The following is a 72,089-nucleotide window of genomic DNA, read 5'->3' on the forward strand; positions in this document are numbered from 1 at the left end:
TGGGGTCGAGCCCCACATCGAGCTCTGTGCTGACAGCCAGCTCAGAGCCTGGAGCCTATTTCAGATTCTGTGTCTCCCTCTCTCTCTGACCCTCCCCTGCTCACGCTGTCTCTCTCTCAGAAATAAATAAAACATTAAAAAAAAAAAAAGATAACGTGTTTCCTAGAAAACCCATGTAAAATTACTGAAAAAAGTGCTAGAATTAAGTGACTAGGTAGCTAGAAAAATAGAGAGTCTGAGGAGACCACAGACCGATTACTGCCCGTGTGCCCACACCTGCCCGCACCAGGACTGCCTCTAACCTGGTTTGAGTCTGTATTACTGTTCACTTCCCATTACTTTCATGCTCAACTAGGTGGCTTCCCCAGCCGTCAGCCTGGGGAAACGTTAAGCGGTATGACCACAGGAGGTTTCTAAAGCAAATCTGATCATGTAATGCCTTTGCTCAGAATGTTCTCATAGCTTCCCATGATAGAATAAAAACCAAATTTCTTACCAAGGCCTTCTACATATGCCCTTACACACCCACCAGACTTTACTCAAATGCTGTTCTTGACACCCAGCACATGGCCTTCCTCTCCCCTCCTCAAACACCCCAATGGGGCTCTGCAGCATTGGTCTTCTCCACATCCTATCTTAAATGTTACCTCCTCAAAGAGCTCTTCTGTACATCCTACCTAAAGTCACCACCCAGTCACTGTTTCCCATCACCCTATTTTTAATTCCCTCCATAAAATCAAAGTGCATGATCTGACACTTTTCCCTGTATGTTGAGTATCTCCTCCCACTAATGTCACCTCCATGAGAGCAAGAAATCTGTCTTATCTCCCGCACTTCAGTAAGTAGCTGGCGCTTAAGAAGAGTCACTCAATAAACATCTGAATTTCAATCACCCATCATTCCCAACAGACTGTAAGCTCCACAAACCAGGAGTCATGCCTACTTTACTCACTGTTCTATCTTCACGACTCTGATACTGGGTGGTTAATAAATTAGCTAATAAACGAATAAATCCCTCCTTCCCTCCTTGTAATCTCCAGGATTAACATTGGGAAATATTCCTGGTAAGTCCAACAAACTGTTGGTCTATACTGAACTTGTAGCCAGCTAGTAACTACCCCAAATGATTTCATGTGAATTACAAAGTCCAGTCTTCCCACTTCTAACAATTACCCAAATTCTACGCTTGTGTAGAATTAACTTGTTAAGATAAACACAAAGCTTTAATAAAGTGTGATAGCCTGACTGAAATTAATCTTCAACATGCCTCTGTCAAAAAGACATTTAAGAGAGTGTAACAGGCCAATAAAAACTAACTCTTCTGAGTCCTAATCCATAAACTAACTGAGTAGCTGGGCAAAGAAGAGACCTTCTTAAAGTTATACTGGGGGGGGGGGGGGAGACAACCTGAGGTATTAAAATGTTAATCCACCCTATCAGTGTACAGAGAAATAAGCACTCTGTGCTGAACCTAACGAGGCCACAAAAGGACTGCCTCTTAAGAATTAAGATACTGGATCACCATCCTGATTACCCCAGAGTCACTCATTAAATATGACACAGACTACATACTTGCTGGTTTGTGGGCACTCTAAGTATCTAATTACTTCAAACAAAAGGCTACACTCTCAATTTTTTATATTTTGTTTTTATTCAAGAGTTTACTCACAGGCAGCACTTTAAAATCAGGCTTTTAAAATTAAAGGCCAAAACTAAAAAATTTTTGCGAATATGACACTGCTAAAAGAATGATCGTCTTAATAATTTAAACCCTAAAACGTCTTGTGGAGTTAAAGTCTTTATACGCAGACTGTGTAAGATCGATATCATTTAAAGTAAACAACTCAAAAACCACAGATTGTGGGCAAATTTGTCAATGAAGATAATCATCAGTTTCAGCCTTCCAGAGTATGAAAACCAGCAATTAATTCATCCTGTGACAGAATATAAACTATGCTTCAGAATTTGGACTTTAAACCCTCTTTCTCCAGCAGCAGATCGGCATATCTATGCTGAAGTTCTTTCTCTCTTTCCTGTTGTCGCTGAACATCTTCTTTTAGACACTTGAAGAGATAAAAATATTAAATAATTATTTCACATGTAAGCACACACTGAAAATGAACAATACCTTATGGTACTTTATCATCTTATGAACAGCAAAATTCAGTCATGATTCTTAAGAGAGAAGTATTCCCCAGGGAAACAAGAAAGAACAACTACTTATGCTATAAAGCCAGTACAGCAACCGTTCTTTGGTCATATGACTGCCATCGTGTTGGGGAATCTCTGCTATCTCAACTACACAAGCCGCTGCTGCTCTATCAGTACCCACAAATGCACCTCAACAAGCCCCGTATCTAGGCAGGGACTATCACGCACACTTCAAAAATCAAGTTAAGCCAAATCTGGCCACAGCAATTTCATGCAATGACCAGCTATATTCCCAGTGTCCTAAATTACAAAAGAGACAATGGCTGTATGTACCTCAAAGAGCTGTAAGAATGAGATGCAATTAAGTTTCAGGGGGACAAATCATAATGGTTACTTATTCTATTTCACAGTGTATCTATATACAAACCAGAAAATCAGTAAAAGAAAAGCCACTGTATCCACCACTGGCCTGGTCTATCCATCTATACACAGACAATTCTAGGTAAGAAAGTCAAAAAATTCCAGGCTCTCACTGAAAAAAAGCCAGACAGTATCAGCTTCAGAAATAAATCTGCACAGGAAAAAGAAAAAACAGGAAACCCCTGGTAATTTTTTGCAGTTCTCTTCTCAAGCAATGCTGCAAAGTAATGATGTTACCTCTAGCCTCCGGGGAATAGCAGAATCCTCATGCTTCTTAAGTTCTTCAAAAGTGCGTAACTCCAAGTAAGCCTGCTCAATTTGGTCCCATAAGTCATTCAACTGTTTCATGAGCCCCATAGCACGAGACTGGTAACCCCCAAGCAAAATTTTCATCTTCTTTTCCATCTTTGCAGCTCTCTTGGCTTCGGTGGTCATGTGACCCCTGTTTATCTGGGGGGGGGGAGGAGGGGGCAGGGAGAGGGAAGGGGAAGATCACATCAGCAGACATGAGAAAAGCAGGCTAAATAACAAATAAAGGCATTATTGGCTCCTCTACCTCCTCAAAGCCAAGGTACATTAGAATTCCTCATACGTTAGCTACCATAACACAAAATTTGGCCTAAGAAGGATTTGTCTTGCACTAGAAGGATTGTACAGTTCATTCCCAAATAATCTTTAAAAAAATTTTTAATGTTTGTTTATTTTTGAGAGAGTGACAAAATGTGAGCGGGGGAGGGTCAGGGAGAGAGAGGAAGACACAGAATCCGAAGCAGGCTCCAGGCTCTAAGCTGTCATCACAGAGCCAGATGTGGGGCTTGAACCCACGAACTGTGAGATCATGACCTGAGCTGAAGTCGGCCACTTAGCCGACTAAGCCACCCAGCCATTCCCCAAATAATCTATTTATAATAACCTCAGCCATAATTCAATTTCAAAGCAGGTTTGAATTTCAGAGTGTAAGAAAAACTAATCTGTACTTCTGAAAATAACTTCTGCTATCATTAATCTACACTAATTTGGGGACTGGCAGAGACCCAGCTTCACCATCTTCATCCCCAAAATGCACTGTGATCTAACACGATGGCCACAGCTAACACCCCTGTATGATATACAGGGAAGTTGTTACAAGAGTAAATCTGAAGATCACAAGAGAAAACATTTTTCTTCCCTTCTCTTTTTTCTTCCTTTTCTTTATATTTTATCTACATGAGATGAGAGATGTTAACTGAGTCTACTGTGATAATCGTTTCACAGTATATGTAAGTCAAACCATCATCCTGAAGTCTTAAGCTGATATTATGATGAATGTCAATTATTTCTCAATAAAAGTAGAGAAAATGCACTTCTATATTATACATCCAGTATATTATTAATAACTGAATAATGTCCAATTAATGCACCATAGTTGTAATCAAACTGTAACCCCCTCAAACTATAAAACTACTGGTTATTTTTATAATGTTATAATTCTAAACTTGGCATAAAACCCATAAGGGAAAAACAATTTCACATTTGGCAACAAAAAAAATCTTTAGTTTTTGTAACGTGAAAAGACACCATAAAACTGAGAGCTGGTAGTTTTCTTATTAAATATGTATACTGGGCACTGATGGGCTGCCTCCTCAGCTCATTCTAAAATTAGGGGGAAAGAATTCAAAATATATAAACTCATGAAAGAACAGAAGGGACAACTAGCAAAAGCAAGATATCAACAAAATTCTAGAGCTGATGCAGGACACAGAAGGCCCCAGTTGAGAGAGAGAGAGAGAGAGAGAGTCCAAAGAGAGACGGATGAGAAGGGAAAAGGTGTGTAATGCAGAATCCCATTCACGTGACACCTACACTAGGTATATATTCTACGTCCCATATAGAACCATTTCATATTTTAAAGTGATACGCAAATGCACATACAACACAACTGTGTGCTCAAAGCCTTAAGAGTAAGTATTAAATTGTGTTAGTTTCTTATCCGTCTATCTTCCTTTCCTCCCTCGCTCCCTCCTTCCCCTTACTTGGCCTCTATCCACTCTCTCCCACTCTCCCTCAAGGGGATTTCATCAAGTGACTCCAAAACTAAGTAGTTTCAAGATAACTGTACACCTAAATGATAATCCATAATTCACAACAATGTAACTATAAACAAGGAAGACCATGTGACAATGTAAATACTTTTTTTTTTTTTTTATTTCTGGGGGAGAGAGAGAGAGACAGCGTGAGCAGGGGAGGGTCAGAGAGAGAGGGAGACACAGAATCTGAAAAAGGCTCCAGGCTCTGAACTAGCCATCAGCAAAGAGCTCGACACGGGGCTTGAACCCACCAACTGTGAGATCATGACCTGAGCCGAAGTCGGACACTCAACCAACTGAGCCACCCAGGAGCCCCAATACTTTTTTTTCTAAGATACCAAATGTGGGATAAATAGGGATAAAGATAAACAGAAATGGTACCATGGATAAATGTCAAATGCAAAATCAATGATAGGAAAAACTGTACATACGATGTTTTATTAAAGTATTTAGAAATCTAGTCACCAAAACAAACATACAGTTTTCCAAAATAACTCTGAAACATCCACTTCAATGCCTAACATCCGATTTAAAAATTTTGCAATGCTTTATGGTTAGAATATATAAGAACACCAAAAAATGAAAATGTTCCTAGGGGTGCCTGGGTGGCTCAGTTGGGTAAGCATCCAACTCTTGGTTTCGCCTCAGGTCATGATCTCATGGTTCCATGAGTTCGAGCCCCCTCATCAATCGTCTCGCTGACAGTGCAGAGCCTGCCTGGGACTCTCTCTCTCTCTCTCTTTGCCCCTCCCTCCCTTTCTCCCTCAAAATAAGTAAGTAGATAATAAATAAATAACAAAACAAAACCAAAAGACTCCTCAAAACACAAAGTACAGTTGAGCCTTGAACAACACACGTTTTAACCGCCCGGGTCCTCTTACATGGATTTTCTACAGTACCATAAATGTATTTTCTCTTATAATTTTAATAACATGTTCTTTTCTCTAGCTTACTTTACTGTAGGAATACAGTGCATAATATGTATACAATAGAAAATATGCATAAATTGACCATTTATGTTATCAGGAAGGTGCCCCAGTCACTAAGGTTATTAACATTTAAGTTACTTTTACTGCAAAAGTAACACTTCATACCTATCCATCTCCAGCTTAGTTTATTAAAAGTCAAAGTCAAATAAAAATAAACCTGTGGGGTGGGGAATAAGAAACATGCTGCATGTACATGCCTTGCCTTAAAATGTGAGATGGATCTAAAATTAAAATACAGCTTTTTAAAAAACATTTATATCTTCAGGATTTTATAAAAGTTAATAAGCTTTTATTCCTCTGCAGTTCATTTGAAGACTAATCCAAGAATAAACAATGTCCTCTATAAAGAAGCCACCTTCCTCTAAGAGATAACAAATCAAAAGGAGTCCCATGGCAGTGTATGTCTTCAAAGGAAACACTGTGTGAAGTCGAGGCAGCACAGGTTAGTAGGGGTGTGAGTCTCTTCCCTCGCAGCACAGCCGCACCCAACTGTTCTGCAGTTGATGCAAGTTATTTAACCTGCCTCCATTTCTCCATCAGTAAAATGGCAGTCACTGCTAAGTTATTATGAAGCTTAAATAAGATAACGTACTTTTACGGTAAAAGACCTTAGCCACCCAGTGACTGGCACAGAGTAAGCAGTTAACAAATGTGAGCTCTAATTACAATTATTTCATATGCACTAAGAGTTTAACATTTTGCTCTCCTTTCTAATGGAACAAGGAACTAATGATGAGGCTTTAAAACCTTCTTTAAAATTCCAATTTTAATTTTAAAAATGACTTGGAATCCTTGCTGGAAATAAAACAAGGAAAAATAGCTGTTCCTTCTTGAAGAGACACATACTGAAACACATCTTCTCAAGCCAATGGTTTTCAATCCCAGCTAAACTTTAGAATTACCTGTAGAACTTTAAAAATCCACCAGTGCCAGTGCCCTAAACCCAGAGACCCTTATTTAAATGGTCTCAGACCTTGGTATTTTTAAAGCCCCCAAATGATTCTACTGGACAATCAGGACAGAGAATCTGTTTCACCCACTGTCATTACAGAAGATGGATATCAGCTGTTTCAACTGAACTAGACCCACCAAAAAGTCCTCACTCCCAATAATAATAACTGAACTAAATCGAGGAGTTGCATGCAGTTCCTTAAATATAATTCAGCATGTCCTAAAATAGTCTAACCCCATTGGATTCAAATAGACATTCCAAAAAACCTTACCAGCACAGAATTTCAAATTAATACATATAGCACATTTTAAAAAACAGACATAACAAATTTTCATTTTCACTGGTCAAGATAATCCACTTAGCTATACACTGCACTCCATGGATATTCAATTTCCAATTTGGTGCAACAGCATAATACTTATATTCCAACAGTGTGTAATTAGTCATCAAGGCACATTTACTATGACTGGTACCTTGTATCTGAGGATTACCTTGCCTCGTACAGCTGAGTCAAGATTTTTGATAGTTTGCTTCCCAAACTAACAAAGATTTTAAAACTACTAAGTTGTTAGCTTCCATTTCATGCCAACAATTTTAGTTAATTTAGCTCAAGCTTCATATAAAATCTTCTGGCTTGAATACTGTGCTAAGATCCCAAGCAAAAATGGAAATAAATGATACCAAAAAAAATTAAGCACAGGAAAAAATTAATTTGGTCAAATAACTATATAAATTTAGTCACTAAAAATATAAATAAGAAATTAAATGCAGCTTTTAATACTCATTTTAAGCTCAGTTACCTTACATCTATCATCTCATCATTAAAATGTGAAGGAAAATATCTATACACTTTGTAAAATGTTCAACCTATGACGTGCTGTAGGAGGGAAAAAACTAACAAATAAGGACTGGCCTTTTTCTAGCTAAGAAATCCCAAGCATGAAATGCATATGCAAATTAGTCCAACCCCCCTCCCCACTCATACACCACACCTTACAGTTTAAAATACGAAAAATCAGGGGTACCTGGGTGACTTAGTCGAATGACCGTCCAACTCTTGATTTAGGTTCAGGTCATGATCCAAGGGATCCAAGGGCTGTGGGATCAAGCCCTGCATCTAGCCTCATTACTTAATATTCTCTCTCTCTCTCCCTCTGCCCCCTCCCACACTTGCTCACTCTCTCTAAAATAAAAAAAAAAAAAATTAAAAAAAGTAAGATTTTAAAATACAAAAAATCAGGAAAAACCAGGCTCTGATTTGATCAAAATCATGTTTCTAAACCTTTTTTAAAAAAGTAGGGGAGCCTGGGTGGCTCGGTCAGTTAAGCATCTGACTTCAGCTCAGGTCATGATCTCACAGTCCATGGGTTCAAGCCCCGCATAGGGCTCCTTGCTGACAGCTCAGAGCCTGGAGCCTGCTTCAGATTCTGTGTCTCCCTCTCCCTCTGCCCCTCATCCACTCGCTGTCTCTCAAAAATAAATCAATGCAAAAAAAATATTTTTAAGAAAATATATATATTAAGTATTAGCAATTGCCCTTCCTGAAGGACAACTTATTGTAAACAAAACAATACTGGCTTAAGGAGCTTGGATGGTACATTAGAGCTGACTTACAAGAAGTTCTCAAAAAAATTTTTTAAATCTTTATCTGTACTTAAATTATTCTTAAAATTATTCTTAAAACATCTAACAGAGGATTATCTGGGTGGCTCTGTCAGCTGAGCATCTGGCTTCAGTGCATGTCCTGATCTCATGGTTCGTGAGTTCAAGCCCACATGTGGCTTGCTGCTGTCAGTGCAGAGCCCACTCCAGATCCTCTGTCCCCCTCTCTGTCCCTCCCCTGCTCATGTGGGCGCTCACGCTCTCGCTCGCTCTCTCTCTCACACAAATATCAACAGAGACAGTAGTGGAGACAGGATTAAATACTTTGTTAACTTGTCACCAGACAAATCTATCAAATAGGGTTATAATGGAAGTTTATGCTTTAAATATGTATCAACACAAAATTTCTAAAAACCTTAAATAAAATTCACCATTAGGAAATTAAAGTAGGCAACACTTGATATTAAAGCTGACTACGTCCAAAATGAAAGAGTAAGATTCAATTCAAAAGAGATGAATGAGAATGTATCTACATGTAAATGTGTAGGGACACCAAGCTGACAAATTTCATGTACCATAACTCTTTTATAATACAATGTCTGGAATCTGATTCAAAATAATGGGGAAGGGAGACTAACATATGAAAACAAGAGTGGCTTTGAGTTGATAGAGCTGGATGATAACACTTGAGGACTCATTAAACTAATCCACTTTAGGGTATATTTGAAAACTCCCATAATAAAAGGTTTTATAAAATTCAAATTCAAGATCTACTGCAGAAGCTATTTTGTTAAGACTGTATACCACAAACCATGAAACATCAATACAATGAAATATAAGAGACATCAAAATTCACAAGTATGTCAACGATTTTAGCACACCAGAATGTATATATGAAATGTTAAATTAAAATCCACAGTTATGTTAAAATCCATTCATACTAACCAAAATCTGAACCTTAAGTCTTACTCAATCTCTCTGCGAAAATCAACCCATGTCTCAAATTTCAGACAGTCATCAAACTTTTAGAATAAAAACTCAGGCACCCTGCTGTTCAAGGTAACAGTTACTTCTTGATATGTGAAAGTATCAAACCAAGTTTAATCCAATTTAGACAACACTAACATGGTTAACAGACCTGAAGAGATCTAGGACAGATTTCCCATTCACTAAAACTTGCTATTTGCTAGGCACAACCAGTATCTCATTTAATCTTAATCTCAACTCTCAGGTCCATGAGATAAAAACTATTACCCATCCTAATTTTACAGGTAACTAAGGAAATAAGAGGCTCAGAGAGGTTAAGTTAACTTGCCCTAGGCCACACAGCCACTAAGTGATGAAGTATGTCCTACCTAAAAGTTCAACGCACTAGGCCACACCACTAATAAACGGAACGTCTTCTCTGCCTCAGCCCCTGAAATGCAAACATGCCTGAAGAAATTCAAGCTGTGGGACTAAATGGCTTAATGCCATCAGACAGTTCCCTGAAAAACAAGTTATTCTAGACACATGTAAACAAGATCTTAATTAATGGATCTGCCCATCACTATTTCCCTGACTGAGACATTAACCTACAAGAATTTTATTTGACTCCTGAGAAAAGCTTTGACCTTCCTCAGCTTATACTGTTCAATTCCTAATTCTTTTACTCTTAAGCTATAAAATTATAAGATCACAAACATTTCTCAGAAAAATTTTACAGGGGGAAAAAGGTTATTTAACAACTTCTCAAGAAGTTGGGCAGAATATAACTAGCATAATTGGGGATTTCACCAAACCAGATCTTTGCCACAACTTTATGAGCGCAAGTGACCAGGTTTTTTTTAAATGATACTTACTATATATTATTAAATTAACAAAGGAGTACATGGTGATTCCAATTCAGTTCTAAACATCTTCCTCCTCCACACACACATTAATATACACACACACATATACATATCCCTCAAAATGTATAAGGCGATTATGTCTGGACGGTAGGCTTCTTTTCAAATTGTTTTTTAATTTCTTTTTAAATTTTCTACAAAGTACAGGTATTATTTTTAGAAAAACGCCTAAAAATGTTATTTTTTAAATGCATAGAAGAGAAACTGTCTAAAAAAGACTGGCCAGAGACCAATGGAAAACTGATGGTCCCCAGGAGATGAATCAGTGGAACCGTAAGTGTTTCCTCGGGTCATTACAAAAGGGGGCTGTATGGGACTTATAAAAGTGTAATTGTTACTTTCAAACTCACTAAGTTTGTTAAGGTTACTAAGCTTAAGTAATTCCAAAATAAACACATTATCCTTGGGTCTCCAATACTGTCTTCAGTTAAAGTCTGTTACAGTGAGGTTCAGAAACATTAAGAGCATCCCTCATTGAAACTCTTGCTTGGAGGCCCAGAATATAACTTTATACCACTGGAAAAACAGGTTTAAGGATACCCAAAATAAATACAGAGTAGATGGCAGCTCCACTTCCTAGTCCATCATTTAGCAATACGATCCTATAGTAGTAACGATGCGGTTCAGCCACCGAAATGTTTGCAAACAACACGAGCCCATCAGAGCCTTTCCTTTCATCTCTACACTACTCACTAGCATTAAACTGTATCAGTGAACCTTCTCTACCCCAATGAGATGCAGGTCCAAGTACGTAATTATGGCTAGCATGTATCAGAGTCAGCATCCACCAGACTACATCCTTGTAAAGCAAGCTAAGCAGTAAGGCAAAACATCTTACCAAAAACCTTTCCAAAAACTGTTGGAACAGTAATACCAACAAAGCAATACCAAGAGTACTGTACGTCTGCACGAATTAGGAAATGAAATACATCAACTGCATGAAAGAAAACCAACTCAATGTTGACGCCTAACAGAAGGAACACGACTGTACCAAGGAGATCAGCTCTGGAGTTCTTTTTTTTTTTTTTTTTAATATTTTTATTTATTTCTAGGAGAGAGAGAGAGAGACAGCGTGAGCAGGGGAGGGTCAGAGAGAGAGGGAGATACAGACTCTGAAATAGGCTCCAGGCTCTGAGATGGCAGTCAGCACAGAGCCCGACACGGGGCTCGAACTCACAAACTGCGAGATCATGACCTAAGGGAAAGTCGGACACTTAACCGACTAAGCCACCCAGGCGCCCCAGCTCTGGAGTTCTTGATAGAAACAAGCAAGAAATCTGTCAGTGCCTTTAAGGGTCAAAGCAAAGAGCAGTATTTGAGAAAGGGAGCATTCCAAAGTACTAGAAACTTCTCTCCTGTGTCCATGTCACCCCTCCCCCCTCCACACACGCACAAGAGAACATAAACCTGCCGAGTTACTTCAACATAACAGTCCTCCATCCAGATTTGCCCAACAACTTGATCCTTACCGTCAACTTTCACTCTTTACAGTATTAAGGGAATTTTTTCCTATGTAAAAATATCTGACTTTATAAAGAAAATCACTGAGAAAATAGGACCCATTGTACAGCCAATTTTGCTGAAATATAACCATTCAGTCAAGTCAGGGGTACTCATAAGAACTCCACAAGTGCACCGGGAAAGATGTGTTATCTTGTGTGTTTTAAGTTACTTTATTTCCAAGAAGTCGATGTTACATAATATTTCTTGACTAAGGTGACTGTGCCAGTAAAATAGAGAGAGAAGTATTACTTCTGGACCTAGTTTCTACCTCTAAGGAAAGCCTTTCCATTTTTATAGCTAACATGACAAAATCTACTTTTCAGCCAAACTTCCTCAACAGAGCAGTTTAGATACTATTTCAAATACTATTAAATTTAATAGCAGACCTAAATTCAGACTTCTCATTTCACTTTTGCACCTACTGGAAATTATTTCACTCAAAATAATTATGTCTTCAGATGATTTCCTATTTCCACTTCAAGTGGAAACAAATTAGAACACTTCAAATTCTATTTGCACTTCCCAAATCCAGTAATGACTCATTTATCTGGCATCATCAGAAAATGAGGTTCTCCTGCACATGAAGCATTTTCCAGATAACTGAAGTCCACGAGAGCATGGAGCTTGTCCACTTTGTTTCTGTGATATTCCCAGGGGCTGGAACAAGGGCAGGCGCACATTAGATGCTCAGTACTAGTCACTAAACACACGATCACATCAAGTACAATAAATCCTTTTTATTTTTTACCATTTGGTAAAAACTGACCTATTATTTTAGGCATCCCTCTTTAAAAATAAACAGCAGTGAACAGAAATTAACCATTACTTTTTAAATCTGGGGCACCACTACAGACAGCCATTGCTCTGCTCTCCTACCACACACCCATAATACCTTCAGAAGGGATTTAAATAGCCTCGACATGCTATGCTTTCTAACTTTTCCTTTTCTGATATTAGCGATCATTTCTGTTTGCTGTTGCCTTGTTTTACCCACAAATGTATGGCACAGTTCTAAAATTAATCCTGCTGCCAAAGCAGAAAAGAACACATGAACTTGGTTATAATTCAGAAGTCTCTCCCACTTACTTCTGACCTGGGACTACATTCTGATTCCATTTATTTAACAGACTCCTTACACCACCCACCACATTCTACATAAAACCTGAGATGGTTCTATTAGTTTTAAGTGAGTATCTCAAGGGTTTTCATTTAAACTCTACATTTCAAATACTAATCATGAGTAATGGCTCAAAGACCCAGCTCCAATATAAACCTCAGGGCATATTTTTAATCCATTTAGGAGACACCAACCACGACAAAGCTGGATTTCATCTGGCTTGATACACTGTGATAGGCCCATAATTTAGAGTCACTGTTCCCAAGTTCATGGCAGCAAGACTCAAACATACTGGCAGCCAGGGTGTACTGTGCTTGCACAGAAAAGCATATCTCCCTGAACCTAAGAGTGGAAAGAATAATTTAAGTATAGCATTTAGTTTATATAATACAACTGGAGTTCCTTCCCCACAACAAACTTTGAATAATGTTTATAATTTAGCAATCAACTGAAATGATGAAAGAATTACCACAATTGAAATAAAATATTTATGTATTTCAAACCAGTAGAATTGTGTCTTCAAAAACTAAAATAAGCTAACACAAACCTAGTTCTGAATTAGGGATGGATACAAATAAAATGGGGTATTTGTTTATTTGGGTTTTTGAGTCTCTTTTCTTCTTTTTAAAGATTTAATGAACTTTCATTTGAAATAAGTGTAGTTTACTAAATTAAAGGATTTGATTACATATTCTTTAAAAGTAACTAGCTGGGTAAACAATAGAGTAAGTTATCCAGAAGTCAAGAAAAGAAAAATCACTTCAGACTGTTTTATGAATATTCTTCCAAAATCACCAATCCTTCAACAAAAATAGTTCAACGGAAGATTTCAGTTCCTGGTACTGAACTGAACAAAGAGAACCACATGTTTTTAATGGTTGCTCATAAACGACCCAAATAAATCTCCAAAAGAACAGCAGTGGTTCTTTCTGTATTTTTCCCTTCAAAACTCACAAGACCAATTCAACATAAAAATAAAAATTACTGTACTTTATGGCACCACTCACTTCGTGACACATTTATTTGCTGTCATGAAAGTTAGTGCCTCAACAAAGTAAATGAGAGTTAGGGAAAAAAACTTTTTTTATATTTTAAAGAGCACAAAATGTCCTTACCACGTGGGGCAGAAAAAGCTTACCCACCTCAAATGTGAAGATTTTCAAACTAAGTGAGAGACCAAAGTATTTATATATAAAGGTTACAAGAAAGCTTTCCAAATAGCTTTCTAATCAATTACAATGCTGACCTTAGATCAGGATTACACTGCTAACTACCATTTATAAATAAACGAAGCCAACACAACAGAAAATGTAATTTAAAATGTGACCGCGGAGGTTCTCCTTGCCCTGACTTTAAATCCCAAACTAAAGCACAGAGCAAGAGTGCACCCTGCTGGAAGTTAGCAGGACAACGGAATAACTAGCAGCAACTGGGCTGCGAAGATTTCACCCAAGATGAGAATTACTTCAAAAAGAAACTAATTTCCCACTAAATGATAAAAGAGTCTCATTCACCATTAGGTGCCTATACCTGTAGTCTTAAAGGTAAAATTAAGACTTAGAATAATTTCATGTTACAAGAACTCCTTTCCCTGTTCATTTCCCTAGACCCACACAACATCAACCACTTCAAGTGGTATTTACTATTTTTTTAAATTTTAACTCTAAAGAAAAGTATTTTCCAATGTGCTTTCTGCAAAGAGAAATGAGTAATCACAAAGAAGGAAACTGAGGCCATTTCTGCATGTGCTTGCCTGAGGTACCCCTTTATCCCCATCCTTGCCCTGGCCTCAGAAACCTCCCTGAAGACCACCACTGAAGAATCCACAAGGAAGCCCAGTGGTCCAGGAACCACAGTTTACATGCTACTGGCAAAAGGCCTACAGAGATTCTGGAATTCAAAACTTGCAGACTATATCAAGAAACCATATGCCATGAAACTCCTGTCTAGAACCTTTCAACATTTCCTCAGATGTGAAAAAAAAATCAGAGAAGCCATTATCAAAGATAACGCAGCTCAGTGTTCTCTCTGTAACAAATGCAAAGGAATCAGAGAATGAACAGGGAGGAACCAAGGTTTCATAAAGGTACTCTCTTGGCTATAGATAAAAAAGCTCCTTGGCACCAATGAGATCCTTCTTTACAGGAAACAGGCTATTCTAGCATTGATGGACACTGTTTTGAGTGAACAGTGTTAACTTCTTGTCTCCTTGCTCCCATGTTTAAAAGGTCCTGTCTGACCTGTGGCCAACCTGAAGGGCACCACTCTTTATCATAAAGGCTGGCAATTCTGAAAAACCAATGAAAGCCAAAGAAGATCAAACGCTTTAGTACAGTTTACCCTCCAGAACTGCAAAATCAAGGTGCACCTGGCTGGCTGTCAGAAAAGCATGCAACTGTTGATCATGGGGCCATGAGTTTGAGCCCCATCAAACTAACATCACTAACAAAACAAATAGACTTTTTTTAAAAAAAGCAAGAATTGCAAAAGCAAGAACTACCTCAGGTCGATTTTTCTGAAATTGTCTCCAGTGTATTATTTGGTCCATTGTTTCAATCAAGGTACATTTAAATTAGAATTTTAAAAGGATACCAACCTCAAGCCTCTTTTCAAGTGACTCGATTCTGTCCTTTTTGCTGGCTAAGTTGGCCCGTGTATAGCGGCTCTGCCCAGGAAGATACAAAACTTGACTGTAGCATTCTTCCCACACCTGGTTATAAGCTTCACTTGAGAGTTCTCCGTGGCTCATACCTTGCTTTACCACTTCCATCTCCTGTACCAGAACATCCTGGGCCTGTGTACGGTAACAATTTCAGTAAGTCTGGGTACCAGAATATTATCAAGGGACAGGAGAACTTTAAAAAGCTCAGTTTTCCTCTTTCTTTGTGTAAAGCAAGGAGTTTCAGTTGACTGTTTTTTGTTTTTTTGGAAGGTGGGTAACAATACCTAAACAAAATGAATTAAGAATCCAGTAAGTTAATGCAGGCTGATCTAAAAAGTCAGGCTTCCATAGATTACCAATAATATAAACATCTTTTCCGTCACTCTATTACAATAGCAATTACCATTTCTTGGATATCTACTCTATGCCCAAAACTCAATTTAAAAACTTTATCTACATTATCTCCAAACACCACAAGCACATTACAAACCAGTTGGTATGACCCTCTTATTAAAGATGATGAAACTAGGCTCAGAAAGATTAAGCAGTTGTTCCAAACCACCTCACACTAGTAAAGGCAAGACAGATCATGTCCAAGCCAAAGGGGACCTTTACTTGGATGTGCTCCTTCCACTCTACCAATCCCTCCCTACACTTCAGACTTCACAGGATTGTGAAGGGGAACAAGGCATTTCTTTTGATACATGTCTTTTTTCTCATCTAAAGAGATGCCCCTGACATTGCCAAAGAAGGAGGTGGGGGCACAGAACAAATAATAATGGCTCACAGGCCAGCTTTTACTTACTACTAAGAGAGTTTAAGATGACAGAATGAGGGGACACAGACCTGGACAGACCTGGGGTACATGTCATAGCTTGACCATTTAAGTAGCTGTCTGAACTTGCTTAACACATCTGAGCCCATTTCTCATCTGTAAAATGAGGATAATGTCTGTTATCAGGATTAAGTGATACAACATACATACACAGTATAGCCCAAAATGACACATAAGGATGCCATGAGCATATACCACACCAACTTTTCCAGCCCTTTGCTTCATGACTCAAAACTGACAACTATAGTTTTGTGCCTTCAAGAAAACTTTCGATCATTCTAGTACATCAGAAAATAAACATGGATCAAATTATATAAAATCAAAACATATAAAATCAAATACAAAAAACTTAAAACAATGGAAAATCATGTCTACAGAAGACAAAGAACAGATACTTTTAAACAATGTCTCTGAAGGGAAATAACAAAAACAAACCAATTTTAACATACTTAATGAAAACCCCACATTTCACAATAAAAGAAATGCTATTTCACTCCAAAACTGTACGCAGTAAGAATTTACAAATTCAGCTCTTATAATTATTAAAAGAGAGTAGAACTAAGCTATTTTTAAACTGTCCACAGAAAATCTACTAAGTAAATCCTGTTTCAAATTCTTTTTGGAACAGAGAAGAATGTAAATACATAACATAAAATATGAAAGAATGTTTAAACTAAGAAGACAAAACAAAACACAAATGAGGGGCGTAGGGTGGCTCAGTCAGTCAAGCATATGACTCTTGATTTCAGTTCAGGTCACGATCTCACTCAGGGTTCATGTATTCAAGCCCCGCATAGGGCTGCGCACTGACAGCAGAGCCTGCTTGGGATTCTCTCTCTCTCTCCTTCTCTCCTCTCTGCCCCTCCCTACTCACGCTCTCTCAAAATAAACAAACGTAAAAAAAGAAAAAAAGGAGTATTTAAACTACTTTGTAATGGCTTCCAATAATCCAAAAGCACTTCCTACAATTATTATTTTTTAAAGTTTTACTAGAATCTATCCCCTACAGAAACTTCTGTTAGGCAACAATATGATCCTTATTTCAGGTTTCCATACACAGTAAATTTCTTAAATCCATCATCCCCTATTTTCACTTTAAAGAGGAGACAGGTCAAGTATGGAGTTCAGAGTGTAACTCTCAACCCCAGTCCAATAATAAAATGTACCTGCCTCAAGCATAAGCATTCAACAGACATTAGTTTCCTATCGCACTTCCTAAAAGAGTAACTCAAGGTTATTCAGAAATCAGGGGCAAACTCTTTAAATACTAATCTGAACTGTCCTTCCTTTCTCTAATTTCTAAAAATCCTTCAATAAACACATATTACTTTTGCAACAAGGAAAACAGAAAGTAAGAAAATGACAGAAGGGTAAGAGAGAAGACAAAAAAAAAAATCTTATGTGTTTTCTCCCCAAGTATGCAACAGCCCATTCAATCAACAAGTCCGTCACTGCCCCTCAGGGCTGAGGACTAAAGAAATGAGACTAAAGATAATGACCACTCAGCTTCCAGCCACAGCATCAGCTGTATGTTCTCAGACCACGGGACAGATTTCAATTCACAACCACAGCTGTTTGCTCTGTCAGAGCAGAAATAATCAAATGCGTACAGAGGAAGAGGCAGAACAGACTTTATACAAGAAAACGTTTCTGTATTTCCTTATCCAAAAGGACAGTGGGAAATCATGTAAGAGGAAAACATTCAGTAAACAGTATTTCCTTTCTCTGAATAAGTGAAAGAAGTATTTTTAATATAGGCTTCCTTCTTCATATTAATCTAAATAAAAGAGATTTAAATATTAAAGGTATTCAGTTCAACTCAGAAGTAGCAGAGTTAAACATAGAAAATGGCAATTTGCAGCAACTGTCCATGAGGCATACACCCATGAAACAAAAACACCTTGCCACCTAAGCCAGTATTTACCTGGAAAAGGTCTACCACTGAACGGAAAGGGAGGGGTGATTAAGTATGTCTTCTTCATAATACTATGAACATTTATCTCCTAATCATGTAATTCACTTGTTTATAAACATCAGCATGAGAAAACAAGATAATGTTTGTCCATGATACACAGTATTTAATAAATATTTTATAATCAATCCTACCTTTTTCAGCTCTTCTTTGGAGAATTTTTCATAAGGGTTATGTTCCAGATAGGCAATGTGCTCTGAATTATTGGTGCCAAATCCTACAGTTTTTCCTTTTTTATTTCCAGATGGTTCATAAGGGTGATGTAGAAGGTCATAATGAAGCATTGTGATCATTTCTTTTTTGATTAGTTCTTCACTTTTTTGTAAATCTGTTAGAGGTGGTTCTACGTTTAAGGGTCTTAGAATAGTTTCATTTACCTAAAATTTTAAAACAAGTACAATTACCAAACATCACTCCACTACTGATGCTATTACTTGTTCTAGCATGAATTAAATAGCAGTTTTATATTTTCAAAAGAAATTTTTTTTTCCTTCTAAGGTATTATTTGTATCAACAAAACATTTTAGACTGTATCTGAGAACTGCTTTACTATATTCCAGAAAGTAGATAAAATTTTGTTTTACCAACTTAATGAATGATATAAAAGCATCCATCGATCACATAAGAAGAAACTTTTAAAACTTCCTAAGCCAGAAATTCTAGTACTTACTTCTGATGGTCTTGGCAGATCTTTCTGGACGGCTTTGTGCATCCGCTTCATTTCCTTTACACGTTCTGCCTCTCGTATAGCCTAAAAAATTATTTTTATATCAATTATTATAGCTATATGATATCTGCCACATTTCAATAAAATTGAAAACATGTATAAGAACATGTATATTCAAGAGTTAAAGCTGTAGAAGTCTGTGTATGTTTCTAGAAAGGTAATATGAGGCCACAGAAATCAGTCTATTCATTCTCTCATTACAATACAAACGTGGGGTGCCTGGGTGGTTCAGGTGGTTAGGCGTCTGACTTCGGCTCAGGTCATGATCTCACAGTTCGTGGGTTTGAGCCCCGCATCAGGCTCTGCGCTGACAGCTAGCTCAGAGCCTGGAGCCTGTCTCCGGATTCTGTGTCTCCTTCTTTCTCTGACCCTCCCCTGCTCATACTGTCTCTCTCTCTCTCTCTCTCTCTCTCTCTCAAAAATAAAACACTAAAAAAAAAAATTACAATACAAACTTAAGAAGTGCCAACAGCTACTAGAGCATTCTCCAAGTTTACATGGCTCCATCCATCCGATAATCATTCTTTTCTTGTTTAAATTGGAATTCTAAGAAAAATCCTAGAAAAGAGCACAGGCAGGAATGTCCCTGACATCAGCTATAGTGACATTTTTCTAGATATGTCTCAGGAGGCAAGGGAAAGAGCAAAAATAAACTATGGGAACTGCATCAAAATAAAAAACACTCTGAAGAAAATAACCAATAAAAAGGCAACCTGCTGAATGAGAGAAGGTATTTACATACAACATATCCCAGAAAAGGTTCGTATCTAAAATGTATAAAGAACTTCTACAACACAACACGAAAAAACAAATGATTCAATTACAAAGTGGACGGAAGACACAGACACTTCACTTCTCCAGGAAGACATCTAGATGACTAACAGACACATGAAAAGATGCTCAACATCTCTCATCATCAGGGAAATACAAATCAAAACTACAATGAGATATCACTTCATACCTGTCAGAATGGCTAAAATCAACAACATAAGAAAGAACAAGTATTGGCGAGGATATGAAGAAAAAGGAATCTCGAACACTGTTGGTGGGAATACAAAGTGGTGCAGCCATTGAGGAAAACAGTATGGAGATTCCTCAAAAAGTTAAAAATAGAACTACCCTATGATCCAGTAATCGCACTATGGGGCATTTACCCAGAAAATACAAAAATTCAAAGGGACACATGCACCCTTATGTTTAGAGCAGCATTATTTACAATAGCCAAATTATGGAAGCAGCCCAAGTGTCCATGGGTTGATTAATGGATAAAGATGTGGTGTGTATGTTTGTGTATATGTATATATCTATAAAGATAATAAAGACTTAATACACACACACACACATACACACACAAGAATATTACTCAGCCATGAAAAGGAATGGAATCTTGCCATTTGCAACTACATGGGTGGAGCTAGAGAGCAATGCTAAGTGAAACAATCAGTAAGAGAAAGACAAATACTATCTAATTTCACTCATATGTAGAACTTAAGAAACAAAACAAACCAGCAAAGGAAGAAAAAAACAGAGAGAGAGAGAGAGAGAGAGAGAGAGAGAGAAACCAAGAAACACACTCTTAACTATGACAACTGACGGTTACCAGACAGGAGGTGGGTGGGAGGATGGATAGATGATGGGGATTAAGGAATGTACCAGGCATGATGAGCACTCAGTGATGTATGGAAGTGCTGAATAGCTATATTGTACACCTGAAACTAATGTCACACTATAGGTTAACTAAATTGGAATTAAAATAAAATTTAAATAGTTTAAATAATAAATTGGAATCTTAAACTTAGAGGGGCTCTTAATTGTTCCTCCTGCAACCAAAATCTCATTTCCACTCCAAAAGGTACAGAGTCTTAATTTAAAAAACCAGACAATTCATGTACTGTTTCTTGAGTCTTAAATCACAAATAATATGGGTTAACTTCATGACATTTCTGAGAGTAAATGTAAAGCAAACTAACTAAGAGAACTAAACATAAAAAGTACTATCTTGGGGGCGCGTGGGTGGTTCAGTGTATTAAGTATTCAACTCTTCTTTTCATCTCAGGTCACAATCTCGTGGTTCATGAGTTCAAGCCCTACATCGGGCTCTATGCTCACAGTGCAGAGCCTGCTTGGGATTCTCCCTCTTCCCCCCACCCCGCCTTCCCCTGCTCACATGTTCATTCTCTCTTTCTCTCTCTGTCTCAAAATAAGTTCACTTAAAAAATAAAGTATTATCCTGTACTACCAACTGAAAAGTACATTCGTGTGATTTCTCCCTGAAATATATTTGCATTGATGCTATTCACACTTCAGTCCCATGAAATCCAATTTCTAAAATTACCATAGGGGTGCCTGGGTGGCTCAGTCGGTTAAGCATCTGACTCCTGCTCAGGAGTGATCTCTATCCCTCTCTCTCTGCCCTTCCCCTGCTTGCACACACTCTCTCTCAAAATAAACATTTAACAATTAATTAAGTCATCCTATAATGGATTACAGTAAGAATTCCTGAAAGGGGTCACATGATCTCAGTTTTAGGTCAAGATTCACCACTTTCCAAATATGAGAGCTGGGAAAGTTAACTTAGCTAAGTGGGGCTGGTTTCCTTATTTCTAAAATGAGGTTAATTCCTATCCCTACTTACACCACCAGGCTGTTATGTGCGTGTGAGTGATTATCAGTATAAAGTGTTAGTAATAATATCCTGACATACTCTACGTTTCCAAATCCACGTTTGTATTTGTTTACACTAACCTAAAATCATTTTCTCAACCAATTCAATATGCACTTGTTTTTAAGACTGATCAGTAACACCTTTTCTTGGCTACAGTGAAAAACAATGTCTAAAAGACTATGTGTATTTTAAAGAAGCATAATAAATTTGACAGGAGGTATTTAAATTACTATGTATATACACATATATATACACACACATTTTAAGACCGCCTACCAACATATTCTTGTATATTATTAATTACATGAATATATATTATTAACAATGTTAAGTAACTTAGGGTAATTTTTTTAGGTATTGAAAAAACTTTTAGGTGGTGATCTGGACACATTTAATGACGATTCTTCATTCTTTCAGCCTCCTGACACAGCCAGCGATGTGGTACTTCCTCTCTGATTACCCACCTGCTTTCGTGCGTCCACATCAGCAGCATCTTCAATGTAAGTATCATCTATTTCACGGTCTTCCAGCTCCTTCTCGGCATTTTCTGGCAGAACAATTTCAAAGTCATTCTTAGGGGCAGGGAGGCCCAAGAGTCCTAAACGGAGATGCTCACGAGATTCTCTTTCCTGTAGAAAAAAAAAAATCGTCCTTCTCAATTCATACATCTTATGTATTGAACCTCTATTCTTAAGAGTTTCTAAAAAATAATTAGCCTAATTTTAATTCTAGAAAAATGATCCTGAATTTCAGTGCTAAGTTTTTTGTTTGATTTCTATTTCAGTTTATTCTCTAAATTAAGGACAAAAACTTTAATTTGTGATCAATAAAGTTACTCTGGGAGACTCTAACAGAAGGTCCAGGAATAATCTCTACAGGGCAGAAAAAAATCCTTTAGAATTTCCATTTAAGGACTATATTTCTGATACTGAAATTTAATAGCAAATGCAAAGAAAAATTCAAAAGCTGATTTGTTCTTGGACTAATAAAATCTAACCTGAAAAGATGTCGGAGTTTTTATATGTATTTATTTTTAATAGAAATTACTAAATCATGCGGCACCTGGTTGGCTCAGTCAGTAGAGCATGCAATTCTCGATCTTGGGGCCATGAGTTCACACCCAACACTGAGGATAGAATCTACTTAAAAACAAACTAATCAAAAAATGGAAAAGAAGGAAATAAATGACTAGATCACATGATGACCAAAGGAAACAGTCCACACTGTGCAAGAAACTGCCTGGTACCCAAAGTTTTCCCCAGTACATGGCTTTTTCCAGTTTTTGGTTTGTTTTTTTTTGTAATAGTTTATTGTCAAGTTGGTTTCCATATAACACCCAGTGCTCATCCCAACAAGTGCCCTCCTCCATGGCCATCACCCCCTTCCACTCCCCCCCACACCCATCAGCCCTCAGTTTGTTCTCAGCATTCAAGAGCCTCTCATGGTTTGCCTCCCTCCCTCTCCCCCACTATTTCCCCCCTTCTTCTCCCCCACGGTCCTCCGTTAAGTCCCTCCTAACCCTCCTATATGTGCAAACATATGATAGCTGTCCTTCTCTGCCTGACTTATTTCGCTCAGTGTAACACCCTCGAGTTCCATCCATGTTGCTACACATGGCCAGACTTCATTCTTTCTCGTTGCCGTGTAGTATTCCATTGTGTAGATAAACCACATCTTCTTGATCCATTCATCCGTTGATGGGCTCTTCCCATGAATTGGCTATTGTTGAGAGTGCTGCTATGAACACTGGGGTACATGTGCCCCTATGCATCAGCACTCCTGTATCCCTTGGGTAAATTCCTAGCAGTGCTATTGCTGGGTCATAGGGGAGTTCTACTGTTAATTTTTTGAGGAACCTCCACACTGTTTTCCAGAGAGGCTGCACCAGTGTACATTCCCACCAACAGTGAAGGAGGGTGCCTGTTTCTCCACATCCTCACCAGCATCTAGAGTCCTCTGATTTGCTCATTTTAGCCACTCTGACTGGCGTGAGGTGGTATCTCAGTGTGGTTTTGATTTGTATTTCCCTGATGAGGAGGGATGCTGAGCATCGTTTCATGTGTCTGCTGGCCATCTGGATGTCCTCTTTGGAGAAGTGTCTGTTCATATCTTCTGCCCATTTCTTCACTGGATTGTTTGTTTTTCGAGTGTGGAGTTTGGAGAGTTCCTTATAGATTTTGGATACTAGCCCTTTATCAGATATGTCATTTGCAACTACCTTTTCCCATTCCGTCGGTTGCCTATTAGTTTTATTGTTTCCTTTGCCGTGCAGAAGCTTTTAATCTTGATGATGTCCCAACAGTTCATTTTTGCTCTTGAGTCCCTTGCCTTTGGGGATGGGTCAAGTAAGAGGTTGCTGCGGTTGAGGTGAAGGAGATGATTTCCTACTTTCTCCTCTAGGGCTTTGATGGTTTCCTGTCTCACATTCAGGTCCTTTATCCATTTTGAGTTTATTTTTGTGTGTGGTGTGAGAAAATGATCTAGTTTCATTCTTCTGCATGTTGCTGTCCAGTTCTCCCAGCAATATCTGTTAAAAAGAGGCTATCTTTTCTCCATTGGATACTCTATCCTGTTTTGTCAAAAATTAGTTGGCTGCATACTTTTGGGTCCAATTCTGAGTTCTCAATTCTATTCCATTGGTCTATGTGTCTGTTTTTGTGCCACTACCATATTGTCTGGATGATTACAGCTTTGTAGTAGGGGCTAAAGTCTGGGATGGTGATGGCTCCCGTTTTGGTTTTCTTCTTCAGTGACCTTTCCAGTCTTATTCCCCATAGCTCCATTACATGTATAGTAGGTGTCACGACCAACCAGATGAGCTGCTTTGTCTAAACCACACACCACGCTTACTCATATTGTGGCCTCCATCTGAGATGGCCCCCTCCTCTCCTTCTGAGCAAACCTCCTCAACGAAGGTTTTCCTAGTACCCACCCAACAAATGTGATTCTTTCTTTGGCCCCCCAAGCGTGCTGGTTTTACACAGAAAGTTTATTTTGTTCTTATTAATACAATTACTTGTGAACTTGGTTTAGTATTGCCCATCTCTCCAGAGTGCAAATTTCCTTAAGACAAAGAACATTTTTACTCAACTTTAGATCCTCTGAAGTCTCCAAATCAGCGCTCTGCACACATTAGATTCTTCATTTGCTTAGCTGTTATGCAGTCATCCATAGGTGACATTACTTGTATCAAGGTGGGCATTAAAAAAATTCTAAACTCAGGGTGCCTGAGTGGCTCAGTCAGTTAAGCATCCAACTTTGGCTCAGGTCATGATCTCATGGTTCGTGAGTTCAAGTCCCACGTCAGGCTCTGAGCTATCTGAGCCTGAAGCTTACTTCGGATTCTGTATCTCCCTCTCTCTCTCTCTCAAAAATAAACATTAAAAAAAATTTTTAGTAAAAAATTCTAAACTAACCAAATCTATACATGAAGTTTAGAATTAATTTGTAAACTAAAAACAGGCCAGTATCACTGGAACTCATTAAAAAAATTACGCTGCTTTCTGTAGCATCACATAAGACCTGATAGTGATTTAATAAAAGCAGTAACACGGGTGGAAACAAAACTGTGGCTTTTATAATTAGCTGTCTGTATCAGCTTGCAAAATATACAAAAGAAAACTTCACAAAGATAAGCAATAAACATCAACTTAATTTGGCTGTGAGATCTAGATCACTCTTCTAAAGGTACAGAGCAGGGGCACCTGGGTGGCTCAGTTGGTTGAGCGTCCGACTGGCTCAGTCATGATTTCACGGTTTGTGGGTTCAAGACCCATGTCGGGCTTTGTGCTGACAGCTAGCTCAGAGCCTGGAGCCTGTTTCAGATTCTGTGTCTCCCTCTCTCTCTGACCCTCCCCTGCTCATGCTGTCTCTCTCAGAAATAAATAAAACATTTTTTTAAAAAAATTTGAAGTACAGAGCAAACAGGAATCAAGGCTCAAAATCTAATTTATGAGGCATTCCAAACTCAAAATTTATTTTACAGAAGTAGGAAAAAAGGTACCATTTAAGAAAGTAAACTATTTATTAGTAAGCAATAAAAAATAAAATCATGTAATATATAAGGAGAATTATTATCAGCATAATCAATATTCACAAACACATTAAGAATAAGTCAGCTTAGGAGCCCCTATGTGGCTCAGTCAGTTAAAGCATCTGACTTCGGCTCAGGTCATGATTTCATGGTTCGTGGGTTTGAGCCCCGTGTCAGACTCTGTGCTGACAGCTAGCTCAGAGCCTGGAGCCTGTTTCAGAGTCTGTGACTCCCTCTCTCTCTGACCCTCCCCTGCTCAAGCTGTCTCTCTCTCTCTCTCTCTCAGAAATAAATTTAAAAAAAGAAAAAAAAGAATAAGTAGGCTTAGGGACACCTAGGTGGCCCAGTCAACTGAGCATCCAACTTCAGCTCAGGTCATGATCTTACGGTTCATGGGTTTAAGCCCCGCCTCTGGCTCAAGGCTGACAGCTCAGAACCTGGAGCCTACTTTGGATTCTGTGTTTCCCTCTCTCTCTCTCTGCCCCTCCCCTGCTCACACACTCTCTCTCTCAAAAATAAAAAATCTTTTTAAGTAAATAAATAAAGTAAAAAAAAGAGTAAGTCGGCTTAGGACATCAAAAGGTTCCCCTTCTAAAGTCCTACAAAGTCTTTTCCTTTTCTGGCATCTATAGGTGTGCAGTCGTCTTAAGGTATATGTAATATGCACCAAGAAGAAAAAATACTTTAATATAGTACCCATGAGACAACAGTTTAAGAAGAAAAAAAAAGAGCATTAAAGGGAATTGACACGTACCATCTGCTTCACATAAGAGGGATCACTGTAGTCTGCCATTCCATCCTCGGGATTAATGTTTAACTTGTCTCGAAGAGGAGTTCTACCCGGGGTGGAGTTAATAACTGGTTTGGGAGTTGTCCCACTGCGGGGAGTCAATCCTTCAGAGCCATGAGAAGGAGTCCTAGAAAGACAGAAATTCCAATGAATAAAAGTGCCAATTTTATCTGGATTGTGCTTCCAAATATTTTTCACATAAATTATTTTACAAAGAAAGCATAAAAGAAACAAACTAAAATTGCAGAAATTCTGTCTTCCTACCTGGTTTAAGTTAGAACTCTAGATTAAAATACAGATTCAGTTCAACTAGCTTAGAATTTACACATAGTATTTTTATTTTAATGACTTCAAGTAAAATTATTACACTTGACATTTTCTTGCCTTGCTAAACTAGGCCCACCAAACATTATTTCAACCTTTTCTTGATGCATTGTGGGGTGGCTAAGAACATACCATGGGCAGAGGTCAGCCACACTGCTCAAAGACCCCTAGGAAACTGTTTATAAGTTCAGTGTCTTCATCTTACATTTGCTCCTCACCGCCAGGAGCTGCTGGCTGGAACACCGCTAGCACAGGTGTGCACTCACTTCAGTCGTTCCTTCCTTTACATTCTGTTTGGAAACTGAACACCAGGCCTACAGGTGAACAGCTCTGCGTGACGGCTGAGACTCTCTTAGGAATAAAGTCCATAGACTTGGCAGCTCATATCTTAATTGTTCAAAGCCTGTTTTTGTTTGTTCATTTTGGTTGCTTACTTCCTGTACCTTAGCTCTGTTCCAGACAAGTGATGCTGCCAGACAGATGGTCCCAAAGGTGAGAAGAGAGGTTATCGTAAGACATGGTCCCTGCCCCCAAGGAGCTTACAATCTAGTTGAGAGACAACACAGGGAAAGTAGGATTAGGCTCTTACAAGCCTTGCAAAAGTGTTAAATTGTATATTTGGATTTGGTTGCCAATGCTTCTTGATCCTGCTGTCAGGTAAGTTGTTTTGAGACGCTTCCCATATTAAATAACCAATACAATGATCTATCCTAACACTGAAAATTAAAAGTGAATCTAAAAGATTTCCAACCTTTAAAGTTAAAATTTCATTTTAATATGACTTGCTTCTTCAATGTTTCTATCTTAAAAATTCCTCCTAAAAAATAGTAACTTAAAACAAAAAAACTGTAAACAAAGACCGAACTCTGGACTCTAGTTAATGATATGCACAAGACTGTGTTAGAAGTCAAATGGACTGAAACCTGCAACTTATTTTGAAATGCATTAAACAATTAGATGGATTGACTGACAGATGGATAGATATGTGATAAAGCAAATATAGTAAAATGTTAACAACTGTAGAATCTAGGCGATGACCATATGGATGTTTGCTTTCCCATTCTTTTAACCTCTCTGAATGTTAGAAATTTTCAAAATAGAACAATGGGATATGGGGCACCTGAGTGTCTTAGTCGTTTAGGTGTCTGACTCTTGATTTCAGCTCAGGTCATGACCTCAGTCGTGAGATCAAGTCCTGCATAGGCGTGGAGCCTGCTTAAGATTCTCTCTCCCTCTCTCTCTCTGCCTCTCTCCCACTTATGATCTCTCTCACTCTCTTTCTCAAAATAAAAAAAAGTTGGGAGAAAAGCAATAGTAATACAAACAGATAAAATACTACAATTCTTATAAAATTCAATAAATGATCAAAGGAACAATGGACTGATTTATTCTTCTAAATCAGATAAAATGGGGGCGCCTGAGTGGCTCAGTCGGTCAAGCGTCTGACTTCAGCTCAGGTCATGATCCTACGGTTCAGGAATTCGAGCCCCATGTTGGGCTCTGTGCTGACAGCTCAGAGCCTGCAGCCTGCTTCAGATTCTTTTTTTGAATTTAAAAAAGAAAACCAAAAAAAAAAATCATAAATAAATGAGATAAAATGTATTCAGGAAAAAGGTGATATAGCATCAAAAGCTCTGAACAAAGACAGTTCCATACAGTAATAAATAACCAATTCCTGAATGTGTTACTACTCTGAGTGAGAAGAAATCAAAAAGGCATGTTAAATGCTTATTTCCATTCTCTGTCAACATTACTACACCAAACATGTTGTCTGAATCCTTGAAGTTTTTCTAAAATGAGAGATGTATGTATTTACAGTACCTGAACGGGGTAGAAAGAACTGTGTTTGGAGTCTGTACAACCTGCCGCTGTGGGGTCACACCTGAGAAGTCACTCTCATGCAAAGGGGTGTTAAGTCCACCTTTTAGTGGGGTGTCCACATTGGTCAGGGCCATGAGGTTCTGAGCTTCCTGATAAACAAGAAGGTAAAGAAGTGTATTTTAACAGTTTAGCCAGAATAGCTGAATCCTCTCTTCCGGTTTTACTATACAAACCTCAAAGGAGACAGAATTCTTACACATTTTCTTAATGAACACCAAGAGAGAAAATGAACTCTGGGCCATGACAGAATTCAATACTTCCATTCCTCTGTCGATCTAACACAGCAGATCATAGGTTTTGGAATAAAGTTTTAAATGTCAAGAAATGTTTAGAAATGAAATCATCATGACCCAAAAGCTTCTATTACCTGTACCAAATCTCTTTACAATCATAAAGAACTAAGAATGTAAATCTCCCAATGTGAGCTTGGGCTAAATGTCAGCATACCCAGATTTTAGTCTGGCTTTATCATAATTCTTTCCAGTCTTCATTAACCCCTCTGAGTCTCAGTTTCTTCTACTGGGAAGTTAAGATACCACTAACTGGCTAGTCTAAGTCCACTCCCTGAGAAAACTCATGAGGGCAAGTTCCTTTCTGAAGTCTCGTTGTCCTCCTTAGGCAGGCCTGACAATGTTCCGAAGGCTGTAGCCCCTCTACCACAACCCTGCACTCACTACTCTCACTGCACCCATACTCTTCTAATCCCCAACTCCAGGCCCATGAGAGACTATATTTTCCAAGATAATGACAGCCATATGTCTCATCTCATGTGCTCTTCTTAGAATCCAACCTTGATACTCCTCCCATTGTGAAGTGGAGGTCTATATCTCTTCCTTTTGAATCCAGGTGGCCTTGTGAGTTACCTGTAACTAACAGAATGCAGCAAAAGTGACACTGCTGGACTTCCAAGGCAGGGTGAGCAAACATACGGCTTCCCACCATGCTCACTACAACACCCCTATAGGAGCCTTGAGACACCAAAAGAGAAGTTCAACTGTTCTGAGGCCACAGGCTGAAAGAAAGTCCATGCTTTGTTGAGGCCACATGCAGATTCACTTCCCATTCTCAGGTGAGGACCCAACCCACAGCCAGCACCAACCACCAGACATGGAAAGAAGATGATTCAAGCCCCTATGTGTCAAGATACCCCCCAGTGCTGAGTCTTCTTAGCTGAGGCCCTTGACACCACAGAACAGAGACAAGCCATTCTTCCTGAGCCCTGTCCGAACTGCTGACCAATAGAAACCATTAGCACAATGACATATTTTAAGCCAGTAAGTTCTGGGCCAAAATGAAGATAACCAGAAGCACGTGCATGGCTCAGTCAGTTGAGTGTCCCTTGACTTCAGCTCAGGTCATGATCGTAGGGTCATGGGATCGAGCCCCACATTGGGCTGTGTGCTGAGCATGGAGCCTGCTTAAGATTCTCCCTCCCTCTCTCCCTCTGCCACTCTCCCCCACCCACTTGTGCGCACATACTAAGAAAATAAATAAAATTTTTTTCAAAAAATGAAGCTTATTCCATTATCTATTACCCTGTTCTTAACTCATCGTAAGAATCTTGAATTTCACATTACCAAAGTCCTGTGTGTTCTTTTTGCTAGTTCAAATACAAAACATTTTTCCCCAACTAGGCTCCCAAAACGCTGGCCAACTTTATACCTTTGGCCAGAAGACTGGAAGCTACTTCTCTCAGGAATCTGACAAACCCAAAAGAAAAAATGTAGAATACTGACATGAAGAATTTGCTAAAGAAACCCATCAGCCAGTTCAGTCTACAAAGAAGCCTGGGGTTGAGGAACCTTACCCATACCTAGAGAGCTTCTAATCTACTTTTAAGTGCCCTGCCCTTAACCCCTAGATATAGGCAGAGAGCCAAAGATCAAAAGATATTTGAGGAAACATCCAATATGAAAAACAGAGAACAAAAGAAACTTAATTACTATGCAAGCAAAAGAAAACATAAAAGTAAAACGAAACCATCATTAACAGCTTCAGAGAAATAAAACAAAAATATTCATTAAATAAGACATTTAAATATTGAATACATTTTTTAAAAGAGCTTTTAGAAATTAAAAATGTGACAGTGGAAATTTAGAAACCAAAGATAAAATTCACAAAAAATCTCCTAGCAATAAATCAAAAGATCATTTAGAACAGAAAAACAGAGAATAAATAAGAAAATTGAGGTTCATAAAAGGAACAGACCAATGAAAGGGAGGAAACAAAAATTTTCAAAATAACATCCCCAAACTGAAGGCCATGAGTTTCCAGGATGAAAAGATCCACTAAGCACCTAGCAAGTGACTGAAACAGAGCCTCACCAAGGGTAAGAAAAGAAGATCATATTAACTTCTAGAAAAAGGAAAAAATGGATTTGTTAAATGGCACAGATCTCAATCACTATAGTAGAAGCCAGAAGACACTGGAGCACTGTCTTCCAAACTGTAAACAAAAACCATTTCAATGTGGGAGCATCTGGCTGGCTCAGTGGAGCGTGCAACTCTTGATCTCAGGGTTGTAAGTTCAAGCTCCACATTGGGTGCTTAAAAGGAAAAAAAAAAAAAAAGATTTCAATCTGGAATTCTATAACCAGTTATACTATCCATCAGTTAAGAAGAGAGACCAATAATTCAGAGATATGCGAGGTCTTAAAAATTCCATCTGCCATGAACCCTTCCTCAGAAAGTTACTGAAGGAACTTCCCTAACTTCAGCAATCCTTCACTTTACTGAAGGTTACTTCAGTAACTTCAGTAACCCTTCACTAACAAGGGCAAAAACCAAGAAAACCAAAGACACGGGAGCCAGGCAAGAGATGATCCAAGGGACTTTCTAGGGTGCCAATAACAGGAAATCAAGAGAACAAGCCATAAACAAGATCTAATCATCCAGGGGCACCTGAATGGCTCAGCAGATTAAGCAACTACTTGGGCTCAGGTCATGATCTCACGGTTCATGGGTTTGAGCCTCAAGTCAGCCTCTGTGTAGACAGCTCAAAGACTGGATGGGGCCTGCTTTGGATTCTGTGTCCTCCTCTCTCTCTCTGCTCCTCCCCCCCTCACATTCTGTCTCTCTCTCTCAAAAAATAAAATAAAATAAAATAAAACATAAGGGCACCTGTGTGGCTCAGCTGGTTAAGCATCCAATTCTTGGTTTCAGCTTAGGTCATGAACTCACACTTTGTGAGTTCGAGCCCCGCATCAGGCTCCACGCTGACAGTATGGTGCCTGCCTGGGATTCTTTTTCTCCCTCTCTCTGTCCCTCCTCTGCTCTGTCTCTCAAAATAAATAAACTTAAAAAATAAATCAATAAATACTATATAAAAATAAAAATATTAAATAAAAAAAAAAAAAGAGTCATTGTCCAGAATAGAACACTCAGAAATTCTGGGAAAGACTTAAGAAGCTGAGAATATCTAAAATTTTATCAGATTACAGGAGATTTACACAGATAGTGTCAAGCCAAGTCTAGAGCTGAGTTTGTGCTAAGTAATCAAAAATTTAGCATCTGAATAAAACAAGTAATAACTCAAAAACACACATAATAACATGCAGTAATCATAAAGTACTTGTGGGCTCAGCAATGAATATGACTTGCACAGTCATAAAGTAAACCATGAATACAGAGCTAACCAAAATTATGATATAACCATAACAGAAAATGAGGGAACGGAAAAAGGATGCATGCATGGTAGAGGCAGAGGGTGGCAGAGCCAAATGTTCAGATCGCCAGGTGGAGAAGTGGCTAAAACTGAAAATAAAATCAACAAGTAACAAGTGTCCACATGGTAAGATGGTAAAAACATAGTTGTAGGGGCACCTGGGTGGCTCAGTCGGTTAAGCGTCCGACTTCGGCTCAGGTCATGATCTCAGTTCGTGGGTTTGAGCCCCGCGTCAGGCTAGGTGCTGACAGCCAGCTCAAAGACTGGAGCCTGCTTCGGATTCTGTGTCTCCCTCTCTCTCTCTCTCTGACCCTCCTCTGCTCAAGCTGTCTCTCTCTCTCTCAAATAAATAAAACATTAAAAATTAAAAAAAAAAAAAAACATAGTTGTAATTAGTACCTCTAGAGAGCAACCAATGAGGAGCACAACTATTTCTGTTACTAAGCTTTACAGGAACTATTTGACTCCCAAGAAAGAGCTTAAAATTTTCTTTCTATTAGAGAAGACGAAGTAAGATCTAAGAGTGTTTGACAGCGTTTTGTTAGGTGTGGCTATTCTCCGGCGAACAAACCCCCTACAGAGCTGTGTCTCCCATGTGTTTACAGGAGAGATGGAAACAGCATTGACAGCAGACTGTGCCAAGCTCAACAGAAATGCAGGGAAATTTTAAAAACCGCTGACTACATACATATGATTTCTTTCTAGGACTGCTAGGCAACATGAAATTTTAAAATGCTGTGATTTATTAATAGGTACTAAAGATTTTGAAGGGCTAGCCTCAAAAAAAATTAAAAACCTATGAATTAATAAACGTAGAAATGAAACCACCTAATTACTTAACCTAAGTTAGGTCCCTAATAACAAAATCTTGAGGATCTAGTTTACCCCTTTTTAAGAGAAACAAACCAAATCACTGTGCCCCTTCACTTTCAAGGACAATGAAATGAAAGGCTCACCCTACCATCCAACAGCTTACCTGCAGAATTCTGTCCTGGGAAGCCGGTGTGCGAGGTGTCCTAAGAGCGATGCTGTTGTTGGTGACATTGTACTCAGACAAAAGCGTACTGGAGGCAGAGTTTGTTATGCCAGATTCCTCGGCAGTCTGACGTGCGATTTCACTTGCTTGGCCTACTTTTACAACCTCCTGGAGTTCTGCGTCTGAAATCTAGAAATCACCATAAGCAATATTTTAACCAAAAAACACCACGGCTGGCAACTCCCGTATTCCAGAAAGACGAACCGCTGAAGCTGTGGGATGAGCACACAGGGGTCTGTTTTACCTCTCTTCATTATTTGCGGGTTTGAAAATTTTTATTAAAAAGTTTTTAAGTCTTCCCCGTATAATGAGGGGATAAATGCCATATATGATATACTACCAGGCTGCAAAGTCTTAGATTTCCATAATGAAATGCTTTCAAACCAACTAACATATTAATAAGCCCAGAACATAAAATGATCATGTTTGTATACAACTGTCAAGGGAGGGAGGCCAGAAAGCCAATTAAAACATCAGAGTCCACTCAGCCATAAGAACGCTGAGAAAATCAAAAGGTTTTATCTTAGTAATTTGACAAAAACAAGTATCGCAGGGGAGCCTGGGTGGCTCAATTAAGTGTCTGACTTCAGCTCGGGTCATGATCTCAGGGCTTGTGGGTTCAAAACCCCATGTCTGGCTCTGTGCCAACAGCTCAGAGCCTGGAGCCTGCTCTGTCTCCTCAAAAATAAACAAACTTTTTTTTTTTTTTAATTTTTTTTTTTAATGTTTTATTTATTTCTAGGAGAGAGAGAGAGAGAGACAGCATGAGCAGGGGAGGGTCAGAGAGAGAGGGAGTCACAGACTGAAACAGGCTCCAGGCTCTGAGCTGGCAGTCAGCACAGAGCCCGACGCGGGGCTCGAACCCACGAACCGCAAGATCATGACCCAAGCGAAAGTCGGACGCTTAACCGACTAAGCCACCCAGGCGCCCCAAAAATAAACAAACATTTAAAGAAAAAAAAAAAAGTATCCAGAAGAGAACAAAGAAAAAAAGTTACAGGCAAAATCTCAATTGAAGGCATATCACTACTTTAGGGTGCCTGGGTGGCTCAGTCGGTTAAGCATTCAACTCCTGATTTCAGCTCAGGTCGTATCACAGTTTGTGGGTTTGAGCCCCACTCTGGGCTGCACACTGCAGAGCCTGCTTGAGATTCTCTCCCTCTCTGCCCCTTCCCCAATCAGGCACATGAGCACTTTCTCTCTCTCTCTCAAAAGAAATAAACTTTAAAAAAAAAAGGAGTATCAGTACTTGGATGACAGCATCTGACAAAATTATGTCACGTTTATGATCAAAAATTTTGTGTTGATGTAAGTGCATCATTTGGATAAAGAAGCTCTTCTGGCCTCCTAAGTCTATCCCTCGGCTCCATGAAACCCAACCATTCAATTCCACAGAGCTATACTACTCAAAATAAATCAACAGCTAATTCAAAATTCCCACAGTTCTGACCAACTGTAGTTAAGTCTAAGGAAAACAGCCTGTGATAAGCTGAATGAGGGTATGTTTCTCTTTCCCTTCACATCTCCACATTAATTTTCACAGCTATTGTCTCAAAAAGAGAGGTATGGCACAACAAAACATTCCATGTAAGAAAGCAGCCTGAAGTCCACACGGCCAAATACCACCTTTATCCTAATCAGTTACAATAAGAGGCCAGGAGCCCTAACCTGCTCACAAATTGCTAAAAGCTGACAATCACTTACTAAACCATCACATGGGCTAATCTAAGGCCTGATACAATCATTTATACAGAGAAGTTGTTAATCACACTAAATCACAAGGACTTATTTTTATGTGGCTCACCTATTACACTGTGAATTTCTTAAGGGCACACAGACCCTCAAACATTTGCTAAATAAATTATAAACATATGAGTTCACACAATGAAAAAACTGCTTTTATCAGATTACCTGAGGGGCAGGAAGTACTAGTTTGCTTCTTTTTTTAGTAAATTCAGAAACACCACTAGTCTGAAGAATAGCTGATGGTAAATCAGATTCTTTTTTCCTTTTTAAATGTTGCTTGTCTTTTTTTCTGTCTCTTCCTTCTTTTTCCCTATCATAAATCAAAGCAGAGAGATTTTTAGAAGTTACCTATAGACAATACCAGTAAAAGCCATATAAATACTCATACACTTCTAACAAAATCCCATTCCTAAAATAATTACTGATAAAAAAGACAAAATCTAAATACATTAAGCTGTGCCCTACACCATTACTTACCCACTATATTCAAGAAGAATGCAGCCTGAGAATAGCAACAGAATTATTAAGAAAATAACATACAATACTAAGTAACTTACACAGTAAATATTAAGCCCATGTAAAGATTGATTATGATAAGCAAAATGTTATGTACAATTTCAAAAAGAAAACAAAAGTATCCCCATACCACGATTACATTCTTACAAAAGTATGTGTGGCCACTTACAAAAATGATGAAGACAAGCATACAAAAAAAACAGGAAACAATAATACAAACGGGATGGGATTAAAACACTGAATTTTTAAATTTCCCTTTAACACTGTTCTTCAATTGTGCATGATGATTCTTTAAATTAACTTGTTTCTTTAAAGAATATTTAAGTCCTGACAAATGGTTACAGACTAACACCAGGCTCAAGGCCACGGCTGAAAGCTCCAAGGACGCCTCCTCCCAGCCTGGGTATCGACCTCTTCCCACTCCATCCCACCCCTTCAACATTATCCACTCCCACTTCCATCTCTTAATTCAAACCGGCTACCTCATACAAGGTCTTAATTTGAGAAACAACTACAAGGGAGTACATCCAAGAATGTGCTGTTTCAAGGTGCCTGACATCTGTCATTCAGTACCAATTCGTATCAACAGAGTGGACGGTCAGTAGGGACGTAGAAAACTAAAACTCTCTGACAATCACAAAAAGTTCTCCCCACAATATTCAGATGCAAGAATTAGTGAAAACTCTAAAAATCCCTAGAAATAAGCAAAATCCTCTGCACCTTTAGACCAAATATTTTACAAACACACTTACTTATCCCCATTAGATAAAGACTTAAGTATGCATCGGTAACTTTTTTAATTTCATTCAAAGAAAAACAAGATAAAATTGTCACTAGAATAGACAAAAAGAACCAAACCAGATTTTGACAGATTCCTCAGTCCATTCATCAGTAAAATAACTAACCGGTTCACAAATGTACATAAACGTTGAGACTGTGACTCGATGAATAAAGACTACACTAAGAGCCAAGTGCTGACGTGTCAGGAGGCGCAAACAGCCTTCTATGCGAAAGACACAACTGGTGTTCTCAGAAAGGTGAATCTAGCAAATAAATAAAAACATCATGTAGGCCATATTGTCCTAAACAATAAAAATCTGGCTCTGACAAGGATAGTGCATGGCCCTCCATAAAATTGCTACTATACTCTTCCATTTTCAAAATCAGAAAACCAACTTACGATCTTAGTTCCCCATCAAGATCCTGTTGTCTTAATTTTCTGAAATCTGCATCAAGAGCCTGGTAGTTTTCCTCAGAAGTATCATAGAAACCAAGAGCAGGCTTTTTTTCAAATGGGATTTCAGCATTATAATCAACTCCTCTCTTCTTTTTTCTCTTTTTCTGGATTTCTATGCCAGCTGCTCGAAGTTCTCTTCTCTTCTGGAGGGCTGCAAGACGCCTGAAGAAAAACAAGGCAAGATCACCTAGAAAATCACCTATGATGAGGAAGGGATAGATCATCCAAGAGAGTTAAGAAAACCCAAAAAATATTTGGGGAAGAAATTTTTATTTAAATCCTCACCTCACACCACTCACCAAAATAAACTCCCCTTTTGATTTAAAGGTACACACACAAGCAAAACGAAAAACCAAAGGGACTATGTAAGTAAATACGTATCTTATCTCTGGATTGGAATGTACTCAATATAAATTAAATAAAGGGTAAAAGCAGAGGGGCGCCTGGGTGGCTTAGTCAGTTAAGCGTCCGACTTTCGCTTAGGTCATGATCTCGCGGTTCGTGGGTTCGAGCCCCACGTCGGGGTCTGTGCTGACTGCCAGCTCAGAGCCTGGAGCCTGTTTCAGTCTGTGACTCCTTCTCTCTCTGACCCTCCCCTGCTCACGCTGTCTCTCTCTCTCCTAGAAATAAATAAAACATTAAAAAAAATTTTTAAAAAATAAATAAAAATAAAAATAAAAGCAGAGACCCAACAGCTTTGAATTTTAAATTTTATATCTCTATAGAATTTTTTTTTTAAATCATAAAACAAAAGACAAACAACAGGAAAAAACATTCACAATTAATACCGGGAATGGTTAGATATAAAGAATCTATTCAGGTTTTGTTTGATTTTATAATTTATCCCAAAGGGGGCTTGGGGAAGAAACAGAAGAAAACAAATAGTTCTCTAAGGGAAAAAATGCAAACAGCCAAAATGATAAACAGTTTACGTAGCTAATAATCACAAATTAAATCAAGTACGATTTCTGCATATCTAATTAACATTGTTCAGTTTTTTGTTTTAATGGCAAGTGCACAAAAAGTGGACAGTCACCCCAGTGGTAATGAAAAATAAACTGGTACAGTTTTCCCCAAAGAGAATTTGGAAATACACATTAAAACCCTGACATTTCTCACATTTTTAAATGTTTCATTTTTATTTTTTTTTTTATTTTTGAGAGAGAGAGAGAGACACAGCATGAGCAGGGGAGGGGCAGAGAGAGAAGGAGACACAGGATCCAAAAAAGGCTCCAGGCTGAGTCATCAGCACAGAGCCCAATGCAGGGCTCAAACTCACAAACCGTAAGATCATGACCGGACCTGAAATCAGATGCTCAACAAACTGAGACACTCAGGTGCCCCTCTCACATTTTTTAACCCAGTAATTTCATTCCTCAGTCTTTATCCTAAAGAAATAAATAACATAAACAAGGCCTTAGCTGCAAGACTTCACCGAGCAGCGTTCATAAATAAGCTAATAACTGGACACAATCTAGACATCCAACAAGAAATAAAGAAAATTTATAGCATAGCTATAAGACAGAATGTTGGACAGCTATCTATATAACTTAAAAAACCTGTAAATCTACTTTCCCATGGAAAGATGCTCAAGACATACTGGTGTATAAAAAACGTTACAAAGTTTACATGTTATAGAGCAACATGTAAAAATTACATGCTTATCTATCAGTGAATACATGCACAAAAGATGTGAAAGATGCCCAATAAAATATTAACAATAATCACTGGAGGTTAGGATTTCACTTAATCTTTACTTTCTTGTACTTTCCCATGATGCTATAATTTTAATGATATAATGATGAGAAAAGTTATTTACAACATTAAAGGCGGAAATAAGTAATATAGAGCAATTTCCATCATGAGGCTCTGCAAACCCACCCCCCTCCCAGTAAAACTGACGAAAATTAAAAAAAAGAAAAAGTTTCAGTCTCTGGAAAGGATCCAAAGGAGATACAGCACACGATGAAACATTTATTCAAGAAAATCTGAGGGGCGCCTGGGTGGCTCAGTCAGTTAAACATCTGACTTCAGCTGAGGTCGTGATCTCACAATTCCTGAGAGCCCCACAAAGGGTTCTCTGCTGTCAGTGCAAAGCCTGCTTCAGATTCCTGCCCCAATCGTGCTTGTATTTTTTCTCTCTCAAAAATAAATAGACATTTAAATTTTATTTTTATTTTTTTTAATGTTTATTTTTGAGAGAGAGCATGAGCGGGGAAGGGCAGACACACACACACACACACACACACACACACAGAATCTAAAACAGGTTGCCAGCAAAGAGCAGCCCAACACGGGGATCAAACTCATAAACCAAGATCATGACCTGAGCCCAAGTCAGATGCTTAACTGACTGAACCACCCAGGTGCGCACCCCCCCCAAAAAAAATTTTTAATTAAAAAAAAATTTGAAAGACAAGGCACTTGGGTGACTCGTCAGTTAAGCATCCAACTCCTGATTTTGGCTCAAGTCATGATTATCAGTTTGTGAGATCAAGCCCCGTGTCAGCCTCTGGGCTGACAGATTTTTCTCTCTCCCAATCCAACCCCTCAAAATAAATAAACTTAAAAAAAAAGAAAGAAAAGAAAAAAAAGAAAACCTGAAAGAGGGTTTCAACTACCCCCACTGTGATATCAGTCTGTACTTTCCAATTAAGTTCTTCTTTCCAGCTTTCCTAACTCAGGCAAAAGACCCTGCAAAGCATCCCAAGCTGGCAAAGGAAACTCCCCCCTCAAGCAATAAGGACCGCCCTGAGCCAGCAAGACCCTGCATGTGATGGACTCCAAGACCTTGAGAGCCAGACTTTTCCTGCCCACCTGCACATACGCACTGTCCCATTCTCCTCACATAAACCAGGAAGAATTTTTGACACTTTGGAGACAGTCTTTGAAATGCTAGTCCAAGTCTTCCCGGTGTCAGCGTCACTGAAATAAATTCCTGTCTTGTTCCACCACCACTCATCCCTCTGCCTTTGGATTTTGTCAGTGGGGAGTGGCCATATCTGGTGTGTCTGGGACCCGCCAGAGCCAGGTACTCGTGCACCCCTGCGTCCCAGCTTCAAACCTAGTAAAATTCACTAAAAAAATGTGAGAGTCTGTGATACCTGAATTAAGTCTCACTTCCTCATCTCTCACCCCAGTCGGCACTGGGAGACAGAAACTCTCTACTCCACCCTGGTGCAGCCAAAACCATAGGGTGCTCTCTCCCCTCCAGTTCCCAATAAGAAGGCTTTCATTCTAGGAGGGGCAGGACACCAGCAATTCTCATCCTGCCCCCAGATACCTGCTGCAGAGGTTAAGTTCCGACAAGAGCTGCCCAGAACCGGGGCCACTTCTTTCCTGTGCCCAGACAGAGGCTCTACCTTGGACACAATGCTGCTAAGAATGCTGGGGCTCCAGGGGTCCTTTGGCCCAGCTTGTGGGATGAGGCTTCCACACTAGGAGAGGAAGCCAAGGAGACCTACGGCTGCTGCCCACACAGAGCACTCAGCTCCTGAAATGGGGACGTCATTCAGAGACAAACAACCAGAACCCAAGGGCAGAAGAAAGAACTCCAAATCTGCCCCCCACCAAAAAAACTGACTTTGCTTGCAACAGAGTATGGAGAAAATGTTCAGGCCTAAGAGCACTCTGAAAAACAGTGAAACTTGTGGTAAAAGGTAATTGGGAAGAAACTGGTAGATTCACCGGCTAAACTGTTGGCCCACTAGTTTGCCAGAAAAAAAGGGGAGACTTCCTGGGGTCAGAGGAAATACCAAACACTGATCCCAGAAACTATGCTTTCAACTGGGTGTTGTATGTAAGTGATGAATGAATCACTGATTTTTTACTCCTGAAACCAATATTGTACTGTATGTTAACTAAAACGAAGACGACGACGACCAAACAACCATCCCTTCAAAGGAACCTAAATTTAATTGGATCCCTTTGTGGAGCAATTTATGTCCCAAGACACTGTTGAAAACAATACAGAAAAAAAAACAGAAAAAGAAAAAGAAAAGAAAACAATACAGCAATCAGCTAGCAATTAGTAGAGCCTAAAATCTGGGTATAGCCAGGGAAAAAGATGCCAAAGAAAGTGTAGTCAAAACCACACCATCCCAGGGTGACTGTGGGCATGCCCAAGACTGCACCCCCAACTCCGCCACCGCCAATGAGCAACATCAGAGGCTTTATATTCCGGAGGGGAGGGGAGAAGAAACTTCACTAACATAATCCACATTCACTAAACAAACAAGCAAAAAACAATGAGAAGCCAGGGTGGAGAGAACATAGCATCCAGAATTGCTACAATGTATGATCTAAAGTGTCCAGTTCCCAACAAAAAAAAAATTGAGACATGTAAAGAAATAAGAAAGCAGGGCGCATACAGGAGACAAAAAGCTGGCAACAGAAACTGCCAGTGAGAGGGGCGCCTGGGTGGCTTAGTCAGTTGAGCGTCCGACTTTCGCTTAGGTCATGATCTCGCAGTTCGTGGGTTCGAGCCCCGCGTCGGGCTCTGTGCTGACTGCCAGCTCAGAGCCTGGAGCCTGTTTCGGAGTCTGTGTCTCCCTCTCTCTCTGACCCTCCCCTGCTCACGCTGTCTCTCTCTCTCTCCTAGAAATAAATAAAAAAAAAAAAAAAGAAACTGCCAGTGAGAGCAACCAGACGTCAGACTTAGCAGACAGACTTCAATGGAGCCATTATAAATATTTAAAAAAAAAAAAAAAAGGAAACTATGATTAAAGAAGAAGGAAGGTATGATGAAAACATTGCATCAAATAGAGAAAATCAGGGGCGCCTGGGTGACTCAGTTAGTAAAGCATCCGACTTCAGCTCAGGTCATGATCTCAGTTCATAGAAAAAATCTGGGGTGCCTGGATGACTCCGTCGGTAAAGCATCTGACTTCAGCTCAGGTCATGATCTCAGTTCGTGGGTTCAAACCCCACGTCAGGCTCTGAGCTGACAGCTAGCTCAGAGCCTGGAGCCTGCTTCAGATTCTGTATCTCCCTCTCTCTCTGACCCTCCCCTGCTCACACTGTCTCTCTCTCTCTCAGAAATAAATAAAAACATAAAAAAAAATTTTTTTTTCAGTAGAGAAAATCAGTGAAAGATAGAAATAACTTAAAAGAACCTAGAGAGAGATGGGTAAAGATTATGCAATCCAGAAAAAAAAAAAAATAAGAACAGAGCCTCCCAGAAATAGGGGGCATCATTAAGTGTACCAACATATGCAGAACAATACCAAAAGAGGAGGAGAGAGAAAAAGAATAAAATATTCAAAGAAATAATGGCTGGAAATTTCCCCAAATTTACTGAACTAACATATCCAGAATGCTCAACGAAATCCAAGGTAGATAAACATAAAGAAATCTGGAAGCAGAAACATCATGCTAAAAATGCTCAAAGCCAAGAGAACTCCAGTAACATTAACAGCTAACTTCTCATAAAAACAGCATGTAACAATATGATCACATTTTATACACGTTACCGTGTGTATATGTACACATAAACATACCGTGTACTGAAAGAAAGGTTTGCAAAGACACATTTCAAAAGTAAAATAATTTCATTTTTTTTTAATGTTTCTTTATTTTGAGAGACAGCTGGGCAGGGACAGAGGAGGGAGAGGGGGAGAGGGAGGGAAGGTGGGAAAGAGACAGCGAATCCCAAGCAGCCTCTGTGCCATAAGCACAGAGCCAGACATGGAGCTTGATCCCATGAACCATGAGATCATGACCTGAGCCAAAGCCAGGAGTCAGACATTTAACCAATGGAGGCACCCAGGCGCCCCAATAATTTCATTCTTTAAATGAAGGAAATAAATTGGGTGCCTGGGTGGCTCAGTCGGTTAAGCATCTGACTTCAGCTCAGGTCATGATCTCACAGTTCGTGGGTTCGAGCCCCACGTCGGGCTCTGTGCTGACAGCTCAGAGCCTGGAGCCTGTTTCAGATTCTGTGTCTCCCTCTCTCTCTGACCCTCCCCTGCTTGCTCACGCTTGTGCACATGCTCGCGCTCTCTCTCTCTCTCAGAAATAAATAAAATATTAAAAAAAAAATTTTAATAATAAATGAAGGAAATAAAGACTTCAAATGACATCAGAAAACCTTTCATTAAGTGAATATAACCAAGATAATAGCATCATATCAACCATTCTGCAAAAAGAAAATAGTGCAATACTGGAGGAAAAATGTATTACCTTTACAATCAATAAAAAGCTTTAAAACAGATTTGCAATTCAGCATTAAAGAAATAACCTGCAATGTATTTTGCATACAGACCAATCTGGTCTATTACAAGATAGATGTACAACACAAGTTATTAAGATGCACAGATTCTACAAGAAAATCTACAAGATAGTCCAGAGTAAATCTATACCTGTAAAACAGTATTTAAAGCAAGCAATACCACTCACACTTGGAGAAGCATCCTTGGCCAACCATGGTTAAAAGGCTCAAAATTATTTGGTCTCCAAACAATGGACAAAAATGGAAAAGTGAATTTTTTTCAACCCTACTCACATTACTTAACCCAAAATAGTGTACAAAATAGAAAAGGGATTAAAACTGGGCAGAAAATTGAGTACCTCCTCTTGGTTTCTGTTTATTCTTCTGGGCCATTCATACTTCCATTAAGTAACTATTCTGGCCTAGTGATTGGCCAGCTATGCCAAGAAGCATCCTCAGGCAAGGAATCCTCCAGCCCAGGATCTGGCACTTCGAAGTCATTACTGGGGAAACCATCAACACAATGCTAGTCTTCAGGTCAGGAAGGACTTCCTAGAGTGGGGGCCAAAAACGGCAGCTGTGTAGGCTAGGAAGATTACCCCAATGCCCAAATTCAGATTTTCCCTTCTCCGTTTCATCTTGGTTTCTGGAACATAGGAATGAGGTCAATCATAGATCTAACCAAAAGGAAAAAGGAAGGGGAAAGTAGAGAAAACCTTAAGCAGACATCAGTGATAACACTCACTTTTTAAATGAAAATTTCTAGGGGTGCCTGGGTGGCTCAGTCGGTTAAATGTCCGACTTTGGCTCAGGTCATGATCTCACGGTTTGTGAGTCTGAGCCCCACATCAGGCTCTGTGCTGACCGCTTAGAGCCTGGAGCCTGCTTCAGGTTCTGTGTCTCCCTCTCTCTCTGCCCCTCTCCCACTCGCTCTGTTTCTCTTTCTCAATAATAAATAAAACAGTAAAAAAAAGAATAAAAAATAAATGAACATTTCTAGAAGAGCCTAAAATTTGGTTCAAAACTCATTAACCCCCTTTACATTCAGCCAAGTTTCCTATTTCACAGCCAATACCTACGCAATACTAATCAAGGAACGCAAGTGGCAGTCAAACAGAAGTCACATAGCCTTGAGTGTCCTCTAGCCATCTGACTCCAAGATGGCTATCATAAATGAAGCTCTTCTATGTTAACAGAATCCAACATATCAAGTGATCATCTGGGAGTTACTTCTGCCAGCATCTTTTACCTCTTACAACATCTTTTTAAAAGCCTATTTTTTTTTCTGTATCTATTCTATAATGGTTAGGGAAAAGAGAAGTAAGATTTTTCCAAAGTATAACGGTGCCTAGCTGGCTCAGAAGGAGAAGCACGCAACTCCTGATCTCAGGGTTGTGGATTCAAACCCCATATCGGGTGTACAGGTTACTAAAATATAAATTTAAAAAAATGTTTTTCCAAAGCATAAAGGAACTGAAGAATATAAGCAAAACTGGAATTGGACAATTCTAATTATTACCCAACAGAGTTGACAAACCACAGTTTTATGAGGTGTAAGGATGCACAGACTAATTGTTCAACTATAGATGGAAACAATACCTTGCTTCTTCCAACTGTTTCTCTCTTGCTTTCCTCTTGGCTTTCTTTCCCTGAGTATTTGCCAAGCGGGCTCTAGCTTCAGAAAGCATCTCAAGTTCATCTGCAAAAATAAAGAGAAAAAAAACTAAGTTCTCCAACAGAAGCAAGGTATGTGAAAGACATACTATAATGCTTAAGAAGAAAAAACCCATGAATACAATCATTATATGGCGGCGTATGGGCTTTGAAGTCCGAGAAACCGAAGTTAAAAACCAGGCCCACCACTTGCTAGCTCTGTGACCATGGATAATTTATCTACCCTCCCTGAGCATGTTTCATCATATAAAAAAAGGGAATAACAAGTCTTATTTCAACAAGAATGTTGAGGACAGCTAAGTAAAATATAATAGGTAAAGCATCCAACAAGTATTCATTAAATAGCAGCTATAATTACCATATCCCTCATTATCATCAACTAACTAGCACAGCACTAGTCATGACAAACTACTGTAAAAACTACTTTTTAATTATAAGGAAACAGATAACTCTCCATTAGGCAAACATTTTTCTCCTCAGAACTGTTTCTCCCCTCCAATACATTTCCATGGCTCCCAAAATAGAATAAATTTCATTACTGATGCCTTAGAGCAATTCCAATATAAGGCTATTCAGGGGAATCTCAACTTTTTTTTTTTCCCCTTACAAGATAACTTTTTTAAAAACTCCAAGATTACCCACTCCATGCTGCAGCATACTGACTCAGATCTCCTGGGGAGGTACTTGTATTTTTAGAAGTACACCTCGTGACAATGATGCAGGTGGAACCGCTACTTTTAAATTTTAAAATCCCAACAAACACTCACTGAACACTTCACAACATCTCTGTTGAGGTAAGATAGCTACAATTATTCTCTATCTAGCAGGAAAGAGAATCAAATCTCAGAAGGATTATTACTTGCCTAAGATCAAATAGCTAAATAAGTGGCAGGCAGGAGGAGCCTAAAATCCAGTTCCTCTGACTCCTGGTTCAATGTCTGAGGCAGGCATCATGAGTCTGCGTCCTAGTACTGCAGTGCTGCCTTTCTACAAAGACTCCAATACCTGCCTGAAGTCAAAGTAGTTAACAGGACTAGAACTCCAATTCCTGCCATGGTGCCCCTTCCCATTCTGGAAAACAGAACTCTCGAGGGTTTGCCACTGGCCTTTAGGGAATCTGTCCAGTAGTATTACGCTGCTTAATTTATTAAATGAAATGAAAAATCAAAAAATGAAGAGACACTGCCCAGAAAGAGCAATTACTCTCCAAAATAAGAGCAGACACATTTAGAGACAGTAACAACTGCAGACAGAACTGGGGTTCTAGAAAGTCAGAGGAGCTTAGAAAGAAACTCAAAGAGTGAAAAAGAGGCCTGAGGAATGTAAGGTTACTAAAGAAACAACTTCCTCACAAGCATGCACTCACCCTCATCCATATCGATCGGATCAGGCCGGGCTGGTTTTGTTTCTGGATTTGGATCTATTTCCCCAGGTTTAAGTTTTCGTGGATCGTCTGTCGTTTCCTCTTCATTGTCTCTTTGTGCAGCTTTATCCCTAGAAAAAAAGCCCAGGAAAGTCGGTCATGCTATCACACCATCCCGTCTTAGAAATACCAGGTTTTCCTAGCACTGGCACTCTTTTTTTTCAAAAACCCAACAGATGGGCATTCACAAAATAAAGTGATTCTACCATTGCTTCACCTGAAAGAGATGACATTAAAATTCTAATTTCAATGAGTGTTCTATTGACTATGAAACAGAATCCAAGCAGCTCATTAATCACAAATGCAGTAAACTCATCCAAAAGGAGAAAAAAAAAAAAAAAACTTCATGAAGAACCAAGATGTTCTGGTTAACTCTCAGCAATGTAACTATGGGTGTAATTATGCGTGATTATTATTTTTTTTTTTTTTTACTATTTTTTCCCTAATTTTCTAAAAAATATAGAATAAATATGATTTATGTAATATTTTTAAATTATTCTTTTAGTAAGTATGTAACATTATCAGTCACGAGACTCAGTATATAATCCAATAGCTTTAGCTCCTTTGACTTTATTCAGATCTGTAACGAAATGTTTAAACACAGAAAATGCTAAAAGCTCATTCAGCCTCATTCAGGAGAGTGCCTGCCTTTGGAAATTCACTTACAAAAGAAATTCATAGTGTTCCAAGCACTGGGCAGCTGTTCTTCCAATGATTGGCGCAATGGTCCTCCACTGGGTTGGCATCAACTTGGCCAAGTGCAACAGTTTTTCCTCTTCTTCTCGGGACCATTCTGTTTTCTTAATGCTTGGATCCAGCCACTCATACCTATTAAAATCATACCATTTTATACATTAATTAGTTACCCAGCATGAACATTTTCTTTACACATCAGATATACTAACTTGTAGTGTCTGAAAAACACAAGCTAACTCTCTTCCCTCAATTACGAAAGCTGTTCTTTTTTCACAACTGAATAATCACTATTTGGTTAACTTTAACCCATTTACTATTCCCTACCTCACCAACTTCTACTGTTTTTTAATTATGCAAGACCAGTAATGCTTGAAAAAGGTACCCTTCCTGAAACATGATCATTTGCCTTCTTTCTCAACTCTCAATTGTTTTCATTTATTTTACACTTTATTAGAGGTTTTGAAATTATCTAAAATTAAAACAATACTACCTCACATTTAATGTTTCTAGTTTTCATAGCACTTTCTCACACTTTTTTTTAAAGTTTTATTTACTTATTTAAGTAATCTCTACACCCAATGTGGGGTTCCAACTCACAACCCCAAAATCATGAGTCACATGCTCTTCCAACTGAGCCAGCCAGGTGCCCCTCTCCTACTTTGATTCAAATCCCACAATACTTGGCTTACTCCAAGTATCTGACTTATACTCATTAAATGTTTCCCAATATCATATGCTTTATTTAGAGTTTTTATTTTTTATTTTTTTTTACTTTTTTAATGTTTTATTCATTTCGGAGAGAGAGAGGCAGCATGAGCAGGGAAGGATCAGAGAGAGAGGGAGACACAGAATCTGAAACAGGCTCCAGGCTCTGAGCCAGCTGTCAGCACAGAGCCTGACGTGGGGCTCGAACCCACGAACCGTGAGATCATGACCTGAGCCGAAGTCGGACGCCTAACCGTCTGAGCCACCCAGGCGCCCCTATTTGGAGTTTTTAAACTTAAGTAAAACTACTATGCCATCCTCTGTCTTTCCTATTGCCCCACCCAACCGACCTTTTCCATCCAGTCTAGTTAGCTGCAAATAAGATACAAGCCTTATTAAATAGTAGGGCAGGAGCTTAGCTCCACTAAGACAAGCAGAAACCAAAACTACTTTAGGCTGAAGACCATCTTCCTCTTTGGGATCCAATCTCTACATTCTGATCCTGTCTCCCACGCAGGTGACTAGGAAATTAAGTCACTCTTGTGCAATCCGAATATGATCCTAGTACCACAAAGGTCAAGGCTGGGGCCAGATCACTCATGCCAAGAGCTTAATGTGTCCTGTGACTTAAAAGGGGACACCACAGGTGCAATGTTGGGCTAAGTTATATTCTGGGGTAGCAAATATACAATAATACTTCAACTGTATTGATGAGGAAACTCACTACTGTGAGCTAGCCTAGAAAATTAACCATTACTTATCATTAATTTCTTTAGGAAAGTAAGTTCTAAATCAACTTACAAATTTCTGGAACACAATCCACTAACAAACTGGGGTCTATCGGTACTAAAAGTAAATTTATTTTATGCTTCACAAAACACGCTCAAGCACCTTAACTCATTTAAACCTCCTATCTCCATCAGTTAGGGCCCCCATTGGGAGAAAACAGGGACAGAAAAGGGATAAGAAAATGGCTTGCCTAAGATCACACAGGAAGCAAGTGACAGCTAAGGCTTAAATCTAAATTCCCATCTCCCACTCCATACTTTCTGTTGTATCATACTGCCTGCTTTCTTTGGCAAGGTTCAAAGAACTGACATTTTCCTCGTCATAATTAAGGTTGCTTTCTGTTTTCCACTCATTAAGTGGTACATACCATCTGGCTTTGCACTGCTTTGCTGATTTTCTATGCAGCAGTGAGGCAATCCTAGACCACTGGTTTTTTCCATATTTCATTACTGCTGCTTTCAGAATTTCATCCTAAAAAAATTGTCAAAGAAAAACCATATATTCAATCACAAAATTCCAAGTGAGAACAGATAAAATTTCTCCCTAGGATTGCTAGGGAAAATCATAAACACATACATACACACACACACACACACACACACACACCAGGTCTGAAAAAAATATACAAAAATTTCATTTACTATAATAATAAACAACAAGCCAGAATTGGCAAAATGCAAAATATTAAGAAGAAATCCCTCAGAAGGGCATCCTACCCTCCCTAAGACACAACCTCCCCAGACTGATAAATTGGGAGTGAGTACAGCCCAACCTGAGACACCCTACCAGGCAGGGATTAACAAAAAGGACTCTCCAATGTTTGGTCGTCATTCTCAAAAGGATACAGCTCCATCATTTGTTCATTCACTCAAAAAACCAGGTGTTTCCTGAACACCTACCTTGTACTGGGTCTTCTATATTTAGGAAAAGAGAAGGAAATAGGCCTCATCCAGCCCTCAAGAAGCAAATTAAGACTCTGGGAATCCATTCTCCACTCCAGTTTACAAATGTCATTTTCTCTCCAGTCCCATAACCTCTGGTCTGACCCAAAAATCCACACCTCAGGTATAACCTAAGAATTACGTCTTTTTCCCCTACTGCACCAGTCAGCTCTTCTTCAGTCTCTAGTTACTGTTTCACCAGGGCACCCATTCTGATATGGAATTCACTACTCCCAGGGGAGTCCAGAAAGCTAAGCCACAGACACCGAAGATAACAGAGCAATAGATGAATGCACTTGGGCATTTTACTTTCAGGCTTTTTTCCACATTGAACTTGGGATACATGCCTCATACGTGAGACACACACACACATACCCCCACCTCATCATCAAAGATTTAAAAAGACTGCAGGGCTTTGGCCACTACACACGAATCCTGCTGTTACTTGATTTTGTACATCGGTCTCTCCCCCAGAAGTCCTCTCGTCTCCAATTTAAACAGTCTGGTTCCCTTCATGGTAGCTGTAAGACAAGGCTGTCCCTGATTCTATGTTTGACTTTGTTACAAAACGCACCTTGAACTAAAAACATAGAGCAACTGTCCACCCTACTAGATGCATTCTGCAAACATCTGCCCCAAGAAAACTATTTCAAGTTACTGTCCTAGGTTCTAGGGATTCCAAGACCTGGGTCTTTTGGGGAACTGTCTGCTGGGGAAAAGCAGTATCAACCAGCACTTACTGAAAGACCACTATGTGCCAGACTGCTCTAAATGCTGATTCATTCAATCCTCAAAAGATTATTCTTACAATTATCATCCCCATTAGAAAGTTGAGGCTCTGAGAGGTTAAGAAACTTATCAGCATCACAGAGTATGATGCTTGCCAAAGGCGAAAACATGCTATACCAGGTGGATGAAAGAAACGCCATGGAAGCACTTATTTTTATAGGGTGATGGGGCAAAAATGCAAGAGTTTCTGAACTGGGTTTTGAAGGATGGCCAGAAAGGTGTCAAGCAGCAGGGCATTCCAAGAGGGCACAAGAAGTAAAAAGACACAGCATTTTAAAAAGAGATGTGCTCCGGAAACTGACAAGTTCAATGCACTATGAACAAAAACTGCATCAAAATCTTCGTTATATTTTACTCTTTCCCTACAGCCCTTTGGTTAGCCACTAGCATTATCCATTGCGTTTCTGGAAGCAAAGAGACTAATAATGCAGGCAGTCTGTCCTATCTGGTTTCTATCCTGACTGAGGGGGAGTGCCAGGAAGAGACAGGCCTTGGGATCTGCCGTGCGGACAAACAAGTTATGCCTTGATAAGAGATAACATGAGAGATGCGGGCATAAACGGGCCCTGAACTTGGCACTCAAGCTGCTTCCCCTCCGCCAGGAAGTCAATGAAGAAACAAAGTTGTGGCCACAGCACTTCTCTATATTTATCAGAGAAGCACCGTGGCCAGGCTAGGGGACGGGGGTGTGCCAGATGATCAACTCTCCCTGAAGACCTACCCCGCCCCCTATACACAGCGAGTTCCTCCATGGCAGGGGCGCGTCCTCAATTCAACAAATATTCGCTAAGGGCCTAACAAGTGCCTGGCACGTCGTCAAGTGCTTAAATCACGGTCCCTGTCCTTGTGGTGCTCAGATGACGCAAGGCCCGACATCAAGTTAAGACCCCGAGGGTCTGCCCCGCGCTGTTCTCCACCCCCGCCCCCCGCCCACGTAGACCCCGCCGGGTATCCTCCTGGCCTCCCCGGCCTCCGCGCGCGTGCGCACAGACTGCCGGAGGGGGCGGAGGGCAGCGGACGGCGGGAAAAGGGGACTTACCTCAGTATTCCTCCACACACCCCCCTTGATCATAATTCGAGGCATCTTGGCTGCGGGGTGTCTCGGCAAGCAGCCGAGAGGAGCTTCACAGAAGTAATAACGGGGCTACGGCCACGGGACCTAAAGCCGCCACTTCCTCCAAGCGCGACCTTCTGATGTGAAGAGATCTGCGCAGGCGCAGGTGGGGGGGGGGTGGTGGCAAGCAGCGTAGCAAGTCTCGCGAGAACCGAGGCTGCTGGAAGGACTAAGTGCCTTTTTACAGCTCTAGTCTAGGAAGACTGACAGAAACCCATCAAGCCCCTCTGGCTAAAGAGCTCTACGCCCCGCGCATGTCCAAAACAGGTTGGAGAAAACCACGGCTCTCGCGAGATATCGCCGGTGGCTCTTAGTAGACAAGGTTGTGGCGAGATTGATCGTGAGGTCACCTGGTGGCGGAGAAAGGGAACATCAGGCGTGCAGAATTAGCCAGCTAGTCTAGGAAGGGCTTTGTTAATTTATCAATTTAGCACTTTATTAGGCATTTGACTAATAGGAATTTATTCAAAGAATACTCAGGGAAAGGAAATAATTTAACCCTAAATTTGTTTAAGTTTATTTTGAGAGAGACACAGGCGCGTGAGCCAGGGAGGTGCAGAGAGAGAGAGAGAGAGAGAGGGAGAGAGAATCCCAAACAGGCTCCGCGATGTCAGTGCAGAGTCCAGCGCCAGACTCAAACTGACCAACCAGGAGATCATGACCTGAGCTGAAATCAAGAGTCGGAGGCTTAACCAACTAAGCCACCCAGGCGTCCCTAACCCTAAATTTTTTAAGCTGTAAAACAGAGATAATAGTATAGCAACTCCATAGGATTGTCCAAGGATTAAATGAGATCATAAACCTAGCCCAGTATCTGATACATAAAACTGCCCCCAAATGTGGCAGCTGTTATTACAAGAAAGGCAACCTCAGATGATCAGTGATTGTCCCAGAAACCCACAAAAATATCTGGTCAGTTTTTCATATATCATTATTCAGTCTATGTGGATTAATAATGTGTTACCATTGATAGACAAACTCAGGTTGGACTGAAATCTTCGCTCTCTAATTAGCTTGCATAATAACCTTGCTGAATCTTATTCTCATCTAAAAAGTGGAGTTAACAGGGGCGCCTGGGTGGCTTAGTCGGTTAAGCGTCCGACTTTCGCTTAGGTCATGATCTCACGGTTCGTGGGTTCGAGCCCCGCGTCGGGCTCTGTGCTGACTGCCAGCTCAGAGCCTGGAGCCTGTTTCAGTCTGTGACTCCCTCTCTCTCTGACCCTCCCCTGCTCACTCTCTCTCTCTCTAGAAGTAAATTTAAAAAAACCTTAAAAAAAAATTAAAATAAAAATAAAAAAAAATAAAAAGTGGAGTTAACAATACCTCCCTCATAAATTTGGATGGCAAAGTAATTGAGACATACCTAAAATTCAGTGAGATAGAGCTTGTCAGAATGCCATTCCACCACCCAGGGACTCACTCAGTGTCTACCATTTCTATGATGTAAATGATGCCCCCTAGGGGTGTCCATTATACAACCTGCCCATTAGGACAGAGCAACTCTGTCAAATGTCCCCCAAGACACCCTTGAACATGCAGACTGCCTGTCTAACTTAAGGATTCAGAAAATGCAACATCATGCCACTTCCATGATTTCGAAAAACAAACCAGGGGCACCTGGGTGGCTTAGTCAGTTAAGCGTCCGACTTTTGCTTAGGTCATGATCTCGCGGTTCGTGGGTTCGAGCCCCGCGTCGGGTTCTGTGCTGTCAGCTCAGAGCCTGGAGCCTATTTCAGAGTCTATGTCTCCCTCTCTCTCTGACCCTCCCCTGCTCATGCTATCTCTCTCACCCTCCTAGAAATAAAAATATATATATATTAAAAACAAACCCAATAGCCATGAACACAAGAGACTGTCCTCCAACATGGCATGCATTGGCCAAACCCCCACAATAATACCCAAGCCTCACCAGCCAGGACTCAGGGTCCCCGCAAAGAGGCCATCACCACCCCAGCTGGCAACACTAGAACTAAGACAGAGGCATTCTATATCCACCCCCACCTTGAGCACTCAAGAATGAACCAACCTGACACCTTGATTTCCAACTTCCAGCCTCCCGAACTGTGAAAGAATAAATTTCTCTCATTTTGAACCACCCAGTTTGTGGTTTGTTACAGCATCCCTAGGAAACAAATACACTCCCTTTTTATTTTTTTTTTAAGGTTTTTTTATTTATTTCTAGGAGAGAGAGAGAGACAGCGTGAGCAGGGGAGGGTCAGAGAGAGAGGGAGTCACAGACTGAAACAGGCTCCAGGCTCCGAGCTGGCAGTCAGCACAGAGCCCGACGCGGGGCCCGAACCCACGAACCGCGAGATCATGACCTAAGCGAAAGTCGGACGCTTAACCGACTAAGCCACCCAGGCGCCCCACTCCCTTTTTAATATAACATTTCCAAACAAAGTTGACCCTGGAAACTTTTTTTCTTATGATATCGACTGATATTTAGGAAACACAATTTGAGAAACTCTGGCCCAAGAAAAAGACATTGCCTGCCTCATTCAGTCGATGGAGCATGTGACTCTTGATCTCAGGATTGTGAGTTCAAGCCCCACGTTGGGTGTAGAGAATACTTATAAAATCTTTCTTGAAATGGTTGGGGGATGGGGGGGTACCTGGGTGGCTCAGTTCATTGAGTGTCAGACTTTGGCTCAGATCATGGTCTCACAGTTCATGGGTTCAAGCCCTGTATCAGACTTTGCATTGACAGTGTGGAACCTGCTTCAGATTCTGTGTCCCCCCTCTCTCTCTGCTCCTCCCCCACTAGCACTCTGCCTCTTTCTCTCAAAAATAAACTTTAAAAAAAAAGGGGGGGGGATGATATAGACCTCTTTGACATCTAGAAGCTGGTATACATCTTCTAAAACTGCAAGCAGGTTGTTTTTCTTAAAACCTTTACTATATAGGACTCCTTCTTTCCAAAACACCAGAGTCCCCTCTGAGAGCAGTTTCCTGGCCCACCTAGATAATCCCATCTGGAAATTCCTGCAGAATCCTTATTTGCTTCCATGTTGTGTTCTCCATTATCCATCCAACACACGTGGTTGCAATTGAATTTTTCATATTTTAGGTAATAGAAGCACAAAAAGTTATCTTTTACAGGAGTAGATGTCTTTGAGAAAATTTGTTGGCAACCTCTTCTTTTTTCCCTTCTCTAAAGTATTTGGTTTTGTTTTTTATTTATGTACTTATTTTTGTGAATTTTGTTGGGCACAGGGGTGAGCCTGTGTCCCAGGGGCAAAAGAATCAGCGCAGAGGTATGCTGATGCTAACCCAAAGAGTGGCCAGACACAGTTGCTGGCAGGGGCCACCCTGTTGTCTGCTAGTTGATCCAAAGGCGTGTATAAAGACAGCAGGAATGTACTCCGTTCTTTTTCTTTTTTTTTTTTTATTTCTAGGAGAGAGAGAGAGAGAGAGACAGCGTGAGCAGGGGAGGGTCAGAGAGAGAGGGAGTCACAGACTGAAACAGGCTCCAGGCTCTGAGCTGGCAGTCAGCACAGAACCCGACGCAGGGCTCGAACCCACGAACAGAGAGATCATGACCAAAGAGAAAGTCGGACGCTTAACAGACTAAGCCACCCAGGCGCCCCGAATGTACTCCGTTCTAAACCCGCTTCATTTACTTTGGTTACCTCTGGAGACAATGTGTTGACAGAAAAAGAAGTCATGTCTCGTGTCTTGAACACTTTGAGTCTCAGCATGAGCCTCAATTCTCCCTTTCCACTTTAACGTTTTGGGGGAAGGGACCCGCAGCCCCCCTTAGCCAGCCAGTGGGGTTTCCTTAGTAGAGGAGAGGAGATCGGCTATGAAAATGCTGAGTCACTGGCTTGACTGTGGAGGGTCACAGCCTGAAGGTAAATGGTTGGCTTTTGTTCCCATCTTTGCTTCCAAATTTTCCCTCCTTGCCTGATTGATGAAAGGCCCTAAGATTCATGATTGGTACTCACTGAGCTCTCGTTGGTCAAATGAATACAGAAGCAAGGGATGGATTGAGGGAGGGGGTTACAGGGGCAATGGTATGATCCAGCCTTGACATTTTTCTGACATGTACCCCATGACTAGTAGAGGAAATCTCAAATAGTATTAATGAGGAGAATTTTACTAAAGCTAAAGTCTGCATTTTACCATTGATTTGAGGGCATACTTAGAAAACCAAATTTAACTGCATAAAGCTGACGGTGGACTGCCATAGGATTGTGTCAATGTTGAGTTCCCCGAACTTGTTCTTTTGTATTGCAACTGTTGGAGCATGTCCTTGACCTTAGAAGATACATGTTGAAGTATAGAGTATGAAGCAGTATGGGGTGATGATGTCTGCCACTCATTCTCAAACAATTCAGCAGAATAATAACAGGAATGAAAAAGAATGCACAACTTTTGACGAAGGTTAACAATGGTGAATTCTAAGTGAAGGACATGTAGGTATTTGTTCATTGTATGATTCTCACAGCTTTTCTGTTAAGTTTGAAAGTTTTCAGAACATAGAGTTTAAAAAGGCAAAGCACGGGGGCACCTGGGTGGCTCAGTTGGTTAAGCCTCCGACTTCGGCCCAGGTCATTATCTCACGATTTGTGAGTTCGAGCCCTGCACCAGGCTCTGTGCTGATAGCTTGGAGCCTGGAGCCTGCTTTGGATTCTGTGTCTCCCTCTCACTCTGCCCCTTCCCCACTTGCACTCGCTCTTTCTCTCTCTCTCAAAAATGAACATTTTCTAAAAAGTATTTTTTTTAATGTTTTTTATTTATTTCTAGGAGAGAGAGATAGAGACAGCATGAGCAGGGGAGGGTCAGAGAGAGAGGGAGTCACAGACTCTGAAACAGGCTCCAGGCTCTGAGCTGGCAGTCAGCACAGAGCCCGACGCGGGGCTCGAACCCACGAACCGTGAGATCATGACCCAAGTGAAAGTCGGACGCTTAACCGACTAAGCCACCCAGGAGCCCCTAAAAAGTATTTTAAAAAAGGCAAAGCACAATGATTACTCATCAAAGTCAAACATTTGATTTAGAACAATCACACTGACAGAAGTGATCAATTGGAAGAGGCTCTCCCGAGTACAGTCAGTGCATGCTCTGTGGGCCTGTTCCTGTTTAGGGTTGTCTTGGCGAGTCCAAAGAACCTGTGGATAGAGGCACGGAGTTAAAGGTTGTGCTCCATTACAAGACTAAGAGTCCTCAACCAACACACTCAACCAGTGATGCACGGCCATGACGTCAGCCTAAGAGACCACGTTGGGGCAAAAGATACCATCCACTCTGGGAGAGGCTCTGCCTTCTCTCCTCTCCACTGGAAAACCTCTCAAAAGTCTGCTCTTCTGGCCTTGCCGCTGGTTTTATACTATTCTTTGAAGGTCCTTTAACCCACCAGCAGGGAATAAAGTGTGCATCAAGGGGACCGCTGGGTGCCAATTGTCAAGCTCCTCAACCTCTCTTATCTCATTCTTCAGCCTGTTGGCCTTCTCCTTCACCCAGAAAGGCAAGCTGTAGGAAGAAAACAACACCTGAGTGAGTTTGTCTAAAGCAAAATGCACCAAGACCTTCAGCGGATAAGGTACTGCATCCTCCAAAGTAAAAGGCCTCCAATTTAGGAGATCAGGGACAAAACACCATGTTAAGTTGTTCCACATTTGCCTCTCCCCCAAACACCAGACCTCTTTTCTGCCCTTCTCTGCCCAGGGAACCGACCCCTGCAACTTGATTCCCCCTGACTCCTCTGTGCTGTCACTTTTGAGCTGGGCTTGGCTAATGGGAAGCACCAGTGGGAGACCAGAAAGCGAGAAAAGAGAGGTTGGGGTGCATCTCATCTGGCTCCTCTACTCCCGCTCGTCTCCTGAGGTACCCGGGTTGTGGCACTGTTTCCATTCTCCACTGCCCTTCGCCACCTCCCCCACGCAGGGGGACAAGGTCACGCTTCCTGCTGCGCTGATCTGGGAGTGGTAAGAGCCGCCGCCTGCTGGGAGCCCCTGGATGCTTCTCCCTTCCGTGTGGGTTCCCTCAACTGGTTCACACATCTGTAAACAGTCCTTTCATTCAGGATTCTTCAGAATGCCACCTGAGCATGGCTTCTGTTTTCTAAAGCAGACAGCCAGCATCCGCCCGTCTGTTGAGATTTGAAAGAACATATGCTGGGCCACTGTGTATGTTCCAAGAGGTACCAGGAATTGTGACTCCTGGGATGAGTCAGAGAAAGGAGATGAAGAATGTTTTTGTCTCTTGGCAGCTACGATTTCCATACCTTTAAGGAGAAACGCACCATGATTGAGAAAATGCCCTGATAAACCTGCTAGAGATGTGGAAATCCCTGCAAAAAGGGACAGGGGATTATAGGGGTGCCTGGGTGGCTTAGTCAATTGAGCGTCCGACTTTCACTTAGGTCATGATCTCGCGGTTTGTGGGTTCGAGCCCCGCGTCAGGCTCTGTGCTGACTGCCAGCTCAGAGCCTGGAGCCTATTTCAGAGTCTGTGTCTCCCTCTCTCTCTGACCCTCCCCTGCTCACGCTGTCTCTGTCTCTTTCTCTCTCTCTCCTAGAAATAAATAAAAAATATTAAAAAAAAAAAAAAAGAAGGGACAAGGGATTACCACATAGGTAATAGTAGGGAGTCAAGAAAATCATGTAAAGCTGACAAACCAATAGGAAAAGCCCAAATAAGACCAGCAGGAAGAAGAGTAATACAGAAAGATTCTAGCATAAAGAATCCCTAGCACAAGGGGCGCCTGGGTGGCTCAGTCAGTTAAGGGTCTCACTCTTGATTTCAGCTCAGGTCATGATCTCACAGTTTGTGGGTTCAAGGCCCCACATCGGGCCCTGCACTGACAGCATGGAGCCTGTTTGGGATTCTCTCTCTCCCTCTCTCTGCACCGCCCCTGCTTGCTCGCTCGCTCTCTCTCTCTCTCAAAATAAATAAGTAAACATTTAATAAAAGAGAGAGAATCTCTAGAGCAAAACCACCATGGTAAAAATAATACAGTACACATAATAAATGTAACAAAATATGAGGATAGAATTGAAATAAAGCTGTCAAACCCTTAATGTAAATGATCTTAATTCACCTATTAAAGAAAAATTTTTTCAGATCGGCTCACAAGCAAAAATTCAACTCTGTGCCTATATTACAGACCTCAAACAAAGTGTTTTGAATGTCTAAAAACAAAAGAATAGGCAAAGTTTTATCAGTCAATGCAGACAAAACAAAGTAGGAGTTATCTTAATATCTGGCAGTGTATGATATAAGACAAAAAGCATTAAATGAGAAAAAGAAGATTTGTTAAAGTTTAATTCCAATCTAGTTAATTTGTGATGTTATACTCATTTCAGGTATGCAATACTTCCATATTACTCAGTACTCATCAAGATAAGTATACTCTTACTTATACCTGTCCCCCAGCCCCACCTCCCCTCTGATAACCAGTTTGTTCTTTATAGTTAAGTCTGGTTCGGGTCTAGGAAGATATTTTCATGTTAATGGCTATACTTAACAATAAAGATAGAAATACATTAATATTAGCACACAATTAACACACCCATTTTCAGTCCAAGCTAGGTCAAATGAACAATTTTAATCAAAATGAAGATAAATCTTCTGGGTATGTATCTAACTTTGCATCCTGATGAAATAGATACACCTTCAAATGTATGTAGAGACAGTCCCCAAACTGAGCATGTATTAGGTCACAATGAAAAGTTGGTAAGTTCCATAAAATAAAAATAGTAAAAACAGTATTTTCTGATCATTGGGTGACAAAAGTATAAATGAATTGCAAAATAAAAATCAAAAAGCTCTTCCACCTGGAAATCTTAACTCTCTTAAGTAATTCTTTAGCTAAAAGGAAAAGACCAACACAGAATTATTTTAAAAAGTAAGGATATTCAAGGGGCGCCTGGGTAACTCAGTCGGTTAGCGTCTTACTTCGGCTCAGGTCATGATCTCACGGTTCGTGGGTTTGAGCCCCACGTCAGGCTCTGTGCTGACTGCCAGCTCAGAGCCTGGAGCCTGTTTCAGATTATCTCCCTCTCTCTCTGACCTTCCCCTGCTCACACACTCTCTCTCTCTCTCTCTCCCAGAAATAAATAAAAGCCATTTAAAAAATAAATAAAAAATAAATAAGAAGTAAGGATACTCTACACTTCAAAATTTGTATTATAAAGGCAAAGCAGTGGTCAGAGGTACTTTCATAACCTTTATTATAGATATTAAGGAATTTAAAAATGAATTAAAAATCCCATTCTAAAAATTTTAAAGTGGGGCACCTGGGTGGCTCAGTTGGTAAGACATCCAACTTCCACTCTAGTCATAATCTCATGGTTCATGGGTTCGAGCCCTGCACCGGATCTCTGCTGTCAGCACAGAGCCCACTTTGGATCCTCTGTTCCCCTTTCTTTCTGCCCCTCCCCTGTTCTCTGTCTCTCTTTCAAAATAAATAATAAAACCAAAGAGTAGAAAGAAGGAAATATAACAATAGAAGCAAAGATTAATGCTTTAAAAACAAAGAGACAGTATGAAAAGAGAATACAATTTTTAAAGCTGCTTTTAAAAAACAACAAATACACAGGGGCGCCTGGGTGACTTAGTCGGTTAAGCGTCCGACTTTCGCTTAGGTCATGATCTCGCGGTTCGTGGGTTCGAACCCCGCGTCGGGCTCTGTGCTGACTGCCAGCTCAGAGCCTGGAGACTGTTTCAGAGTCTGTGACTCCCTCTCTCTCTGACCCTCCTCTGCTACGCTGTCTCTCTCTCTCTCTCTCTCCTAGAAATAAATAACACATTAAAAAAAAATACACAAACCACTATCTAACCTAATGAAGGAAAAGAGGAATAAAGCACAAACACAAAATAAACAATAAGGGGAAAACAACAAGTGAAAGAAGAAAGGAAATTTTTTGGAACAATTCTATGCAAATAAATTTGAAAACCTAAAAGAAATGGATAATACTCTGGAAAAATTAAACACTACTCGTAAGAAAGAATAAGTTTGAACATAGGTTGAGGTATGTTCCCTTTATATGCAATTCGTCGAATTTTTATATCATGTAATGATAGATGATTTTGAACAAATGCTTCTTCTGCATCTGTTGAGATGGTCATGGTTATCCTTCATTCTGTTACTGTGGTAGATCACATTCATTGATCTGTGGATGTTGGACCATCTTGCATTCCTGGAATAGGCCCACTTGATCATGATGTATGATCTTTTTAATGGTTGGCTTGCTAATCGTTGAGGATTTTTGGACCTATATTTATCAGGGATATCGGCTTATAAATTATATTTTCTGGCAGTGTCCTTGTCTAGTTTTGGTATCAAGGTAATGCAGACCTCATAAAATGAGTTTGGAAGTATTCCTTCCTCTTCTACTTTTTTGGAAGAGTTTGGAAGGAAATGAAATTAATTTCTTCTTTAAATGTTTTTTTAATGTTTTTATTTATTTCTGAGAGAGAGAGACAGCGTGAGCAGGGGAGGGTCAGAGAGAGAGGGAGACACAGAATCTGAAGCAGGCTCCAGGCTCTGAGCTGCCAGCACAGAGCCCGACATGGGGCTCGAACACATAAACTGTGAGATCATGACCTGGGCCGGAGTCGGACACTTAACCAACCGAGCCACCCAGGCACCCCATCTTCTTTAAATGCTTGATAAAACTTACCAGTGAAACCGCTAGGTTCTGGGCTTAAGTTAGCAGATTTCTGATTATTGATTCCATCTCCTTACTAGTCATTGGTCTGTTCAGATTTATTTCTTCAAAGAGGTACCTGGGTGGTTCAGCCAATTAAACGTCCAACTTCAGGTCAGGTCATGATCTCAAGGTTTGTGGGTTCAAGCCCTGCATCGGGCTCTGTGCTGACATCTCAGAGCCTGGAGCCTGCTTCAGATTCTGGGTCTCCCTCTCTCTCTGCCCCTCCCCAACTCACTCTCTCTCTCTCTCTCTCTCAAAAATAAACAAATATTAAAAAAATAAGTTTTTAAGTATAGAGCACAGAGATGAGAGGCCCTAATTATCTGCTTCATGTCATAATGCCGTACAATGAAGATATTAAAGCTCCCAAGTTTGGAATAAAAGGCTTTTCATTTCCACTGAGCTGGGTTCAGTTTCTCAGCTGGCCTCTGGTGGGGCAGACTGTGGGACACTCGCCCACTCTATCCATGCTTATATGAAACCGTTTGGTGTTAGAAAGCGAAATTTTTTATACTGACACATATCTTTGTCTAGGTCTAAACCCTACTTGGGCAAACAGATGGGGTTCAGAAAGGACCTGAACTTAAAATATGACATCAGAGGAATAATACTTCCCTCAAGTGCAAGAATATTCTATTCTGACAGCTCTTTCTCTGCCTCTTCAAACTCTAACCATCCTTCCTGGCTGCACTCATTTAAGCATGGGTCCTTCTTTGCTGACAACTCTTAGGTTTTTCAACATCAGGGACCCTGTCTTTTTTCTCCATATAAACCCCCCATAGTGCATACCCAGGACAACATATGGCATCCGGCGGGCTGTCCTCCATCGTATGGGCTGAAGACATGGACAGCCTCGGCTACCAGACCGTACAGCACTTGCCCTCTAAGTGTCTCACCAAAAACCCTCCATACAAACTGCCCCACCCACCAGCTCAGATTCTAAAGGCCCTTCTATGTTGGGTGTCTATGAGCTCATCCATAGGAGAAAATAATAAATAACTGATAACTTCATAAAAATTGATAAAGCATGGTGAGAGGACTTACACAGGAATTTGTGGAAGAGGCTCAAGTGGAATAAATGTATCAAATTTCTTTTCATAAGGCACTCTGAAAAACAGAAAAGGCAACCATAAAATTGGCACAGCATCCACAGTGGAGAGATCGATATAAACATCTTTGTGTTCAAGAAGATGTCTGATTTTCTGGTTTTAATGGCCACCTAAGGGCTTCACAGCCGTCAAGGTCAGAATTCTTATTATCATTTTTATTAAACATCATTAAACCAAACATAATTGATTTTTTAAAATATTAATGTAATACACCAACTATTTTTCTTTTAACTTCATGAACCTCCTCTTCTCCTCAATCGTTTTGGTCTAAGTTTAGTTCCAAGTGTACATCAATCCAAACAGTTGACACTAATAATCTGATTCAGTATGAAACTGAAAAGTCTTCAGACTTGTGGTAACAACTACTAGGACAAAATTAATAACCACCTTGTTGTAGTCAAGATCCTGTGTATAATTTAAATTGCACACATGTGTTCCTTAGACACTAAGGAACTAGAGATGAACTCTTTAAGGAATTTTCAGCAACCACATTTTGTTGGAATCTACCCCTTATAAAATATAACATATATAGTACACAGAGATACAATTCGTTTATAATTAACTAACTAACCCTGGTACTCACATACACTTACGTTGAGAAATTCACTGGTGGGAGAGTTGACCCTGCTTTGTGGAAGCCTTTACTCTGTTCTGGGTACATATATGGATTATCTCCTGGAGTTAACTTTGGTATTCCATTCCTAGGATCAATATCTGCGAAAGATATTTAAAAACAAGATCATAGGAGCATCCCTGGGTGGCTCAGTCGGTTAAGTGGCCGACTTCGGCTCAGGTCATGATCTCAGTGTTTGTGAGTTTGAGCCCCACGTCAGGCTCTAGCTCAGAGCCTGGAGCCTGCTTTGGATTCTGTGTCTCCCACTCTCTGCACCCTCCCTCATGCTCTGTCTCTTTCTGTCTCTCAAAAATAAACAAACATTTAAATTTAAAAAAAAAAATAAAAACAAGATCATAAAAGGGACTGAAGAGAATCTACAGATAATTCTCTATCCATATGACAATGGAAACAGGATAATTTCATGTTTTATTATGAAGTACATGTAGGCGTCCTAAAGTTTTCTGTTCATGATTGCCTTGCTTTGAGAAGATGAAGATAACAGTGTGCTTGAGAAACACTGTATTTAGGACATTTTTCCAGAAGGTGTCCCAATTACCCCACCCCGGGAAAGAACAATAGCTTATGTTCAGACGGGATGTTCTGGTTTAAATTGAATGGTGACGGACACTTGGGTGGCTCCGTTGGTTAAGCGTCTGACTCTTGATTTCGGTTCATGGTTCATGAGAAGGAGCCCCATGTTGGATTCTGTGCTGGGCTTGGAGCCTGCTTGGGATTCCCTCCTCTCCCTCTCTATCTGCATCTCTCTCTCTCTCAAAATAAATAAACATTAAAAAAATAAAGTACAGTTGGCCTTTAAACAAAAAAATGAATAGATAGATAGATAGATAGATAGATAAAATAAGAAGGGAATCAACGGTGTCTGCAAAGAATGAGCACGAACTCTGCTTAAAATCTGAGCACTGGTGCACTTTGAACCCCTGTGTCCTATGAAGCTTAAGAAGCAACTGCGGGGCGCCTGGGTGGCTCAGTCGGTTAAGCGTCCGACTTCAGCTCAGGTCATGATCTCACGGTTTGTGGGTTCGGGCCCCGCGTCGGACTCTGTGCTGACTGCCAGCTCAGAGCCTGGAGCCTGCCTCTAATTCTGTGTCTCCCTCTCTCTCTGACCCTTCCCTGCTCATGCGCTCTCTCTCTCTCTCTCAAAAACAAATAAAACATTAAAAATTAAAAAAAAAAAAAAAGAAGCAACTGCAATTGGGCTCTGCCTCTCTGACTCGATCTCAGAAGGGAATTAGCTAATGAGGAAGAGCCACAGAAGAGAAAAATTATATTTCAGGTCAATTTCCCTACAACCTATAACCATAGACAACATTTTGTTCTTTTTCCTTGACAACACATTAGGCCTTTAAGGAACTCCACCAATGGCCTGATCGTAGCTGATCATTAAAGTCAACTCTTCATTAAATATATTTTTGATTGGATTTTTTTCTATAATACATGTGTTGAATTTCAGTTCATAACAGAAACTGACTGGCAGTCATGATGCTGAGTCTCCATCTTGTCCAAGAAATAACGAAGGAGAAGGGAATGTCACAAACAAAGAAATGTCCGGTGCCAAGTTTAAAAGTACCAGGTGCTGCAAGAGATCAAGGAAGAGAAAAAATGGAAAAGAGACCATTGTGTTTGAGGTTTAATGAAGTTGTTGCATAGTACCCAGGAAGTAATCACACTAAAACGAATCAAGCCTGTAGACCCAACTAACAGTTTACAAGAAATATATTGGAGAGAGAAGCCTGTTAAATGGTACCTAGGGATGTAATCAGCAAAATCCTAACTGTGGCAAACTTTACAAGACCAATGACCTAGTTTCTTCACCGAATAAATTGCAAGAAAAAAGAGGGGGAGGACCTGTGTATTAAAAAGAGGTTTTAAAGACATTTTAACTAATTGTTAAATGTGAACCTTTTTTGGACCCTGATTCAAACTCTAAATATTTTTAAATTTTGGCATATGTGAGGCAATTGAATATTTGAACACTGACAATATTTGGTGATATTAAGGAATTACTGTTAGCTTTTTTTTTAAGGCACGAAAATGGTATTGTGGCCATATTAATAAAAATAATCCTTATCAGGGGCGCCTGGGTGGCTTAGTCGGTTAAGCGTCCGACTTTCGCTTAGGTCATGATCTCGCGGTTCGTGGGTTCGAGCCCCGCGTCGGGCTCTGTGCTGACTGCCAGCTCAGAGCTTGGAGCCTGTTTCAGAGTCTGTGTCTCCCTCTCTCTCTGACCCTCCCCTGCTCACGCTGTCTCTCTCTCTCTCCTAGAAATAAATAAAAAAATATTTAAAAAAAATAATAATCCTTATCAATTAGAGGTATACACAAATACATACATGGATGTAATTATCTGATATCTGGAAATTCCTTTAAAATAGTCCTTGGGGGAGGGGGGTAAAAATGAAACAAGATTAGCCACATATGATAATTGTTGAAGCTAAGTGATGGGTACATCAGGTAGCAGTATGCTCTTCTCTCTACTTTGGCATGTTTGAAAATGTCCACCATAAAGTTTTTCTTTGTAATATAGATGGAATTGGGGTTGCCTGTGGAGTTGGGGGAGGAAAGATGTCATATTCAGGGAGGGGCCTATCAGTAGCTTCAAATATAAAGACAATACTCTATGTCTAAAATGGAGTAAGAAGCATACAAATGATGGTGATACTTTAGGGGAGCCTGGGTGCCTCAGTCAGTGAAGTGTCCCACTTGGGCTCAGGTCATGATCTCATGGTTCATGAGTTTGAGCCCCACATTGGGCTCTCTGTTGTCAGCACAGGGCCCATTTTGGGTCCTCTGTCTCCTTCTCTCTCTGCCCCTCCCCTGTGCTCGCTCTCTCTCTTTCTCTCTCTCTCTCTGTCTCTCTCTCTCTCTCTCTGTCTCTCTCTTTCTCAAAAATAAATTAACATTTAAAAAAACACAAGTGAGGGGCACCTAGGTGGCTCAGTCAGTTAGGCATCCAGCTTCGGCTCAGGTCATGATCTCACAGTTTGTGAGTTCAAGCCCTGAGTCGGACTCTGTGCTGACAGCTCGGAGCCTGGAGCCTGCTTCAGATTCTGTGTTCCCCACTCTCTCTCTGCCCTCCCCGCTCATGTTCTGTCCCTCCCTCTCAAAAATAAACAAAACATTTTTAAAAATTTTTAAAAACACAAGTGATTATGATACTTTATTCTAGACGTTCAATAAATATTTCATAAATATATCTTTACATTTATTCTGTATGTATAAAAAGCATAAAAAGAAGGAAAGGACAAATGAAGGAAGGAAGGATGGAAGGGAAATAATAATAAACAAAATTCAGGGTAATGCTTGCGTTAGGAGGGAAGTGATGGATCAGGGTTAGGATTTGAGTCATCATTAAAATACCATTTATTTTTTATAAATACTTGTCACTGGCCCAGTTCTAGTCAGTGAGACATGAGTGGAAGGAAGTCTCCTAAGGACCATACGGGAAAAATTTTTCCCTCATTCTAAAAAGGGAAGGCAATAAGAGAGAGTCCTCCTTTTCATGTTTTGAAATATACATGTGATGCCTGGAACTGTAACGGTTCCCTTGTGACCATAAGATGACAAGTGTGAAGGCAAAAATCCACCACAACTAAGAATAGCAACACAAAATGAGCCTATGTCTTTGGGGCACCTGGGTGGCTCAGTTCGTTAAGCATACAACACTTGATTTCCACGCAGGTCATGATCTTACAGTTCATGAGTTCAAGCCCTGCATCTGGCTCTGTGCTGATGGTGTGGAGCCTGTTTGAGATTCTCTCTCTCTCCCTCTCTCTCTGCCCGTCCCCTGATCTCTCTCTCTCAAAAGAAATAAATACACTTAGAAAAACAAGCCTATATTTTTGACAACATCATAGGGCAATCAGACCATATAGATCACCTAGATTCTAAAGCTTCTCGTTAAGTACATAATAAATATCTTACAATTTAAGCCTCTGGTAGTTTGGCTTTTGTCTTACTGTGGCCGAGAGCATTCCCTAAGTACTATACAGCTAAACTTAGTCCCTTCTTGGTCTTTCCCTGCTGTTTCATCTTTAAACCAGCTAAATAAATCTTTCCTATTCTACCCTATGGCTGCCTCTCCGTTGGGAGTGGGGAGTGTGTGTGTGCAAAACAGGCTTGTGTGATATCAAGGCTTTGGCGGAAGCCTTTGGGTCCTGGGTCACTGTCTGCCAACCACACTGGTGTCTGATACTCACCTTGTCTCTGCTACTCTCTGAAGGTTGGCATCTATTTCTGTCGTCTGCTAAAACGTGTCATCTCGTCTGACCCTCAGGAAGTCAGCGGGCCCCACAATGCATCAGGTGGGGCATAAATTCATTCTCATGACCCCTGGCTTGATGCTCCACAGCGCATCACAGTGGCCTCCTGCCACTCAGTTGTGAGAAGGGTGCAGCTCTCCTGGCTTGCTCTGTGTCCCGACCTCCACAGTCCTCACAGGCCACGAGAATGCAGCTATTACCCACATCTCCTGGGTGGGTGAGACCCTGAGTCCAGCTTTCTGCCCAGACATTGCCCATGGCTATCATTACTCTGAGGTTGCCCCAACCACACTCTGAGGCGGAAGTCCCAGCTAGAGTCACATCTGATCACCTACTAGATTTTGGTCTCAGGAACCGAGCAGGATACAGGACACCTCAAGACACCCACCTCAGTGACAACTCTCTGACATCCTCTAGTATGGCTTCTTGTATATTCTCTATCCAGACAAAAACCCTGATCTTTAAAACTACTTATCTCTGGAGGCACCTCGGGGGCTCAGTTGGTTAAGCATCTGACTTCCGCTCAGGCTCGAGAGTTCCAGCCCCGCATTGAGCTCTCTGCTGTCAGCACAAAGCCCGCTTCAGATACTCTGTCCCTCCCCACCCTCGCCCCTTCCCCACTTCCCCACTCACTCGTGCTTTCTCTCTCTCTAAAAAATAAATAAACATTTAAAACTATTTGTCTCTGCAATGAGTTTAAAAGTCCATTGTAGAGGCTCCCAAGGGGCTCAGTCGGTTAAAGCATCCTACACTTGATTTCGGTTCAGGTTGTGAAATGGAGCCCCGTGTTCAGCTCCACACAAAGCATAAAGCTTGTTTGGGATTGTCTCTCTCTTTTTCCCCCTCGGTCCCTCCCCCCACCCCCACCCCCGCGCTCTCCCCTCTCTCTAAAGCAAAATAAACCAAAACGTCTATTTTAAAACTCAAAAATGAGAACTATTTCTTCCTCTTTGTATTCCTGCTACAGCAATCCTATTCATCCATGAAAACAATGGCTGCTTCCTGTATGGGTATTTCTATAGAAGAATGTGCTATAATGGTCCTTTGGAACTCACCAACCCTAGGATCTTTCCATAAATCTAACATGGGTAGGCTGGGGTCGAGAACTCATCAAGTTACAAAGTATATAAATATATACACATGCTCATCTCAAATTACCTTTAATAATCTATGAAATAACAGCATGCACTTCAGGCAAAGGGTTATGGGATATTTTCCTTTTGAAGAATATAATGTATAATTTAAATACGTATCATAGGCAGCATCTAATTGAAACATCAATTATTTTCTTCAGACTTGAATGAAGGTTTCTATTAATAAGTATCTGAGAGAACTTGTCTGATGACTTAAATGTCACATTAGCATTTTATGAAATTCAGAGAAAAACAAAAATGTGGATCAGCATATGTTATCAGTCCTTTGCCAAAAAGTGCAGTCTGCCAACCATCGCCTTCACTTTCCTGTCTTCCTGGCCGCCATACAGTAACACAGTGACCCCAGAGGGGCACCTGGGTGGTTCAGTGGGTTAAGCATCCAACTTGGGCTCAGGTCATGATCTCACGGTCGATGAGTTGGAGCCCCAAGTCGGGCTCTGTGCTGACAGCTCAGAGCCCGGAACCTGCTTCAGATTCTGTGTTTCCCTCTCTCTCTCTGACTCTCCCCTGTTCCCTGTTTGTGCTCTCTCTCTCTCTCTCTCAAAAATAAACATTCAAAAATTTAAAAAAAAACACATGGTGACCCCAGAGGGCTGACGCCAGCCATGGAATGTTGGTCCTACAGAATCACGACTCAAGAGTATTTTCAGGCACCACACAGTCAAGGTCCAGGAGGAAAATATTACCATATTTCTTCCGCCCAAAGCACTTGTCCACCATCCTCTCTGATAGAGACCTCCTGTTGCCGAGGAAGACCCCGTTAAAGAAGCACTGCTTTCCAACGTGGTAGGTGTGGATACTGCTGCTAAACCTCGGGTAAAACGTCCACTCAGGACGGTGCCCATCTTCTGCAAGACATCAGAAACCCTTCCGTCAGCACCACTCCCGGCCTCATCATGCAATTAAATGACAGAAGGTGGTCCCAGGCATTCTCTGACTGTAGAACCTTTATCAACGTGTTTAATTCCTTGGTTCTACATTGGGGGCAGTGTTAATAACCTCTGGGGGACTCGGCACGAAAGGAAGGGAAGGGGCTCCTGGTGGCTCAGTTGGTTAAGTGTCAGACTTTAGCTCAGGTCATGATCTCGCAGTTCATGAGTTCGAGCCCTGCACTGGGCTCTGCTCGCAGCGCAGAACACGCTTCGGATCCTCTGCCTCCCCCTCTCTCTCCCTCTCTCTCTCTCTTTCTGCCCCTTCCCTGTTCCTGCTTGCTCGCTCGCTCGCTCTCTTTCTCTCTCAAAAATAAATATTAAAAAGGGGTGCCTGGCTGGCTCAGTTGGTTAAGCATCTGACTTCAGCTCAGGTCATTATCTCATGGTTCATGAGTTCGAGCCCCACGTCAGGCTCTGTGCTGACAGCTCAATCCTGGAGCCCGCTTTGGATTCTGTGTTTCCCTCTCTCTCTCTGCCCCTCCCCTGCTCACACTCTGTCTCTCAAAAATAAACATTAAAAAATGTTTTAATAAGATAAAATAAATACTAAAAAAAAAAAAAGAAGGGAAGTGGGGAGAAAGGTATCTAAGAGTTCTCTGTTTTTTTCCTTGTTACCCTCTCCACCAACAATAAAGCCATCCTTATGGTTGGAAGTGATGTCTGGAACAGAAAGCTCAGAGACAGTTATACAAGCACCTATGCTCCAACCTTCACTCTGATGAGTGGGTAGAAAGAACGGAATGGCCATCAACCAGGGAAGGGCTGGGCCAACCATGGCAACTTAGTGGATGGACCACGGTGTTGGCCACAACAGTGGCACACACGTGCACTAGTGTGACACTGGAAAATATATACGTGCGACTCTGGCAAATGAGAAGGGCCACCGCGAGACCTCAGGCAAGTCATCAGACCTCTCAGCGCTTCGTTTCCTCACTCAGTACTTTTCCTATAAAATGGCTAAAGCGATTTTAAACAACGAGAGAGCCTCTAACAGTTCTAGGGCGCTTGAGGAACACTTGGGCTCTGCGGTGGCCCAGAAAGAACACAGGCTCTGGAAGCAGGCTGGTTTGGATTCTAATCCCATCACTGTACTTCCTCATCAGGTGTTCTTGTACAAGCGACTAAAGACTAAATCTCTCTGAGCCTCAGCGACCTTCTGTGTTAAATGGGTAGTTTTAGGGGCGCCTGGGTGGCTCAGTCAGTTAAGTGTCCGACTTCAGCTCAGGTCATGATCTCACGGTTCGCGGGTTCGAACCCCGCTTTGGGCTCTGTGCTGACAGCTAGCTCAGAGCCTGGAGCCTGCTTCAGATTTTGTTTCTCTCTCTCTCTGACCCTCCCCTGCTCATGCTGTCTCTCTCTCTCTCTCTCAAAAACAAAAAACAAAAAAAAAAAAGAAAGAAAGAAATGGGTAGTTCTATATTAGCCACCTGGCTTTCTGCGTATTGACACAGAAAGAGGTCCCTGATCTCTTTGCTCTGAGTGAGAATAGTTTGTGTACTATTTCCACTAGTGAAAATATGGTTGTATGGTCCAACCCATATATAGACAAGCACATACACACTTCCAAATTTCTCATGGCTACGTGGCTCCTGGGGGATGCATTGACGAACACTGAGAAAGGGGGTTCTATACTCTACCTTACATACTCCTTTAGTATTTTCATACTTCGCTATGATACTTTTATGGTTGGGTTTTAGAAAACATATCGTGATGGCTCCCCAGCAGAGCCCCTGGGAGAGTTAGAAAACGTGTCAAATGCCTGGCACTTCGTGAGCCTTCAGTGAACTATGCCCAACAGGACAGCAGACTTTTCTGGAAAGCTCTGGGCATGGAGGCACACGGAGGGGAGGCTAGGACATACTCACTTACTTGTCTGAAACTTCAGCAGGCTGAACTCCTTGGGACATTCATCCTTGGGGACTTCAGGCAATGAGGTTTCAGAGGACTGATCAGAATGTGAGGAGGAGGATTTCAGATCCAAATCCGTAGCAGAGCTGGAAAGGAAGCAGAAGGATTAGAATCTTCTATGTGCTTAAATTGGTAGTTAGAATCTGATTTTATGTATCCTACATAGAATCACGTTCACGTCCGCCAACCAGGCCTGCCCCTCCATAAATGTCCGTAACATATCATTTATTTACTTACAGTTTGAGGAGCCTGAAACAGTCAAAAGGTGCATCGTTGAAAAAAGTGTGGTGGTTCTTCAAAAAGTACAGAATTAGCATGTAACTCAAGCCATTCCAGTCCTCGGCATATACCCCAAGGAATTGAAAACAGAGACTCAGATACTTGTAAATGTTCTTTGCAGCGTGACTCACATTAGCCACGCAGTGGAAACAACCCAAATGTTCAGAATGTGGCACTGACACACAATGGAATGTGATTCAGCCACAAAGAGGAATGGAGCTCTGATACATGCTACAACACGAGTGAAACTTGAAATATTATGTTAAGTGAACTAGGCCAAACAGCAAAGGACAAAACTGTATGACTCGACTTATACAAAGTATCTAAATAGGTAAATTCGGAGAGACAGAGAGTAGGTGAGGTTAGTGGATTAGGGTAGATTAGAGTACTGAGGTCTGGGAGAAATTTCTGTTTGGGCTGATGAAAATGTTTAAAAAATAGCAGTGATGGCTGCACAACATGGAAAGGTAATTAATGCCAATGAGTAAAAATGGATAAAACGGCAAATGCTGTGTTATATCTATTTCTCCCCAATTTTTTTTAAAAAAGGAATGATGTGCTGATACATGTTGAAACCTAGATGAAACTTAAAAATATGATGATAGGGGCGTCTGGGTGGCTCAGTCTATTAAGTGACTGACTTCAGCTAATGGTTTGTGGGTTCAAGTCCCGCATTGGGCTCTGTGCTGACAGCTTCGGTTGCCTAGAGCCTGCTTCAGATTCTGTGTCTCCCTCTCTCTCTGCCCCTCCCTCACTTGCGCTCTGTCTCTGTCTCTCTCTCAAAAATAAATAAACATTAAAAAATATTGCTTTAAGGATGCTAAATGAAAGAAGCCTGACACCAAAGACCACATATTCCACGTATATTAAATGTCCAGAGATAAAAAGTAGATCAGTGGGTGTCTAGGGCTGGGAGGGGGTGGGGCGGTGGAGTAGAGACCACAGTGAGGATCACTGCTCAAGAGGATGGGTTTCTTTTTGAGGTGATGAAAATGTTCTAAAATTGATTGTGGTGACAGTTGCACAGCTCTGTTGACTACA

At 40.6% G+C, this 72,089-nt stretch overlaps 2 protein-coding genes across 6 annotated transcripts in view; both read right to left on the reverse strand.

Annotated features, from left to right (window-relative positions):
• Nucleotides 1-1,628: 1,628 nt before the first annotated feature.
• CDC5L (cell division cycle 5 like) lies at nucleotides 1,629-51,218 on the reverse strand. Its single transcript, XM_039231196.1, has 16 exons — nucleotides 51,041-51,218; nucleotides 48,639-48,742; nucleotides 46,748-46,909; nucleotides 46,025-46,152; nucleotides 44,584-44,683; nucleotides 36,720-36,938; nucleotides 35,189-35,333; nucleotides 33,218-33,406; nucleotides 28,519-28,667; nucleotides 26,338-26,500; nucleotides 22,015-22,179; nucleotides 18,829-18,909; nucleotides 18,293-18,535; nucleotides 15,286-15,483; nucleotides 2,809-3,021; nucleotides 1,629-2,063 (listed from the first exon to the last, which is right to left on the reverse strand). The coding sequence occupies exons 1-16, from the start codon at nucleotides 51,083-51,085 to the stop codon at nucleotides 1,959-1,961; spliced, it is 2,409 nt and encodes an 802-aa protein (XP_039087127.1). The 5' UTR covers nucleotides 51,086-51,218; the 3' UTR covers nucleotides 1,629-1,958.
• Nucleotides 51,219-54,284: 3,066 nt separating this feature from the next.
• SPATS1 (spermatogenesis associated serine rich 1) overlaps nucleotides 54,285-72,089 on the reverse strand; it is a 27,298-nt gene continuing 9,493 nt past the window's right edge. For 2 of the 5 annotated variants that reach the window (XM_039231225.1, XM_039231226.1), the window contains exons 4-9: nucleotides 70,731-70,855; nucleotides 68,616-68,777; nucleotides 62,473-62,593; nucleotides 61,815-61,877; nucleotides 56,472-56,587; nucleotides 54,285-54,506 (exon numbers count right to left, since the gene is read on the reverse strand). In XM_039231225.1, coding sequence (XP_039087156.1) covers nucleotides 54,301-54,506; nucleotides 56,472-56,587; nucleotides 61,815-61,877; nucleotides 62,473-62,593; nucleotides 68,616-68,777; nucleotides 70,731-70,855 — 793 coding nt within the window. In that variant the 3' untranslated portion in view covers nucleotides 54,285-54,300. Of the gene's footprint in view, nucleotides 54,507-56,085; nucleotides 56,588-61,814; nucleotides 61,878-62,472; nucleotides 62,594-68,615; nucleotides 68,778-70,730; nucleotides 70,856-72,089 lie in introns of those variants that run through there. The other 3 variants (XM_039231229.1, XM_039231227.1, XM_039231228.1) reach the window with 3 other exon arrangements.

The sequence above is a fragment of the Hyaena hyaena genome, unplaced genomic scaffold (genome assembly GCF_003009895.1).
Source record: "Hyaena hyaena isolate Hyena2069 unplaced genomic scaffold, ASM300989v1 scaffold_55, whole genome shotgun sequence".
Taxonomy (NCBI): domain Eukaryota; kingdom Metazoa; phylum Chordata; class Mammalia; order Carnivora; family Hyaenidae; genus Hyaena; species Hyaena hyaena.

What these genes read in the sequence shown, in the direction of transcription:
- CDC5L (XM_039231196.1), bottom strand. Translation starts at nt 51,085, where the DNA reads ATGCCTCGAATTATGATCAAGGGGGGTGTGTGGAGGAATACTGAG. An exon ending in GTGTGTGGAGGAATACTGAG is followed by an intron (nt 48,743 to 51,040) that starts GTAAGTCCCCTT and finishes CAATTTTTTTAG; the next exon opens with GATGAAATTCTGAAAGCAGC. An exon ending in CCAAAGAAGAGCTGAAAAAG is followed by an intron (nt 15,484 to 18,292) that starts GTAGGATTGATT and finishes TACCGTACACAG; the next exon opens with GCCCAGGATGTTCTGGTACA.